The sequence below is a fragment of the Seriola lalandi genome, unplaced genomic scaffold (genome assembly GCF_002814215.2).
Source record: "Seriola lalandi dorsalis isolate HSWRI2012SDOR001 ecotype SW California unplaced genomic scaffold, Sedor1 jcf7180002054981, whole genome shotgun sequence".
Taxonomy (NCBI): Eukaryota; Metazoa; Chordata; class Actinopteri; order Carangiformes; family Carangidae; genus Seriola; species Seriola lalandi.
Genome location: NW_019525661.1, coordinates 219786 through 282027, shown reverse-complemented (window position 1 = coordinate 282027; position 62242 = coordinate 219786). Strand labels below are relative to the sequence as shown.

The 62242-nt window shown below is 42.3% G+C and overlaps 3 protein-coding genes across 3 annotated transcripts; 2 read left to right on the top strand and 1 right to left on the bottom strand.

The window, feature by feature from the left end:
• The first annotated feature begins 1573 nt into the window (after positions 1–1573).
• On the top strand, positions 1574–8643 carry ccr12a (chemokine (C-C motif) receptor 12a). The gene is made up of 2 exons (XM_087171807.1): positions 1574–1640; positions 5459–8643. The coding sequence occupies exon 2, from the start codon at positions 5473–5475 to the stop codon at positions 6565–6567; it is 1095 nt and encodes a 364-aa protein (XP_087027933.1). The 5' UTR covers positions 1574–1640; positions 5459–5472; the 3' UTR covers positions 6568–8643.
• Positions 8644–11669: 3026 nt separating this feature from the next.
• cntnap2b (contactin associated protein 2b) lies at positions 11670–46345 on the top strand. Its single transcript, XM_023398198.2, has 25 exons — positions 11670–12072; positions 21365–21475; positions 23005–23198; positions 24763–24910; positions 27618–27821; positions 27981–28165; positions 29947–30090; positions 31395–31656; positions 31811–31960; positions 33030–33192; positions 33311–33417; positions 33508–33627; positions 34019–34134; positions 34265–34349; positions 34502–34658; positions 35583–35710; positions 35834–36004; positions 36523–36741; positions 38270–38506; positions 38656–38889; positions 39001–39134; positions 39511–39604; positions 41347–41577; positions 41687–41761; positions 43235–46345. The coding sequence occupies exons 1-25, from the start codon at positions 11991–11993 to the stop codon at positions 43432–43434; spliced, it is 3951 nt and encodes a 1316-aa protein (XP_023253966.1). The 5' UTR covers positions 11670–11990; the 3' UTR covers positions 43435–46345.
• Positions 46346–48461: 2116 nt separating this feature from the next.
• tgs1 (trimethylguanosine synthase 1) lies at positions 48462–61652 on the bottom strand. The gene is made up of 15 exons (XM_087171804.1): positions 61424–61652; positions 61245–61312; positions 60375–60496; positions 60169–60265; positions 59837–59914; positions 57886–58386; positions 55955–56087; positions 54543–54629; positions 54122–54269; positions 53015–53348; positions 52731–52895; positions 50934–51080; positions 49941–50157; positions 49587–49665; positions 48462–48895 (listed from the first exon to the last, which is right to left on the bottom strand). The coding sequence occupies exons 1-15, from the start codon at positions 61552–61554 to the stop codon at positions 48782–48784; spliced, it is 2421 nt and encodes an 806-aa protein (XP_087027930.1). The 5' UTR covers positions 61555–61652; the 3' UTR covers positions 48462–48781.
• Between the last annotated feature and the right edge of the window lie 590 nt (positions 61653–62242).

The following is a 62242-nucleotide window of genomic DNA, read 5'->3' as shown; positions in this document are numbered from 1 at the left end:
CCCCCAGCCCTCCATTTTGCTACCAAGGCCACTACCCAGGCCTCCAATCATGTTCACCCCAGGACTCTTCCCTCCTTCCATTGGAGGCCATGTGGGGGCGACTGCAGCTTCCACCACCTGTTAACCATGGGCTGCTTTTCCCTGTAAACGTACCCATACTGGAGGCAGGGGCAGACTGCAGACTTTAACCAAATATGCCCTCTCTCTCTTTCTGGTTTCAGAAGAGCAGGAAGGAGAACTGAAATACCAAGAGGTAGTAAAGAGGAAGAGTAAAGGAAACTGTATCAGATAAGATCTCTTTCATTTTTAGCGAGAAGTTGAGCACTTTTCCTCACAATAAGCCCTTATTGCTAAACTGTCAAACTATTTGGTGATTCTTATCTTATAATGCTCTTAAATTTCCTCTCTCTGAAGAAAATATATAATTGCCTGGAGTTGGTGTGGAATATGACAAATAAAACAGGTAGCTCCTACGTGGAGAAATATTATAGCAGTATAGTCAACGTTATTACACAGAAGACAACACTTATTTTAAGTAGTAAAGAAACAAATTAAATCTTATTTTTCAGATTGTACCACATGATGAAAGGCCTGTTTGCTGTGTAACAGCTTATAGCATATAGTGTAATGGTAGATGTCAATGTGTTCTTTAATTATAAAGCAGATCTAGGTTCTATATTAATACAGTCTAGGAGATATGTTGGGTTTTATACCCCAAGCAAACACAATTGTTATAGAAGTGGGGGGTTTTTTTGTATTGGAATATTTTGACACAAATACATGAACCATTTTTATCACATTTACACACCCTGTAAGAGGAAGAGACAAAGAAATCCAGAGATCAATATTTTTCCTCAGCTTGTCTGACTGAACACAAAAGTTGTTTTTAAATTAGAGTTCGGCATTTACAGGAGGACACCAGCCCAGATAAGTAAATTGTCTTTAACTGTTTCAAAGGGAAAAGATTCAAGAAAAAGAGGATCCAGATCCAGAAATGCATGTTTCCTTCAATTAACCGAGGCTCTCAAAACAACTGATTGAAGGTCCCATAGAGTCTAAAGGTAGATGTCCATGTGTTGTTTGATTATAGATCAGGTCTAGCTTCTATATTAATACTGTGAAAGTATCAAAGCCTCAGTCCACAGAGAAATGCACACAGCCTGTATTCAGAAACTGAGCCTTAAAACCAGCCGTCAGGACTTCTGCAACTTTGTGATGTCACAACAAAACAGTCACTGCCCTCAGCCATGCCCCAGGCCCCGCCCACCCGGACCCACCATCCAACCTTGCAGGATTTAGTTTCTCTGAGTGTAATCTTTACTGTAGTTTTATTGGGTCACTTTTCGTTCTTAAAACCACAAATATATCTTCTCATGAATCAACACTTCAAATAGCGTCAAATATGAACTTTTACATCAACAGTGGTTGTAGCCAACAGACAGCTGATGTCTATGTGGTTGCTGACTGTCACTGATATCATTTAACTACCACAGGAACCATGTACTTGTGTATACACTCGTCTGGTTTAGGACAGCCCCTTCACCAACTTAATCAGCTGCAGTGAACAGCCCAAGTCACTTGTTGTACTGCTGCTGCTGCTGCTGCTGCTGCTGCTGCTGCACACCCACTAAGATCCACTGGTGAGTTCATTTATCCTTAATGACAGTGACTTTAAAAGTAATGGGAATTTGTTTGTTTGTTTTACATTCATCTGTATTATGAGATGTACATGTGTATAATTTAGTTAGTGCTTGTCTGATACTGTGGCATTTTAATCTCTGAAATTCGTGGTGAAGTTGATTTGTCCCTTTAAAATGCATGTTTTTATGAGATAAGATAAAGGAGTTGTGGTGAGATGAACTTTCATTGAAAATACTGCGATGACTCAAGCATGTCTCACAAGTGTTTTGTATTGTTTTTGATCACCTGGAAATGACTCCATCAGTTTGTAAAGTAAAGTCATGGTTTAGCAGCTAATGTCAAACTGCAGAACTGTGAAGAGTAACAGGAACCGTGAAAACTACACATCTGTAGTTCATTATAAATCACTATAAAGCACTGATTAATCTAATTATTACAACTTAAGGCAAACACCAACACAGCACTTAACATGAGTGAATAGTGTCAAGTTTTCAGGAGTCTTATTTACAATCTGAAGATTTCTTCTAGTCTTCATAAATTGCAGTAGCAATGTGTAAATGAAGGAAAATCTGATTTTAAATACTGATTAAACTCCATTGATCTGTTAGAATTTAGGACAAAAATCATTAACTAACTCCACCTTTTAATAAAATCAAAAAATGCACTTTAGGTCAAAAATATACTATTCACTGTGGTTTGACTGAAAAGAAGGAATCCTGATAGGTAACAAGTTTTATAAGGTACATAAATATTAATATAAATAATAAAAACAGATTTGATTGCTCATCACAAAGGGAAAACATGTATATTTATTATTTATTATCAAAATTTACATCTGCATTAATACTATATAGAAACACAAAGCAAAAAAAAAGAAAAAAAGAAAAATACTGAAGATGATGATGCAACAAGTCAGGGACAGGAAATGAGCGTCTGTGCTCCTTCACATTAACTCACAGCGCAGATAGATTAGACTGAATCTGTGGAAGAACCCATGAAATGTGAATAAATCTAATTATTGCATCTACTTAGCAACTTATCATAAATCCTCAAATTGGTTCACTGAGTGCTGTCATGAAAAAAAAAAATTCAACTACAAAAACAGCACAACCTCATCATGTGCCAGAATAATTATCTCTATGATAAAAACCATAAATGAATATACAATGTCAAACAGTTGTAGAAGAAAATAAACTCACAGCTTTCTGAGGGCTACAACAGAAGTGCTGCTTCCATCAGACAAACTGCACAGAGGAGAGTGAAGAACTACTTCCTGTCTCCTATTACGACCTCGTACAGACTTTAAAGTGACACACCACGCTGCCTCACACCAGGATTTAAAACTGTGAAATATCACAGTGAAATGAATGAATTCAACTGGCATCACAGTGATTCACACAAATGATCCATGCAGAATTCAACTTTGATGAACTTTGACATTAGAGCTGTTGACCAATAGCGTGGCAAGCTGACAGAGAGCTGGAGAGTCCAAAATACAGGAGGCTATCTTTACTAGCTGTGTTGCACCATTCACTTTTTAGTCTTTTAAATGAACTTAATCAACTTTATTGTCCCATTAGTAGCAAAGCTAGGCTAACGAGCTCTGAGAGATTTATTTCCATATTCAATTACTTTTTAATGGAAGAATTCTGCACAAGGGTGAAAAAAATGCCAGGAGGTAAGCAGAATATAAGCAGAAACAGAAGTAAGCAGAAAATTAGACAGGAAATAAATATGACCTGAAGGCTGACTAGTGAATTAACGGTTAGCATGCAAGCTAGGGCAGCTTCACCATTAGCCTGTAGGGTCGCGGTCGCTATGTACCAGGATTCCAGCCCTGCATATGTCACTGTGCTGTGTGACCCCATTAAACAGTAAAGACCCACTGACGGTGGCCCCGTTGGAAAAATGGTCTAAAATCTTCAACTTTATGCAAATGAGTGCAAAATTCACAGCTATGCACCGTTTTGCCAAAAAACTGACAACAAAACAGCAAAAAAGCAGCAGTGGTCATATTATTTTTTCAGCCCTGGTTACATGTGGTAACCATCAGATAGTCACTGAAAATACTGAAAAAATTAATTTGGAGCTTATTATTTCACACCTGCTGCACAGCAACAAAGGTGGACACCACTGATCAAGATTACAACATGGTAGCCCTCTGCTGTCATTACTGTGGCTTATCTTTGACCTCAGCACTCTGGGTCAGATTTACTGCAGCTTTTGTGACAGTTTTTCAGATGTGATGCAGTCTGCTGCAGCAGGCTGGAGTGTTTGCAGGGTGCCTCTCCTCACTGCAGCAGCTTCAAAGTGCCCTCAGAGGTATTCTCCATGATGTCTGTCTGCCTGCAGTGATAGAATATTTGCCCGGGGACAAACCAATGGTGAAATTGAATATTTCCAAAAACTGTACCAACTATAAAAGCTGAGAGCGATAGGGCAGGAGTTTTAATGAGGCAAACGTGATGTGCATCTTGCAAGGAAGAAGAGCGGAGTGGAGTGCACAGTTTGGGAAATATTGGGTATAAACACTGGGCACAAATCTGACCATCAACCTACAGCAATATTGATGGGCTAGCATGTTGTAGAGGTGACCCATGTTTTGTTTTTCCCATTTCATTGACACTTTGGATGTAGCGATGGTGTTAACAGAGTAGGAAAGACATTAATCTCAGGGTTGGTGATCTGATACTCCTCAGAGAGTCTAGCCTACTCTTTAAGTTCAGAGGTAAAGAATATAAGACTCACCCCTGTTAAGATGAAACTGAGTCATTTCTGGGAACAAGTATTGCACACCAGTTGAGAGAGTTAGGAGTTTTTTTTTGCTGCTGAACTAAGCAGTTTCTCTTCTCTGTTTTGAGGACCTAACAAGAAAAAAATCAACATAAGATGATGGAACAGACATGAATCATTAAGTTATTTCATAAGAAGACTCTAAGTGTTCATCATGTAACAGCTGCTCCTCTTAATTTCTACGGGTAAAACACAGCACGGTCACAAATCCAGCTCATCAATACGAGATAGAAAACCTTCCGGCTTATTCCAATCCTGAGTATCTGAAAGGGAACAGACTGAAGCTGTGTCCCAATTCAGGAGCCACCTCCATCAGAGGCTGCGTTTGACCGGGGACATTTCCAGTTCAGCACTCAATACATCATTAAAATATCTAATAAATATAAAATAAAAAGGGGAATATTCCCAACAGACAGTAACTGTTACACTGTAATAAATTATGGTGAAGGATGACTGATAAAACATCGAAAACCTACCTTTGAGGCAGTTGTGAAGTCTGATTGTCTATGTATTCCTCATTATTTATATTTAGTACGTAAGGGTCCGCAGATCAAAATAGTTAAAGTGTTGTGCATAAAAGTATTCCAGGTTCTGAATATTGTAGACAGTCTGGCAACTTCTAACATAAAAAGTTTTTCAAGTTCAGGTTGGGGGGCTTTGGGTATGTTTTTGTTATTTCACTGATGAACGCCTAACCAATGGGTGAGCCAGCTAACCTTTTCTCTGCCTAGAGACGACAAAAATTGGATGAATCTATTTTGATGGTTTTACCTTCACTTCTGAAGCTGCTATAGCTAGCATTCAGCCCACCTTGTTAGTAAGTTAAGAGTAAGTAAGTAAGTAAGTTAGGGGTCAGTTCCCGTTTTTGGCCGGCCCCGGAAAATGTGGACAACTGGTCACCCTACCTTAGAGGCTACTCTAGATCAAAGTGTGTTTCTCAAAGTGTGGGTGCAAATAGTGACGGGTGTTATTATTATTAGCAGCAAATAGACTGACCTAGGCCTTTCACATCTCTGTGCCACAGGTAAAACTGCAACCATGAGTATCAGCTATGACCAAGACGATTACAAGGCTTTCTTTGATCTCTTCGGTACCAACGATACCGACACGACTGACCCGAACTACGTGGTCGGCAAGACTGTCAAGCTCTGCTCAAAGATGGATGTCAACAAGTTTGGTGCGAGATTCATCCCAATTTTCTACTATGTCAACTTCCTCCTGAGTTACCTTGGCAATGGACTTGTCCTCTTCATCATCTGCAAGTATGAGAAGCTCCACACGGTGACAAACATTTTCCTCCTGAATTTGGTCCTCTCCAACTTCCTCTTCGCCATCAGCCTTCCCTTCTGGGCGACGTACCATCTGTCTGAGTGGATTTTTGGCATGGCTCTGTGCAAGATGGTCAGCAGCGCCTACTTCATCGGCTTCTACAGCTCCATCCTCTTCCTCACGCTAATGACATTTGATAGATACCTTGCAGTGGTGCATGCAGTGGCAGCTGCCAAGAACAGGAAGAAGGCGTACGCCATCATTGCGTCTTTGATAGTTTGGGGCATCAGTATTGTAGCGAGTGTGAAAGAGCTGGTTCTCAGAAATGTGTGGAAGGATCAGTTCAATGGGCTGCTGTGCGAGGAGTCCGGATACTCCGCCAGCACCATGGACCGCTGGGAACTAGTCACTTATTACCAACAATTCCTGCTCTTCTTCCTCCTCCCTCTCTTCATGGTGATGTACTGCTACATCAGCATCACTGTCCGCATCATGTCCACCCGCATGAAGGAGAAGTGCCGCGCCATCAAGCTTATATTTGTCATCATCTTCACCTTCTTCGCCTGCTGGACACCCTACAACATCGTCATCCTCCTTAAAGCCTTACAGATCTCCAGCACCAGTAACGACGACTACACATGTTCAGACACGGAGCGCTTGGACTACGCCCTGTATGTGACCCGGAACATAGCCTATCTGTACTGCTGCATCAGTCCTGTGTTTTATACATTTGTGGGGAAGAAGTTCCAGAGCCACTTCAGACGGCTGGTAGCCAAGAACATCCCCTGTCTGAAGAGACACATCAGCCTGAGCAGCCAGAGCACCAGGAGCACATCACAGAGGACACCATACTCTGACTACTAGACACACACACACACACACACACACACACACACACACACACACACACACACACTATACAATCACATGCAATGTAAAAACTTACCAAATCACAGAGGGCTATTACCACTATTAGTACTAGAAGGAGACACACACATTCTTGTACTTCAATCTTTGTGAGCACACTCATTGACATAATGCATTCCCTGGTGCCCACATAAACCTAATTCTAACCCTAAAACAAAAATGTCCTCAATATTTAGGTAAATGCTTTGTTGGTCCTCACTATGTAGCATTTAAGCATTTACAAGTCCACAACTAACACACACACACACACACACGCACTGTACAATTATATGTACACCACAACAATGTAAAAACTTACCACATCACAGAGGATACCACACTGAGTACTAGAGAGAGATTCACACACATTCTTGTACTATCTGTCTTTGTGAGGACACAAAAATGTTTTTGTATGTCCTCACTTTGTAGTATTCAGACACACACACACACACACACACACACACACACACACACACACACACACACACACACACACACGCACACACACACACAGCCCAGATAGCAAAATGAAACTTCTGGTCCAAAATACTGTACAATCACATGCACACCACAACACAGCAATGTCAAAACTCACCACATCACAGAGGACACCACACTCTGAATACTAGACAGACAGACACACACACACACACACACACACACACACACACACACACGCATATATACACACACACACACCCCAGATAGCAAAATGAAACTTCTGGTCCAACATATACCTGGGTGCTCGGCCCAAGTCTGGCCCATACACTTCCACATCTGGGCAGAGTCTTTCTTTGTGCGCAACAGAATTGATCCAGATGTGGAAGTAGCATCTTACAGCCATGCTGTATATGGGCCAGATTCGGGCCGGTGAATTGGGTGTATATTGGGCCAAAATGAAACAAGCATGTGGCCCAAGTATGGGCTTGATTTAGTTTGCTATATGGTACACACACACACACACACACACACTGGACAATCACATGCAATTTAAATTCATATTCTCTGGCATAAGTGTGGATTACAGTTTGTTAGGATTTATAAATACATGCATTAACAGCTTTTCAAGGAAAAACTGAAGCTGTGACAACAAACTGTTATTTTCTGATTAAGCTCTTTTCTAAATAAGAAAGTTCAGTTTATTTGTGATCTTCGGCTGGGGATCAGAACTTTACTTCCTGTCAGATAATCAGTTGTAAACAATCAATTCTTCTTTAATCATTAACTTCATTAGATATAGGAAGTGTATCAGTATGAAGACTGCGTCACTTAAATCTTCTATTTCTCAGATTGAACTTTTATCAGCTTTTATCATGCTGTGTTTTTAGTATTCATAAGAAACCCTTATTTGAAAAGGTTACATGCTTAGGCTTGTGTGTGTTTTTATACATGTTTTTATTTTATTTTATACATACATACATCATCAGCTCTGTAAGCTACTGTACACAGCTACAGAGTGATTCTGCTGTTGTTCATATGTGGATATAGTGTGAGTCTGGTCATTCCCTGAAAACTGGTCATCCATTGAAAATTGAAAATTTTACCAATATGGAAATTTTTGCCGTCAATCAAAACAATACCACAAGATGGAGTTTGGTGATATTGTGGGATCATGGGAGTTGTTGTCTTCACCGCCATTGCAGTCAGCTATTCAGTCATTCAGGAGGTTTTTACCTGGAACTCGTGTCCTCCTCTCCATAACAAACACATGGTCCCATTAGTTCCTACTGAAGACATAAGTCTTTCAAATCATCCCACAAAGTTTTCACTGAGCATTATTTAACCCCCCCACTCCCCAGCAGGAACTTTTACTGATACGAGAGTGGAGGCGGAAGGACACAGACATTAATCTGTCACTGTTAAAGGCCATTTTTTCATGAGGAGCTTTAGTCCATATTCCTGTGTGCATTTCTTCTTCAGACCTGCTCCTGGTCCCATCTTGTTGATTCTGTGTACATGTTTGCAGAGATATATTTGTCCAAGTGCTTTAAAATGAAATGTATCATATCCTTTCAATAAACATGACAAACCGTTCCCCTGTGACATCTGTCCTTTTATGGGATCTATCCGTCCCTCTGCTGTCGTGGTTTATGGGCTTGGACGAACGATATGAGCGTTTCCCTTTTCTGACAGAACATCTGGAGCAGCTTCCTGTCAGCCAAGCACATTTTTCTGGTGAATCATAGTGGTCAGGTCCGGAGAAACAACATGAAATAATGATATACAGTGTGAGTCAAATAAACAGGCTCTTTTAAACAGCATAGCAACAGCATTGAAAGTGCAGTGATAACTTATTGGTGATTTTGGTTACACCAAAAACGTATTAGAAATGTATATCTTTTTAAATGATCGTGTCATATTCATATGTAGTGTTGTACTTCTATCAGAAAAGAGTCAAAGTCAGTCAAAGAGTCAGTGGCAGATATATTTTGCCTTTTAAGCTCCAAAACCCCTGCGTCCTACATGTCCCATGATGCAGCTGGGTAGTGTTTCTAGTTTAGCCCCATCCTGACTGATAAACGCCTTTCAGTCTTTCATCTGTCCAGTTTATGATGCAGGTTTTTTCTTGTATTTATAAAGTTACCCAAGCTGAGATAACCCTGTTCACATCATCATGACATCATCAGGGTTATTTTTTTTTGGTTTGTCAAAGCTCCTCCACAGACACAGAAGGTCACTACACAGCTGTTTTTACAGGCCCTTGTTCACATGTTTCCATGGTATTCACTGTTTGTTCTCTTTTTCTTTATATTTTTAGACATAGTGAGTATTTATAGTAATTCGTAAAGTATTTTCATTCCAACTGTCACATGTCACTTCCTGTCTCATTACATTTCCTCCTTCTACAATGACAATCAATATATCAACAAAGTGAGCGCAGATATGATATTGTTGATAACAAAAATACTGGATTATGGAGAATAATACAAAGAGGAGGGACAACAGGAATTGACAGTGGGGACCACAGAAGACGAAAGGCAGGGCGGTGAACTTACATGGTGTAGGCAGACAGGGCCTTTCTAATGTTGTAAATGTTGTGTAAATATATAAACAGGAAGTTACTGTACATAAGCCAAGACACAAATGTGCAGAATGAACAATAAGCAGATCTGCACCAACCAGTTCATTCCTCCATACAGTTCACGGCCCTGGGTTCCACAAGAGCCAGCTCATTCTCCGGCTTCTCGTTCTCTTCAGTTCACACTCTCAGCCCCCCCGAGTCAGACGCTCGTACATCACCAGTCACACAGTTCCCTCCACAGCTGGAAAACCAGACAACAGCTGGAAAGGACAGCTGTCCTTTACCTCTGTAGACAGCGTCACAGAAAAACATCTGGCCCCCTCACCTCTGACCTACTCAGCCTCTGCATCCATCCTCTATGTTTAGGCTGTGCTGCCCCCATGGCCGACTTAAAGTGACAATCTGAAGATGTTCATCAGTGTCTTTTAATGACCTACTGATTAAATGATATACGAGTCCTTTACAGTTGTATGAGCTGGGTGTCTGCCATGACAAAGACAAAATCCCATGGAACTCAAGCGTGGTTCACAAATCCTGTGTCAGCCCCTACCAGCCACTGACCGAACACATCAGCTGAACCTCTGGTACGTATGGATTGAGGAATGGAGGCCACAGCTGACGCCGGCGCAGAGGCGGAAATATGTACGGTATGAATTCATGCAGCTATGATATGTAAGTAATAGAACAATAATATGTACAGTGTGGACAGAACCAGTGTCCTTATGTAACATACAGTACAGAGAGGAGTCAGGTTTGTACAGTGTTATCACAGTGTGATGGATCACGGGAAGTGAAAATAAAGACGGCAGCATCAACTAAACAGTATGAGGTTCACAGTTCAGAGGAGAGAGAGAGAGAGAGAGAGAGAGTGTGTGTGTGTGTGTGTGTGTGTGTGTGTGTGAAATGAAGACTAAAGCTAGATAGTTGTTTGTGGATGTGTGCCTTTGTGTCTTTAGGGATGTGGATGGTGTATGTGGAGCGGGGGCTGATGGGAGGATTCACCATGGTGACAGCTGCAGGGAAGAAGCTGCTCCTGAGGATGCTGGGAGCTGGTAGCACCTCCTTCAGGTTGGGAGGGGAAAAAAACAGTCCATGTCTTGGGTTCGTGAAGAGAGTCATGATGGAAATGATGGTAGTGGTGTTAAAACAAGTGTTTTAATGTTTCATAGATACCCTGCTCCAGTGTTAGCTACAGTCCTCAAACTGGGCCCAGTGGAGACCTGAGATCTTAGTGGATTTGATCTGCTTCCTTGAGGTGCTGCTGTAGGGCCGGACGACTACCAATAACCTGCATCAAAGGTCCAGGATAGATTTTTCATATTGATTCTTATTTCATGCCTGCTGATGTTTTTTTAATGTGTGGTATCTTTATACTGAGATTTAGATGTAAAGCCCCTGTGGGTAAGACATCCTGTTCTGTCCTGTTCTATTCTGTTCTGTTCTATTCTGTTCTATTCTGTTCTATTCTGTTGTGTTCTATTCTGTCCTGTTCTGCTCTATTCTGTTCTGTTCTATTCTTTTCTGTTCTATTCTATTCTGTTCTGTTCTATTCTGTTGTGTTCTATTCTGTTTTATTCTGTCCTGTTCTATTCTATTCTGTTCTATTCTATTCTACTCTTTTCTGTCCAGATCTATTCTATTCTGCCCTGTTCTATTCTTTTCTGTTCTATTCTGTTGTGTTTTACCTGTTTTATTCTGTTCAGTTCTATTCTGTCCTGTTCTGCTCTATTCTGTTCTGTTCTGTTCTATTCTATTTTATTCTATTCCATTCCATTCCATTCCATTCTGTTCTGTTCTGTTCTGTTCTGTTCTCTGTAAGAACATAGAATACCAATGATATTTTCCCGGACTTCCATATCTCATAAATGACACAGACTGAGCTTTGTGATCTCTGGTGCGGACCCTTCAGGCCGTTCTGCCCCCCCCACCCCCTCGTCTCAAGGAGCCCTGCATTGTTAGGGATACATACAGGACCGTACCAAGTGCGGCAGAGACCGGGGGTGTATTGATTAGTCCGGCAGTTCTGTGGTTAGACAGCCCCTGTCTGTCTGTCTGACCATGCACCTGGAGCCCGAGGCCCGGCCCGCAGCACAACCGCGTTCCGTTCACAGGCTGGTCCCGGAGGTTGCTGGTGAAACCCCGCTGGAGTGCCGCTGGGCAGGCTGATAGGAGAGGGAGAGGAGGGGAGACAATACGCGCAGGGCTCAGCGGGCGGACAGCCATTGCTTTTTGCTCTCGCTGCTAATAAAGAAGAAGCAGCGTCTCGGCTGTGTATCACCGGAACAACAGACAGCAGCCCTGCACCGAGACCCGCCTGGACCCGCTCTATTGTCTTCGATCGTGTGGATTTTCTGGGAAGATGTCTTATGTGACTGCGCTGTTGTTGCTGCCAGTCCTGTGTGGCAGCATCAGCACCTCCAGCGCTGCAGCCTCAGCATCCCGTAAGTAGGCTAATAAACACACACGAGCGCGCGCGCGCGCGCACACACACACACACACACACTTATGCACAAACACACGTGCACACACGCACATACTAGCAACCATGGCTAATTTGGTGGCTTGCTCTCTGTGCAGTCAGGGATGTGGACTACAGTCAGGACTCATGGGGCCAGAGTACCAGCATATAAACAGCAGGGCTACAGTGCTGTAGTGATAACACACACACACACACACACACTGTCATCATCAGGACTTCTGAGGAGGAACACATGAACTCTGTGTGTTTATGAGTCCACAACAGTTCAGTCAGTGTCTCAGTAACATATGAAATCTGTGCAGAACCCCATAATGACCATTTCCTTCATCCGTGTTCCACAAATACAAGGAGCCTCTCACACAATATTTTCCATTTTCTTTATCTAGCAGCTCTAATACATGGTCTATAACACTGTAGTTCAGGTGTAAGCATGTTTATTAATGTACTTGTTGGCCTTGATAACGCAGTTGACCTGGTAACCCCTGACACCACACATGTGAAATTCCCACTAAATAAACCTTGAGGTGAAGCTGTTTTCTAAACAGAATAAATCAGTTATAATAACATATAATAACATATAATGATATGCTATTCCACGGGACTAGTGTGCTATAAAGTGTGCGGTTCGTTCACAGGCACTTTAAAGTTGTTAAAACTAACACCTAACACTGTGTTATCAACATTCATTAACTGTTTATTCACCAGTTATTCATGTTTCATGGGTTCAGTCATAGTTGTTGAAATACACATAAAAACACCTGAAAATGTGTTTATGTCTGCATACAACCAGCCTGTGTTATAATGTGTTGTGATCCATTACATAGGCTACTGCTGAGAAGTGATGACCCTGATGATGTCATCAGGGTTATTCTGGGTTATTTTGGCTTGAGAAACTTTTAAAAGAGAGCATGCTGTGTCTTTAAAATAAACTAAGATAAGAAATTCAATTAATTGAAAGGGCATGGATGGTCTAATGAAAGATACTGTTGAGATGCATTATGGATATTGAAGGATCTAAGCTACAGTTAGGAGCTGTTAATTAGCTTTCAATTTGAATATTATGGAGCCTTTTCTCTCCTGCTCACTGTTCCACCAGCTGCCGTATGCACTCGAATACTAGTGGCCGATTGTGCTGTGCACAAAAGACGCAGTCCCTCTAACTTTTTAGATATCAGAGTCTTGACAGTCAAATAACTCACTGTTGGCTGAAAATAAGAAAAACACGGTCCCACCTCAGAGTCAGATAACAACGTTGACATCAATTTAATCTGTGTGTGTCCAGAGTTTGTCTGTGGTTGTTCTTAGTGTAGCATAGCACAAAGCACACAGAGTTCACAGTTGTCTTATTTACACCTCTGTATCTGACACATGTAGAAATAAAAACACAACTGTATGATTTAATGCGACCCCTGGTTTAGGTGCAGTTAGCAACTATAGACTGTATATAAAGATGGGTGTAGCCTCAGTGACCTCAACCATAGGCTCTTGAAGAGTGAGCTGCTCCACCGTTGCCATCTTGGCAGTCTCTGACTCCACCTAACTCCCACCTAATCCAAAAATGGGCAAAGAGGAGTGGCGTGTGTGGAGCTAAAACTTCGGTGCATGGTGGTTTAATAAGTCTGGCAAGCAAACACTCCAGTTAGCATCATTAGCACAGCTGGCTGTCTTGCTCAAAGGCTAACCCAAGGCTAACTCATTTGCTGGCTAATTAGCTAGTTAACAAGCTAAGCTAACAAGTTAGGTAAGGTGAGCACAGACACCAATACCTGCTAATTAGTGCTAACATATAAATAAAATAATAGTAGAACTTCACAAAAACAGGAGCACAGACTTCCTCATGTACTGTTGGTCAATTAACCAACAAGTCAAATTATCTGTCCGATATTTACATGAAGAATCATCCAGAAGAACCAGCACCACAAACACAGAGAGCTCAGGTTCAGCGACTCCAATTAGCTGAGGTGACACCGAGCAGACAGCTAGCAACTAGCTAACTGTGAGGCAACCTCCTGTTCAAGAGGCCACGCCCTCAGTTCTCCATAACTTTAAGCCTTAATAAAATGTAAACAGGTGAGTTATATAAACAGGTGTCATGAAGGAGGAAATTAGCTCTAGAGACTAAAACAGTTTTTGTAAACATGTTTATTTCTGCTGTAAAGTTGGACATTTTAACATGGGAGTCTATGGGGATTGACTCACTGTTGGAGCCAGACTTTAGTGGTCATTAGTGGAACTGCAGCTTTTGGTTTCTTCAGTGTTGGCTTCACTTTTCAGCCTCGGACTTTGATGCTTGTTTACAACGTGCAGCATCTCACAAGTCGTTCCTCACAGAGAGGATTCACTGACTGTTTTAAAGGCACTTGGTGGCTTGGTATCTTTCTATCCATCTGTTTCGAAATTTAAACCGAAAAAGTCAAAATATTGCTAAAAAGGTTTTACATATGAGCTGGTGGAAAAGTTGTCATGTTTTTGTTTTGGATAAGCACTAATTAAATGATTTATCAGAGCTGCTGGTGTTTGAATCTTCTCTCATGAAGGTAAATCATGGGAGCATTCACTCACTTGTCAGTTAGTTTGCTAAGACTGCTGAATATTACTTAAAATTGTCCTGAAAATGATCAGTGTTGACGGAGGGAGGACAGCTACAGTTGGATTATTATATTGACAGTTGCTGCCCAGTTGTCCCAGGTTGGAGGGCTCGCAGCCATTTTTACACGATGGCTTTCTTGTTTGCCGCCAAAACTAAAAAGGATTCATCCTGTGCCATCAGTTTTTCTGGGATTTCTCCCAAGTATAATGACAAAGGAGCAGTCAGTGTCTGTTCCAAATATTTAATGACCTCTGTAGCTCTCTCTTGACTATAGGACATATTTGATGGACAAAATAAATTCTAATAACCTGCCATTTTTTAAACTTATTTTGTTTTGTTTGTAAGAGCACTGGTGTATAAATTTTAACTTAAGGTTCACAAGGTTTTAGATTATGTTCTTCCAACAGTTGCTCTATCTAATGTTGTGTGTCTCTGTCTTTGTTTTTTCTATCACCTTTGCAGGTCTCAGTTATAGTCAGAGATCTTTAAGCTGACCCTGTGCCTCTCAAAGGGATATTAACAGACTCTCCCTTTGCTGTCAGAACCTCACATCCCTCTTTTCTCCTCCCCTCTCCTCGTATCCATGTGTCCTGGACAGAGCGCAGTTTGTTTTTGAGTTTTTGTAGAGTTCATTGTCCTCAGTAGCCTCCTACAAATGTAATTAGACGTGTGCTCAAAATTTTATTTACCAATTTAAAGTCATTAGAACTGGGTCCAGGGCTGTTTTCCATCCCAGACCTTATTGAATTGTTGTTTGTCTTTATCAGTTTTGTGAACAGCAGATGGCTTTTGTTTTAAGAAACTCAGCACTTCTCTGCTTCTCTCACTGGGCGTCTTGACAGACCAGCTGGTCAGTGCTTTATATACAGTAGGTGTGGTGATGCTGGAGTGCACTGTAACAACGCTTTGCCACCTTTTCTTTTATCCAAGTGAGGAAACAGAATATTCTCAGTTCACACAATCCAGTTGAAACTCGTTGCTTCCTTGCTGCTGGAAAATAAAAGGTAGCTTAACTACATTTTCATAGGCAAGCCTATTAAATGAATTTCATCTCTGCCTGCACTGCAACCAGGGCTGTCTGTAACTTTTTTGGGGCCCTATGCAAACTCTTGTTTGAGTACGCACCAAATCTGCATCATATTCCTCATACATACAAATATGACCAAATGCTACTTTTTACACATAAAATTTGATGAAAACAACGTGTCCTAAATGTCGGTTTTGAAGAGATATTTACAAAGCATTTTCTTCAAACTTGAATAAAAACATTACAACATCGGTTATTACCATAAACACACATACGCATATCAACCTCCTTAAGAACTGATTGCAGCTATTGAGGTTATGCTTTTCTCTCCATCCTTACCAATAAGGCCTTGGTCGTTATGGTTACGGAGGATAGAAGTGGCTCCATCTGGACACTATCAGTCTAATAGAACTGAAGCTTGCCAGCGAAGAAGTGCTTACATAACCTTTCAAACAAGCCACAACTATTTGTAAATTTTAATATTGCTAAATAGCTGACCTTAGCATTAACGCACAGGTTACGTCAGACTTGTTAATGGACAGTTAAGATGTCACTCACTCACTCGCTCTCAAGCCACTCGGACATGTCCATTGACAAGAGGTCAACACCCTTTACTCCCTGCACAGAACTTGTTGTCTAAAGGAGCTTTATGTAAATTTTGTTATTGCTACATAGCTTACGTCAGCATTAACAGCTGTTTACTTTAAAGCCTTGTCAAGAGCTTCAGCCATCATTGTGTTTATAAGACCAGATTTCATAATACGTCCTCTGAGTAGCTGATTCTTTAGGACAGACTGGAAGCTACAGTGACTTGGTATCAGAAAGTGACAAGACAGAAGCTAGCTGGTTAGCATGCTAACTTCAGTAGAAGAGAGAAATGATAGAGACAAGAGTTAGCATTGGTATTTGTTTCCACCTCTGGAGACAGCTGTTAGTTTGTAAAGGAACGAAGTTTGATGCTGAAAACATTTCTTCTAGACTGGTAAGTAAAAGCTGCTAATGCTAACGTTGGCTATGTAGCAACAGCAAGAACTTACAACTAGCTTAAACAAATAGCACTACATGTCTGGTTCTTTAGGGGCTGAGCAACACACACAGTACAGACATGTCATTCTACTTACTGTTTTGATTCAACAAACAACCATTTTAAAAATGTACAATGTTTCCCCTAAACTTTTAAAACTTTTCCTCAGAGGTACCGCCATAACAAAAATAGACTAAAGACTGCGTTGTTGCCAGGTTTGCTTGAAGAAGTTTCTCACATTCAGACTGCAATTGGTCTTAACACAGTGTAAAAATGAAAGTCTAAAGAAAGACAGAGAAGGGCATCAGAGGGGCATCAGAGGGGCATCTGTAGACCAGGGAGGTCGTTGCGGTAGGAAATGTTAGGGAACACTGTAAGAAACTGAAAACCCTGACTTGGTACTAAATCCTCTTTTATACAGGATCCAGGTGACACATCCTCAGGCCTTATCAGGACAGTGAGCAGCGGCATCTGCACTCAAACAGACGGTGTAGCATAAAATGTTGCTCAGAATCCAAACTGGATAACTGGAGTGCTGACACTCTCTGTATACACTCCAACTGATGCTGCCTGTGTTAGGGCTCCCATTTCCTGTTTGCGTACTACAGTGAAACGGGATCATGTTGAACAGTTGTTGAAGTTTGTGAATTCATTTGAATGCGTCACCGTTTGGCACAGTTACTGGCAGTGGTGGAATATTGACATGACTGCTGACTTTCAGTTGTTACAGACCAAGTGAAACAATGTTACCGGAAAATAAGAGTAGAACTCAAAGTGTACCATTACAAGCAGCACAATAGGAAAAAATTGACTGACAAATGAGCCTCACTGGGTAAAAGCTGGCTGCTTCTTCCTCTCACTTCCTGCTGGAAACTTTCTGTCTTGACTGCAGCTTTCTGTCACTTCCTGCTGCAGTTTCCTGATCTCATAATCTCATCTGTCCAGACTCTGGTGTGCTTCATGAAGTGTAGTATCCACCGTCAGCTGTTGGGCTCCCTTGTTCCCTCCTCTGGACCAGGCACCCCCTCCAGCTGTCATTATCCATCCGCCCACCAGATGTCCCCAAACTTTTTTCCTGTCTCCACATCCACCTGCTTACCTGTTTTCCATGTTCTCCATCACCTGAGCGTCCCTGCCCACACACACACACACACACACACACACACACACACACACACACACACACACACAAAACTGTTCCCCGTTTTCTCATGATCCCAGCAAGGACTCAGGCCAGTCCTCTGTCCCTGAGTCAGAGTCACGCCGTCTGGTTCTGGTCTTGGTTCTGGTCTTGGTTCTGGTCTTGGTTCTGGTCTTGGTTCTGGTCTTGGTTCTGGTCTTGGTTCTGTTCCCTTGTGTTCCTCCTTGTCTGTTCCTGCTTGTCTGCCTTCCAGCAATACCAGCAGCTGAGACAAATTCTCCAGCTTTTTATATGTTGTGAACTTCACAGTTTCCTATTATTGCCACAGCTATCTATGGCAACAGGATAAAAACCCTGACAAAAAAATACACCTATATATATATATATATATATATATATATATATATATACAATAACAAGGATAAAAACAGGATAAAAACCCTGGAAAAAAAAAAGCTACAGACAAGCGGGAAAAATAATTTGGAGGGGGGGCTCAGTTTTCTAATTTTATTTTCTTTCTTCCCAGAAAAAACTAAATTTCAATTTTCCACTACAGGCTGACTTCCCCCCTCCCTGCTCTGATTTAGAAATCAATAAATAACAACAAAGCTGGTTTCAGTCTGTGTCCTCCTGGACCCTGACTCAGAGACAGTTCCTGCTCAGTAGATTTCTGATTCTAGTGCGTCTGGCGCAGACAGTTCGGCTGGCAGCTGTTCTCTCAGCTCGTCGGGAGCTGCTGCTGACAGGACATCTGCTTCTGAGGAGGGATATGTCTGAGCAGAGGTCGGGGCGGTTTGAACAGATGGATGCTTTGGTAGCGCAGCAGACATCTTGCTTTTCATATGGATTCACAGTAACAGTTATTTCTGTAAGTCGACATTCTTACAACAATCCGTACCAACCGTACATTTTGAACAGTTTTGTGGTACTTTCCCTTTTGTTTCTGGCTCTGACACGTAAACGTGACATCATCTTAATCCCGTTTACAAAGCTTGGTCTTCCAGCCAATGAGAAAACAGCAGACCTGTTTGAATCTGAAGGTGTTGGTGATGTGGTGAATCAGCTGACTGCAGTGAAGCACATCATTTTCATACATGTGCCATATGGCATTAATCTGCCTCACTGCACGAGTGTAAATTTACAATATTAGTAAATAAAAGATAATAATAATAATAATAATAATAATAACACAAACTACTAGAACCTGTTCCCTCCTCTTGATGTGATTTGCATTTTTATAATTTGAGGAAATGATTTTTAAAAAAAACACATTGTCAGTGGTTGTTCAGAAACATCAACATGAAATGTTACCTGGGCTTTTGCAGAATCGACCAGTGCTGACAGCAGGGGGCACAGGGAGGACAATATTGTTCCAATGATCAAATATCTCTTTAATGAAGAACCAGTGTTCTGTGTTCACTGTAGACATGGGGACATGTGGAGACGAGCTGTTGTTGGGGGTGGAGGTCGCGCTCAGGTTCTGTTGAGCAGATCATCTTTTCTTGTTCCTTGAAACGGCTCAGTCCACGCTGCGCTCGTTGTTTTGTGATGCATATGAGGAAGCTCATTACCATACCCTGCACCTGTCTCACACACACACACACACACACACACACACACACACACACACACACACACACACACATCCTTGTTTTACTATACTCATGAGGACTGTCATTGATATAAGCCCCTCACCCTAACCTAAACCTGTCTAGCCTGTGTGTTGTCTTTGGGCAAGATGCTGAACCCCAAATTGCCCCTGTTGTGTCAGCGGTGTGTGAATGTGTGGGAATTGTAGAGTATGGTGTTTGTGTGAATAGGGGAATGTGGCTTCCATTGTGAAGCACTCTGAGTGGTCGTTAAGACTAGAAAAGAGCTGTATAACCTTCACAAACAGAGAGCGTGACAATCAGCCAAAATGTCCTCACAATGGTCTCAAACCAAAAACACACACACACACGGACCACCTGCACATGCACACTGATCAGCTGTGATCGAAACCATCATCTGTGTTTTCTAATCTAGTTGTTATTGAAGGTTGTTCAGGTGATTTTAAAGTTTCCTTTTTATGGTATTTCTCTTTGTCGTCATGTGACAGTTTGTGATCTATGTCACTGATCAGCAGCAGTGACCAACATAGGTTCACAGTCTTAATCCTCAAGGTAAAAGAGCAGCTGTTGAGCACAGCAGGAACTCTGTTGTACTCATCTGTAGAAACAAGCCTCTGAGAAGTGACAACAGACTGTGTAGATCTCCTGCCATCCACCCCAGCCTCCAGTCACTGCCACTTCTCAAACTAATGGATCACTGTTTACTGCAATAGAGTCACAGACAGAATTTACTTTTAAAAGCCAAGAAAAAACAATGTGAGTTTGTGTTTTAAGTGTCTCTGCTGTGAGCTCATGGTCTAACCCTCTCCTAAGGATTTCTTGTTATCCTCATTCACTCTGCTCGGACACTTAAGTCTTTGCTGATGTAGCTGACGTTCAGCCTGGTTTAATTAGAGATGCCGATCGCGTTTTTTTTTTTTTTTTAATGTATGATACTGATACTGTTCATCTATGAGTGAGATTGGTAAAAGCTGGCTGCTTCTTCCTCTCACTTCCTGCTGGAAACTTTCTGTCTTGACTGCAGCTTTCTGTCATTTCCTGCTGCAGTTTCCTGATCTCATAATATCATCAGTCCAGACTCTGGTGTGCTTCATGAAGTGTAGTATCCACCGACAGCTGTTGGGCTCCCTTGTTCCCTCCTCTGGACCAGGCACCCCCTCCAGCTGTCATTATCCATCCGCCCACCAGATGTCCCCAAACTTTTTTCCTGTCTCCACATCCACCTGCTTACCTGTTTTCCATGTTCTCAGGACAGCCTTCTGTCCCTGAGTCCCTGATATCACGTTTTTTTTTAATGTATGATATTGATACCGTTCATCTATGAGTGAGATCGGCCGATCCACCACTGATACCGATCATTTTTGGCAGACATTGCAGATGGATTACGTTATATCAGCCAACATGTTCATTAGATGCAAACAGAAATGATCAGGTCACCGTTCACCAAAAACAGAGCTTGTTCACGGACAAACAACAACCAGTTCTCCAAGCTGAACACAGGTCGTTTTTTCTTCAACCCTCTGATTGGACCCCTAGCAGCGTCTCCTGAAAATAGCGGCCCCATGGCGACAGACTACAGGACCTTGGTTGTCATGGTTTCTATAAAAACTGTCATGGCTTGGTTAGGCGTAGGAAAAGATAGTGATCTGGGTTTAAAAAAAGCACGTCCTCAACATTAGACAACCTTTGTTGCCATAGTTACAACAATAACAACATGGTTAATTTTGTCGAACGGAAGAAGAGTACAGAATTCGATTCTATCTCTGGTGGTAGCAATCCTGCAGCCTGACTTCATTGTTTACAATAAGCCCTGTGTGTGTGTGTGTGTGTGTGTGTGTGTGTGTTTTGCCTCTGTCGTTCAGGGAAGTGTGAGGACAGTCTGGCCACTCCTCTTCCCTTCAGCTCCTTCACCAGCTCATCAGTGTTCACCAGAGGACATGGAGCCGGTTACGCCAAACTCAACCGAAAACAAGGTAGGTCCCTACAACGAGAGGACCTGTGTGGTTCCTGCTGTTGTGAATGGATGTTCTGGTGACACATTTATCATCATCATCATCATCATCACCTTTTTTTTTATTTTCTCTGAAATACATGAAGGGGCAACCCTCATTTTCAATGACGCTGAGATTACAAAAGCATGAAAGAAAACAAAGCAAACTACCAGAATACACAAATCAGTTCTGAATACAAACAATGACATTCAGAAATATTCTGATTCAAAATCTTTAATAGCATATTTTGAAACACAACATCTAAAGGCAGTCTTATCAAGTTCTGAGTTGATCTGAGGAACAAGCAGTGATCCAGTCCTGAGAGCGGGTTTGATCAGAACCTATATTGAGATCTATAAGTGGTAATTTGGTAATTCATTTAAGAGTGCTTTATGAATGAATACTTACCAGTGATGATCTGGTCTCACAGAGAGAGAGAGGACCGGCCGACCCACCATACAGAGATGGTCTAAGGTCTTATGGGTGGTGACAGCGGCATGTCTATATATGGCATCACCACAGTCCAGAGGAAAGAAAGAAATAAAATTCTTCTGCTGCTGCTGCTGTACACGAGGAAGATGAAAAAAAGATTGTTAACGTGAACTTTAAAATTAAATTTATCATCTATCCGTATTTTAAATGTTGCTGCAGCAAGGAATTGTGGGACGGCATTAAGGAAAGGAGAAAATGCCGTCCCTCAATTCCTTGCTGCAGCAACATTTAGAGTGACACACCATTGTAGTTTCACCTCAGCAGACCCACGTAAATGTAGAAACATCAGAGCAGCTGTTTTATGTTTGTGACTCGATCCAGAACTGATGGAAATCCTTGTCTGATCCACTGAAGCCCAGATACATAAATATAGATTTATTCTCTTTAAGTCCAATCAGGAGTCATGAAGAACAAACAGTTTGAATCTATAGTGAACAATATCATCATCATAACAAAATACTATAGTCTATACATAAATGTTGTTTCACTAAATCTCATTGTGTAAAGCACTAAAAATATATTTTTTTAATTTAACAATTGTATAGAAATGTCAAAAGCTCCGATGCCAGGAAACTAAACTCTCTATAAATGTCAGAATAGAAGTTATTCTGATCTCTTGCTCAGTTCCTTATTTTTATGGAATTATTATTTGATTGAGTCAATTTTCTCTTTCTCTTCTGTATTTTTCTTTCATGTTATCTCATGTCAGCATTTCAGTCCTGTTGGTTTTGTTTCTGTGGTTATTCTGTGGTTAGGAAAGGAGGATTTATTCTCCATTAGTTATAAAGTGAAAAAGAAATCCTAGTGTCAGTGCAGTCAGATAGTTTTCCTAAGTCCTGATGAATTCTCCTTCAAATCTTTTCTTGACCTCATGATGTTTTCCATCGAGGTCGAGGAGACTGACTGATATATTCTTGACTTCCTGTGATGATATCACCGACAGAGCTCGGGTCTCTTAAAGAAACAGTACACACATCTCTGCTCTTCTTCCTTTTACCTTTCTCCCACCTTTCACCTAGGTGATGGAGGCTGGTCGCCCCTGGATACGGACCGTTACCAGTGGTTACAGATGGACCTGGGTTCTAGGAAGCAGGTGGTTGCCATAGCGACTCAGGGTCGCTACAGTAGCTCTGACTGGACCAGGAAGTATCGGCTGCTTTACAGTGACACGCCGAAAAACTGGAGGCCTTATCTACAGGACGGAAATATCTGGGTGAGGAAGAATCTCATGTTTTCATCAAATTTCTTGTGGCCTTTTAAAACCACATGCCACAACCACATGAGTGCAGCGTGGTCTTACAGTGACTGGCAGTTTCTCAGACCTCTGTTGTGGAAAGATGTCCATAAATAATTATGAAGTACTTCAGTTGTAACTTCAGATTTTGCGCAATTTCAATCAATTTAAACGTAGAAATTCTTTTTGTGATTGCTGTTACAGAGTTTAAAAAACATATAAACAAACTGTAGACTGAAAAGATAGGCTCAAGTAAAGTACAGAGCTAACAGAAACATCAACCTTCTAATTTGCATAAATAATGTTGTCAATTCAACATGGTTTAGAATATTAGGTTTACATTGAGGGAAAAAAAGAAATCTGAAATTTCAAGAATAAAGTCAGAATATTACAAGAATAAAGTAATAATTTTGAGAAAAAAATCATATTATTGTTGTATAAAAATATAATAGAAATATAAAGTTGTAATATTTCAAGAAAAAAGTCATAATATCATAAGAATGAAGTCGTATTATTACGAGAATTAAGAATGTACAATTTTGAGAGAGAAAAAAAAACATAATTTTTAGGAATATTACATCAACTACTCAAACAGGTGAAAGAGAGTGAGAGTGAAACCTCTGCTAAAGTAGAACTTCACATGATGCTCCACGTTCGTCATATTAAAGTTTCCCCTCTAAAACAAAACACACCTTAAAATTACTTTATTCTCACAATATTATGACTTTTTTCTTGAACTATTTGATTTTATTCTCTTTTTTTCTCAATGTAGCAAAATGTGACAGTATCAATATCAAAACCACACTGCATATCACATTACCAATAACAAGAAAAAAGAAGAAGAAAAACAGTATAAAAGCACAATTGTACAGCATTAGATCAGTTTATTATATATATTAGTGAGCTCCAACTGGAGATTTGAGTTCCTTCCATACGTTCAGCCAGTTATTTTTATTAGATAAAAAGAGATACGACCTCAGACAGTGAAGAGAGACAATGTGCAGTTTCAAGTTAAAATAAAATGTTGTTGAATGTGTGCTGTACCGCTGATACTGACTAAATGAAATAAGAAATGTGTGGCATTTAACTGTGCCGCAAGCCTGTAAATAAAGGGAGTGAGAACCCAGAGTGTTCTGTCTGTATTTCTATCTATAATTGATTTTTTAAATGAAATGTAATGTAGCACTTCCATTATTATTTTTATTCACCAGATACATGTATAATTAATGGTTTGGAATAGGGTTTTTTAAATTTAATCCGTGGAGTTTAAGGTAAAAGGTTGACAATTAGAAAACTTTTATTTCTATTCACGCCTTGTGTTGACTGAAAGGGCAGGATCTAAATGCCTCACTCAGCTTGCGTCTGATTGGCCAGAGGGCCCACACATCTCCTCCTATCAAATCTCATGAACAAAAAACATCATTTTAGAAAATAAATTAAATTGTTCAATTTTCTGTTATTGATATTTCTAGTTTTTGAGTGTTGAACTGATGAGCATCACATGGACCTGTCTGCCAGAAAACTGTTTGTTTTTGTGTCTCAGACGTTCGAGGGGAACGTGAACAGTGAGGGCGTGGTCCGCCACGAGCTGCAGCACGCCATCCTGGCTCGCTACATCCGCTTCGTCCCGCTGGACTGGAGCAGGGAGGGACGCATTGGAGTCCGTCTGGAGCTCTACGGCTGCTCGTACTGTGAGTAGAGAGGACAGCTGTTCTACAGCAGCACTCCACATTTACAGGCAACATGTTTCCTGCTATTAGAAGGACTGAACGGACAGGGAGGCGTTAATTAGTTTATTAAAACAATCTAATTACACATCTAACTGCTCCCAAAAAAGCTGATTAAAATCGTTAAATATGTTTTTTTAAAAGGAATAAAATACCGGTTTTCCTATAAACTGTGGCTCTGCAGGTAAGAGGCACCTTCACAGGAGGAGTGTGGGGAGAAGAGTCAGGTTACCACTTCACAATAGAACTAACGATATATAAATGGTTCATAATTAGTTTATTAATTCAGTTGTTCACGCTTTATAAATCATAAATAAACAATTATAAACATGTTATAACACAGTTTTCATACATTGATGCAGCTCACTATTTGGCAGGATCAAGTTAATGCTTTCTACTCATTAATCTTACTAATGACTTACTACCATTTATAACTAGTAAAAAAGACCCTTGTTTGTAGCGTGTAAAACACATCATCATTTATTAATGTGCTACCAGTTTAAATAGCAACTCATTGATAAATGATGATGTGTTTCAACCTTTTTACCAGTTATAAATGTTTGTAAGTGATAAATAAATGGTTGTAAAGATGAGATGAAGAAACATGAAGCTGATGGAGGGAGAATCACACAGATGTGAACAGTGAGACAAAGGATGGGTGGGCAGTTCACCAGGTAAAGGAAGGTTCCCACCTGTCTTCTACCTGGATGCTAAAGTCCTGAAGAAGAGACCAATCAGTGAGAAGCATCTGCATGTTGATCTCCACTGAGCAGAACAATCTGATCAACAGCTGTGATTAGAGCGAGGACGGCTGCTGAGAGCAGGTCGAGGTTACCAACACTGCCAAGACCTTAGAGGATGAATCTGCTCATGTGATGTGATCATGTGATCTGCCAGATGAAAGCGTTTGACCATTAAGATGCTGACGGTGCTTCATTGCTAGTAACTGAACAAACTTGATGAAGCAGCAGCTACAAATGCTGATGATGGAGAAAACAAAGAGAGCTCAGTAATTGATGAGACATGAGGCTGAACCGTACAGGTGTTATGAAGTTTGATCTGTGAAAACCTCAGATCATGAAACCAGGAGAATGTGGGCGTAAGAGGAATCTGTGGTGAACCAGCTGTTGTAACTTGGTCTTTCACCTTCTGAGGCGATCTGCGGTGAAAGTGTATGAACTTCAGTACAGGACCGAGGAGAGGCAGAGGACACTGTCACAGGAAAGAGTCATGTCTCCGGGGTCTCACAGTAGAGTCGCTCTGTCGTCCATTTCTATCTGTACAGATCGAATGAGATCTAAAGAGGCCAGAACTCCAGCAACACTTGGAGTAAACAGAAGAACTGCATTAGAATGACATGTTTAGATGAAGTTGTACCAGAAACCTCCACTTTGCTTCTGATCAGATGAGACCAAATGTACGTCATGTGTTTGATGTGAACATTAACCGAAACTCCTCATGCTGCTACACGATTGGCTGATTGGATACTTACAAGAATAAGGAGGTGCAGGTGTACAGGTGTTCCTCATACAGTGCTCGTTAGGTGAAGCTAGCGGTGAGCGGAGCAGCGTGAGCCTGTGAGGCTGAGCTCAGGGCAAAGAGAAACTTTGGCTACGCCGGAAGTGGAAATGATGAATTGATGATGAAGCTGAATGATCTTTTCACTCATTAATAATGGACTGAAGACAGTATTGATTAACACGTGTGTTCTCATGTGTGCTCATTTTGTTTACATGTTGCCAATGTAATGCGTTCCACAGACCAAACAAACAGTAAAACAAAATGTAATTATTCAGATCTCCTGACATGGCACCGGGATTTCATGGTTGCTGTACTTGTGTACGAAACAAATCTAGGACACTGATCCTGGTGCAGCAGCAGGCACAGCCACCGCATGTGACAGGTCTGGATCACAGGGCCAGTATTCACAAAGCGTTTTATCTTATCACTAGTACTCCTTAGTCAGGCTGAAAGTTTCTAACTAAAAGTTTTCTTCACAAAGCTGCTGAGACCAACTTTTAGTAAGGAGAAGGAAAAACTCCTTAGTTAAGAGTGCGACTCCGTTGCTATGGCTGACGTCAATTTTCCCTCGCAGGAACCACAGCGTCCACTGAGAAATAAATGAATACAAATGAAATAATAACAGATCAGGTGCTGTTTACTAAAGTACTGCATTCTCCAAAATACATCTGTATGATCAGGTTTGTGTCGACCCGGGAGAATTTAATTTTACTACAAAAACTTACATTCAATTCACTCAATGGAAATTGAAAAAACGAACCTGTCCTAGACGACCTGACTAAAGCTAACTGGCAGCCTATTAGCCACAGTCTGTTGCAGCTGTACCTGTTGTAATGCAGCTGTGGTCCCAGCTGTGGGTTGAGGTGTGAGAACATTTCCCCTGTCCCACCAGGTGACATCCAGCTGGAATATGATCCTTTCAAACAGCTGATCAGGTCACTCTCCACTCAGATCCATGACTCGTGTGAAGATCCTGGACGCTGAACAACAATCTTTACAACTGTACAGGCACCATCAACACAACCTGTGTGTTGATGGTGTGATTTTGGAATGACAGCAGCTCTTTAAGACTCTTTGTGATTTGGTCTCTCTACCTTCTCCCAGACTTAGGAGATACTTAGAATTTCTTTTTTTCTCCTCCATCTTCCAGGGGCAGACGTGATCAGCTTTGACGGCCAAGGCATCATCTCCTACCGCTTCCGGAGTAAGAAGATGAAGATTGTGAAGGACATCATCTCTCTGAAGTTTAGGACCACAGCCAGAGACGGGGTCCTGCTCCATGGAGAGGGACAACAGGGGGACTACATTTCCCTGGAGCTCCGCAGGGCGAGACTGCAGCTCAGCATCAACTTAGGTATCCTCCTGTAAAGTCTGTGTGGTGTCAAGGACAGCAGAGACGGTGTACTCAGCTGTAATGAAACTCTCAGGACTGTGTTGTCTCATGTTGTCAGAGGAGACATGATAAACCTTTACAGCCTGTTCCTGTCTGTGTGATTCACTCGCTTCTCTCCAGGCAGTAACCAGTACGGCTCCATCCAGGGTCACACCTCTGTGACCAGTGGGAGCTTACTGGACGACGACCACTGGCACTCGGTCGTCATAGAGCGTTACCGCAGGAACGTCAACTTCACCCTGGACCACCACACTCAGCAGTTCAGGACCAATGGAGAGTTTGACCACCTGGACCTGGACTATGAGGTAAAGACTCTGTCAGGCCCTTTCACCATCTCAAGTAACAGTGGTACAAACACTAGTGGTGTGAACTGACTGATGAGGTCTGTTGGGCTGAGCAGTAACAAACCAATGTCCACCATGTCATGCAGTACCTGCACCTGGAGGCCTAGGAGTTAAAGCTCCATAGAGTCTAAAGGCAGATGACCATGTGTAGTTTGATTATAAAACAGGTCTAGGTTCTATATTAATACTGTGAAATTATCAAAGCCTCAGTCCACAGAGAAATGCACACAGCCTGTATTCAGAAACTGAGCCTTAAAACCAGCCGTCAGGACTTCAGGAACTTTGTGATGTCACAACAAAGCAGTCACCACAGCGTCATGATTGCTCATCATTTCACTCTGACTTCTTCCACACTATGCTGGCTAACTTTCAGGATGCCGCTTGCATGTGAGAACTGTGTACATCCAGTCTAGTGTGTCCTGTTTGTCTTTGTAAAGATCTGAAACACCTGAAAATGTCTTTTCTTTGTCACCTGGTTCAAATCAGTAATTTACTTATGCTCTTTTTTTCCTGTACACACTAAAATCATCTCAGTGTGGGCAGTGTCACAAACAGAGAGACACAAATGGGTTTCAAATGTATCCATTTTTGTATGGATGGACTCAAACTGTCAGGCCCTGATTTGCGATATAAGAGTTAGGTTCAGTTGTAGTGAAATCTGATAATAGCCAATCAATACTGCTGACTTGACAACTAGTGCTGCTGCTGCTTCAGTATGTGTGAGAAGGAGGATGGAGACAGTCTGTCTGTGTGTTCTCCGTACCTCACTACTGCTTTGTCCTTGATGAATAGATAGATAGATAGATAGATAGATAGATAGATAGATAGATAGATAGATAGATAGATAGATAGATAGATAGATAGATAGATAGATAGATAGATAGGATAGGAAATTAAAATGTCATAGCAGCTGAGTTAAAAGACAATTAACTAAAGTAAAATACAAAGACAACAATACACAGGATTTAAGTATACCATAAAAATGAGAGGTAGATAAATAAATAAAATAAATATGGTGGTATGGACCAAAGTACAGGGGTGAGAGTGCAATAGTGTTTTGGATGATTCACAGAGATGCATTATATAGTCTGATTGCAGGAAAGACTTCCCTAACCTAAGACAGGCAGATCTCATGATTTAATCAATATATAAAATAAAAAAATAAATATTAAAGCCGGAAGCTTTAATTAAAGGTTGTGGTTGTGGTAAGTGTTGGCTTCATTTTTCAGGCTTGGAGGTTGATGCTTAGTTTACACATGAAAACTCTCAGTAACACCAGTCTGACCAGCTCTGAAAGAGCCTCTGCTGCACCTGCCAGTACAGTATAATATCAGTTTAATTTTTCATTCAGTATTTTAATTGGGTGTAATGCTGCATTTCCTGTTTGGCTGGATAATGTAATTTGGATGTAGGATTAAGTTTGCGGGTGATTCAGTTGTCCTTTTCCCAAGACGTGGCCAAAAGGTTTTTGTACAGATAAAACCAAAAACAAACCTCAAAATTTAGATGAAGTAATTTGCATAAAATTCTAACCTGTAAAAATCAAGATGGCTGACAGGGAAGATCCCCGGGGATGTCTGTTCATTTAAGCATCAGTTGGCCTAGTATGTGACTTATGATGTAAAGTACATAGGAAATGAGTATTACCACTACTATCAGCACAAAAGAAAGGAAGAATTCCTGACAGGAAGTGTTTGTGTTTTGCCCTTCGGTCCATGTTGTCCACTCTGCTGTGCCCTCAGATCAGTTTCGGAGGTGTGGCCGTGTCAGCGAAGCCGAGCTCAGGAGGCAGAGAGAACTTTGTGGGCTGCATGGAGGGAATCACCTACAACGGAGACAACATCACTAACCTGGTCCGCAGGAAGAAGGTGGACACGTCCAGCTTCGTAAGAAAGCTCCCTGTGTGTCACTCTGACCTCTGTTAGAGACTGTTGTGTTATTTTGCTGCAGAGACTTCCAGAGTCAGGTGATGCCATATATGCCATGATAGAGAAGCTTTTTTTGACAAAGCTCTTCTCCCCCTGTCCTTCAGCTGTCCATCATGATCTATAATGGCTCAGACCTGCTCCTTAGCTTCTGCGGGTTTTGAAGTGGTTTAGTTATCTGGATGTTCAGCACTGACTCAGCACAAGCTGTAGTCATCCGTGAACACAGATGACAGACGGTGCAAAAGACCTTGTCGTAACATTTTCCTTCCCTGCTTTATCATTTCTTAATCTGTGCGGCGAGGTCAGTACATTTTTTCATAAGACTGAACAAGCCTGCTGTTCATAAATAAGGCTGGACCGAAACAGCGGGGCCAGCCCTATAATATTGAATGTGACTGACTGATTGACTTGCTAACTGACTGACTCACTGACTGACTGACTGACTGATGATATTTCCACCACTGGTCAGCAGCGTCTACCAAGCTGCTCTGGTTTACCGGCTGCTCTGGAACAGCAGGAGATGAGAAGCGCTTCCAATACACTGAGCCTCTCCTCCATTACAGCAAAGAAACTACATTCATTACATGTGTCATTATTACTAAAGGAGGCAGAGGAATAACTAAACATAAGACACACTGAGCAGAGAGAGCAGGGGAGAGAGAGAGAGAGAGAGAGAGAGAGAGAGAGAAGTCATCAGTAACGAGGCTTTATACTAACTGCTATGACCAACTCTACATATCAAACAGAGAGTCAGACATAAAGACCTGCCTCTAATAAAAGTCTGTGACGTTCTGGAGTTGAAGTAAATTAAGACTAAGCTATTGTGGATCCAGACGGAGGCTGTGCTCTGTGTGAGAGACTGAGTAACAAAGATAGTCTCGGGCCCCATGATTCACCTGGGGTTTAGTACTTGCTGTGGCGGCGCGGGTTCGAGTCTGGCCTGTGGCCCTTTGCTGTGTGTGTAATAACCTTAAAAAAAGAAAGATAGTCAGTGTCTTCTTACTTTCTCTGTGCGTGATCATGTTACAGTAAACCACAGCTCAGTCTATGTGTTTGGTGTTTGTCAGACGACGTCACAGTTATAAAGTCAGGATTTGACCACAGGTCCAGACATAGACTACGTCTAGACCTAGTCCTGCAATTAAAAGTTTCACTCTCAAAATGAAACCTGACTGAGGAGTAGTCCAGTGATAAATCACCTACAGTCCATGATTGAAATCTACCTCTATAATTCCATCACTCTTCTCTCTCTCCCTCTGTAGCGTAACCTGACATTCTCCTGCAGCGAGTCCAACTCCTTCCCCGTCTTCTTCAACTCCACGTCCTTCCTGCGGCTGCCGGGTCAGAGTGACAGCGACACTCTGTCAGTCAGCCTGTCTTTCAGGACATGGAACCCCAACGGGCTGCTGATGTTCACAGCGCTGGCCGACGGCTGGGTGGAGGTGGGACTGTTGGAGGGCAAGGTCAACATCTACGTGAATGTGACACAGCAGAAGAGCATACGTTACATTGATATCTCATCAGGTGAGCTCAGCTCATTGGTCGTCAGAATGGAAGTTCAGCAGCCTTCGATTAGTGTAATCAGTCATCACATTTAGCCCCTTTTTTTATCTTGCTGTCAGTTTTATCCTGTTCATAGTTCCATAGTTCATAGACTGAAATGCGTTTTTCCTCTCAGGCTCGGGTCTGAATGACGGCCAGTGGCACAGTGTCCATCTGAATGCACTGGAGTTCTATGCAATGCTGACAGTAGATGGAGATGAAGCATCTACAGTCAGAACAGTCATGCCCCTCCACATCCAGACTGGAGGAACCTACTACTTCGGAGGTGACTACTCAAAAAGATAACTAATCATCCAATGTTACTTTGTATTATTCAAGTTTTGGCAGTGCAGGGTATTTGTGTTTTCAGCTAGTGAGTCACATTAAACAATCACCTTAGTTTCTTTTAGTCAAGTCAAAGTTGTTTTAAGTGTTTCACACTCTTATGTCATACACATGTTGAGGTGTATTTTACAGTAAATTCCTGGCCTTGAAGGACATCCTCTCCCAGGTGGCTATGACGTCCACGGTTTCCCATACCCATCTTGCTTGGATGTGTGGCACATTGTTATTGTGATGTCATCTATGAACCCTCAGAGCGCAGGCTGGATGATACCTGACTCATACATAGGGCCTGAATCATTTCAGTCACTGATGCTGCCTTCAGAGAGACTTCTGGCTCTGCTCCATCCACTTGAACTCAGTCATTCAGCCTGATGCTCCTTCTCTGTGTTCCACCAATGAATGTGGTCTGTCATCACCATCCCTGCACAGAAGACAGTCTCAGTCCAGACTGTTCTGGTCTGTGGTTCCCTGATGGTGGAACAAGCTACTGAACACTATCAGAGCAGGAGCGTCTCTCTCTCTTCAAGAATCTGTTGAAGACTCCTCTCTTCAGAGAGACCTCCTCTCCTAACACCTCTAACAACGAGCTCTTATTGTAACTCTACCTGCACTTCTTCACCTGATCTCCTTCACTTACTAAATAGATGTAGTATTTACTACTTACACCAAGCTCTCCCACTGCACTGAAGCTTTAGTGATGTTGCTCACTGGTGAGTCACTTTGGATAAGAGAGTCTGACAGAAGAGTGTATGTTGTTTTATTCACCGCACACACTCCATAAAAACTCAGAAACGATACCGCCCTATTATAACATATAGAACATAGGTCTATATGTTTTTAGACATTTAATGTGGAAAAGTTACATCCTTTTTGTTGTGTTTGGTGTCTGGTGTCAACATTGTTCCTAGGGCAGCTGCTTGACCTCATGACCTCAGTATTACTAAACTCCTGACAAACTATTTCTCCAGTGGTTGTAATAATGACCTTTAACTTCCTCTGCTTGTCTCCAGGTTACTTCATGCACACTAACACCCGATCAGCTCAGCGCCCCTTCCAGGGCTGCATGCAGATGATCCACATAGACGACCATCTAGCTGACCTCAGGGCTGTAGAGCAGGGTCTCATTGGGACCTTTGAAAATGTCAGCCTGGACATGTGCGCCATCATAGACAGGTATATGACTCAGTCCAGATTATAAGAGTTCTAGTTCTGGGGGTTAGGAACTGGTCCCTGTTGTGTTCTCCCTGTGTATGCTGATGTTTCTGTCCACTGCTCATGTGTGTCTTCTCAGGTGTATTCCCAACCACTGTGAGCACGGCGGTCGCTGCTCTCAGACCTGGGACACATTCAGCTGCAACTGTAATGGCACTGGATACACCGGAGCTACCTGCCATACCTGTAAGTTTACACACACACACACACACACGCACACTTAAGTACACACACTGTTGTGCATCTACTGAGTTGTGCGTGGTGTGTCCTCTGCAGCAATGTACCAGCAGTCCTGTGAGGAGTATAAGCACCAGGGGAAGAGCTCTGGGAGCTACTGGATCGACCCAGACGGCAGTGGATCTATTGCCCCCTTCAGAGTCACCTGTGACATGACAGGTGAGGTGTCACTGTGAGAGGGCTGAAGGGCTCACCTCTTTAATTCTCTCACCTGTCCCTGGGTAAGACACTAACAAAGTCTGTTTCCCAGAAGAATGGGTGCTCGCTCCAGATTGTGGCACAAACATGAGCTCTACTGTCGACACTTATAGTGTACATACTCCACACACCACTGTAGAACAGAGTTGAATAGAACACATCGGATAGAATAGAATAGAATAGAATATATTGGATAGAATAGAATAGAATATATTGGATAGAATAGAATAGAATAGAACTTGCGGGTCTTTAAGGTCTTGCAGCACCTTGCAGATGACAGCAGAGAGAAGAGATGATGATGAGGATGAGTTGCTGAAGAAGCTGACTGATGGTTTGTTTTCTGGTGTTTTAGAAGAGAAGGTGTGGACCACACTGAAGAACAACCTGTCTCCTCAGACCTCAGTCACCAGAGCAGACCAGGAGGGGAAGGCGGCGCTGCAGATCACTTACAACGTGACCGATGAACAGGTACACAATGAGCGGCGCTCTCTGACCTGCTTCACCTGCTGCATATTTTGCATATTTGACATATTAACACAAACGTCGAAAATAGACATTTTGGGCTAATCCGAGCTCTGTGTCTCATCCATGTGTCCAGGTGCTGTCCGTCACTGGCAACGCAGAGTACTGTGAACAGTACGTAGCCTACGCCTGCCGCATGTCTCGTCTGCTCAACACTCCAGGTAACGTGAACTGTCTCAGTTTCCTCTGCAGTCACTAACAAACCCACATTTGGCTCCGGTGTGATACAGCTGTGCTGGGTTCAGAGTCAGTGAGCAGGATAGGACTCATTCTGATGAAGGAAACTGACTCCAGGTCTTTGGTTTGATCCCAGATGGCGTCCCGTTCACCTGGTGGGTAGGACGAGCCAATGAGAGGCATTCCTACTGGGGGGGTTCAGGACCGGGGATACAGAAGTGTTCCTGTGGCATCGAACACAACTGCACTGACCCCAAATACTACTGCAACTGCGACGCTGACCAGAGGACCTGGTGAGTGGACGCAGCAGCTCAGCTGGTTAATGTGGCAGAGTTTATATGTTCATACTCAACTGCTGAACCTGACTTCACTGCAGCAGCGATGAGCTCTTTAGCACTGTTACTGCATGAGGAGTAATATTGACTACACGACATGAAAAGCAGGATTCTGTTTTATTCCTTACTACTGTGTGTTGCTTGTTTCCACTGTATATGTATAAGTCTATATGTTTTCCTATTTAATGCTATGGCAGCACAAAATCCAGTCCAGAGGTTAGACACAACTCTGTGTAGATTCATGACTAAATCTATGTGAACGAACAAAACCAGAAATACACGTGCACATTCTTTTCATCAGAATTATAAAGCTGTGTGTTCCCATTGTTCCACTTCAGCCGCATGTGCACAAGCCTCACTTCACTATCAAAATTAGCCATGATTGGATGAAGACACTCCCTTCATCAATCAGTTTGTAAAAAAAAAAAATACTGTCTGTGTCACAAGAGAAAAACACCTTAACATCTTATTATTATTTTTTATTATTTCAACTCATGAAAAATGGGACGTTTTTACTCTAGAGTTTTGTCAGGGAAGTAAAATAGTTATAAAGGAGAATATTATAGAATATTAGCAACAGGTCAAATGTTTTAATTAATTTGTTCAATGAAGAAAAACAATTAGCGCTCTCTGCAAGATATGAAATGATCATATAATCAAGAAATGATTGTGTTGTAGATTTATTTACTCACAACTGTTGTTTATGTGCAGACTTTAATAATGCAATAGACAATTTAACAGACAGGTTAGCTGTGTTTACTTCCAATGAGTGGTTATAATTATGAATAGAGTTTATTTGGACATACTGTGTACTGTATAAGAAAACAAAAGAGTGTGTGCGTGTGTGTGTGTGTGTGTGTGTGTGTGTGTGTGTCTGTGCAGGAGGGAAGATGCAGGCCTGTTGGTGTATAAAGACCATTTGCCAGTCAGTCAGGTGGTGGTTGGTGATACAGGCAGAGCTGGATCTGAGGCCAAGCTGACCGTAGGACCACTCAAATGCCAGGGGGACCGTGAGTGTCAACCACACACAAACACACACACACACACACACACACACAATAATCTTTCCAGAGACTATGAGATGAGATATTTCATCATCATGAGTATGTATGTTCTGCTGCTGTTGTCTGAAGGGAACTACTGGAACGCAGCCTCCTTCTCCAGCCCCGCCTCCTCCCTCCACTTCCCCTCCTTCAGAGGTGAAACCAGCACCGACATCTCCTTCTACTTTAAGACCTCCTCCACTCATGGAGTGTTTCTGGAGAACCTGGGAACCACTGACTTCCTCCGCATTGAACTCAGAGGTGTGTCTGTGTGTGTTCACTGTACATAACTCATTAATTTAAACCTCTTGTTCTAGTCAAACAGGAGCATATTTTTATTTAACCAGGTTAACTGCGTTAATTGACTAGATATATAACCAGGTTAGTTCACTTAAAATAAGGCTTTATTTGGCCAGGTTCTTAAAAAGATTAGTTCTTACCAAACATCCAGGGATGAAAAATGAAGGGTAACATCACTACTCGGCTCCACACAAGTGGAGTCAGGTGTTGCCAAGACGACGATGGTGGAGCAGCTCACTCTGAGCTTCAAAACCGCTCTTCAGAAACCTGTGTGTGACATCACATTCTACGGTTCTTACTGATGAAAGGGGAGTTATGAGGAAATGTAAGAAATGTGTTACTGAGATGTCCAGGCAGAAGTTTTAAATGCCTTGAGCCCTGAACTGAAAAAGCCACGTTGACTGAAAAAATTCAATTCAAAAGGAGAAATCATTGCGAGATCTTAAAATGTTTCTGATGTGCAATTTTTTTTATCCCAGGAGGCTCGGTGGTCGTCTTCTCCTTTGACGTGGGCAGTGAGCGGATGGAGCTCAGCGTCCGCTCGCCGGCGCCTCTCAACGATGACCAGTGGCATCGCGTGGAGGCTGAGAAGAACATCAAGGAGGCGGTGCTACAGCTTAACGGACAGTACAGAGAGGTCAGACCCACCCCCCCACAGGGACACACAAAACTGGAGTTCTACAGTGAGCTATACATTGGTAAGACACACACACACACACACACACACACACATACACACACGAACACACACACACACACACACACACATTAGATGTACTGTACTGTGATGTCATACAGTACATGTCACTTTATCAATGACTGGTGACCATCTGAACATAAAGTAAAAAACTCATGGTCATCTGATACTTCCTGACTTTATGACCTGAGGAGGAGTTCCTGAACGCACCACACAGTGCACAGAAAGGTGGAGGTGAAATGATGGAGGAAAGCAAACATGGCCACTGAGAAACCGAAGGAACCACACAGACCCATCTGATCAGGATCAGAGGAGGCGGATGCCGGAGTACCTGGATCAGGAGGAGACTCTGGACAAGGCCCTGACAGGAAGACAGATGAACAAACTCAGACAGACAACTGTATTAGTGTCTGTGCCACTGTATACAGCACAAGCAACATTTGAATGTATACATATGGTCATAATGATGATATGTATACAGTGTGACATAATTCATCAGTGTAGCCCAGTTCCCCACTGCTGTGTTTCATGCAGTGATAGGACACAGCACTAACTCCATCATCATTCTGCTCAATATTCTATGAGCTCATATAGACATTTATTATTTACTAGCTATTAAAAGCACTGAAGTCTACGAAGCCCCTGTAGCTGACATTGTATTTAATGTACAGCTGAACCGTATGTAAGTCCATGATGACGACGTCCACAGAGTTAAATTTGATTCAGATTCCACAGTCTCATTCATCCCATTCATCTGTGGTTATATACAGTCATATGGCAGCAGAAAGCAAAAAGCATGTGTTTTTATAAACCGGCTGACAGCCCAGTGCGACTGCTACTGCAGTTACCAGGTGTGTTACTCCTGAGACACGTATTTCAAAGAACTGAGCATTTATAACAAATGGTTTTAGAGTCAATAACATCAAATATCACACATTTTTAATATTAACATTAATATTCTTTATAATATTAAAAAATCACTGCTCTGCTTACTGTACATTATAATTTGGCATTTGACACATAAACCTTTGAACTGCTGTTTAGTGGCATACAATACAGTATTATCACTATCGTATATTGTTACTGTATCGATATATTAAGTTTTGGATATCGCCCAAACCTGGTCTAGAAGAAATGTTGTGCGTACAGCATTAAACTTCATTCACGTCTTTTCTTCTATTGAAGTTAGCATGCTAACCAGCTACCTCCTGTCTGGTCACTTTCTGATACCGAGTCAATTTAGTCTCCCGTCGGTACTGAAGACGTAGCTGCTCAGAGGACGTATTACAACCAATTGTATTGTAAACACAAAGATGGCTGAAGCTTTTGGAAAGACTGGTAAGTAAACAGCTGCTAATGTTAGCGTTAGCTATGTAGCGGGAGCAACAACTCCTTTATGCGCTAAAATCGTCCAGATGAGAAAGAGGCGGTGTCAGAAGGCTGACAGCAGAGGTAGAAGAATATGACTGAAACACCTGTTGATGAATATATTCTGGACTTCACCGTAATGCTATGCTTCAATTTCCCAGGTGCCTCGAGTGGTCAGAGGGGTTTCCTGGGCTGCATGCGGGCTCTGATGATAAATGGTGTGACCTTTGACCTGGAGGAGAGGGCAAGGGTGACTCCAGGCGTGAGTCCGGGTTGCCAGGGCCACTGCAGCAGCTACGGGATGCACTGCAGGAACGGAGGGAAGTGTGTGGAGCAGTACAACGGATACTCCTGCGACTGCTCCCTCACCGCGTACGACGGAGCCTTCTGCACCGATGGTACGACCTCAGCGCTGAACGAGATCTGATTAGATCGCAGCAGGTTAATTAGATGATGTCATCGTTCGTTAGGTTAGATGCAGCAAAGAGTGATCAACACCTTTCTTCTTCTGCTGCTGTTTCTGTGTGTGTGTGTGTGTGTGTGTTAGATGTTGGCGGCTACTTTGAGACAGGAACCTTGGTGCGTTACGACTTCCCGTTCGAGGTGGGGCCTTTCGTGTTGCGGGAAGTGAAGAGCCTATCAGGTGTCAGTGTTCCTAGTGAGGCCAACCTGACTCAGGAGGAGCTGGTGTTCAGCTTCAGCACCTCCAGCACCCCCAGCATCCTGGTCTACGTCAGTTCCAGGACTCAGGATTACCTCGCTGTGGTGCTCAGGCATAACGGTGGGCTCACCAACATCCTATCTAATTTATTTCTTAATCATTTATATAATTGATATATTTTATGAACTTCTGTTGCATTGTTATCCTGTGTCTGTCCGTGTGTGTTTCCAGGCACCCTCCAGATCCGTTACAGTCTCGGGGGGCTGACAGAACCTTACACCATAGACGTCGACCACCGTAACTTAGCCAACGGACAGCCGCATTCTGTCAACATAACAAGGAACTTAAGAGAGATACGACTACAGGTTAGTACTTCCCGCCACTGCTGCAGTATCCGGCCATGTTACACCAAACACTGTCACTGCAGATATGTAGGAAACTGGGTGTGGTTAGCTTAGCTTAGCATAAAGACTGGAAGAAGGGTGAAACAGATAGCCTGGCTCTGTCCAAAGTTCAACAATACTCCAACAACACGTCTAATTCTCACTGATAAACATCATGTATCTCGTTAGCTGATGGACTGAAGATATAGTCCCAGTGAAAACTGTCCAGTGTAGCTCACCTGTTTGAATGTAGTCAGTTCAAAACCTGGACAAGTAAAACCATTGAGATTCTAGGTGTTAATGACAGATTCAAGTTATCAGCTGAACTTGTCACTCTTCCTCTATCCATGTTCTCCAGCTCGACCACTACCCGGTCTCCACGTACACCCTGCCTGAGGCCTCCGACACCCAGTTCAACTTGATCAAAAGCATCTTTCTCGGAAAGGTCTTTGGTAAGTGTGTAGACAAGTGTGTGTGTGTGTGTTGTGTGTGTGTGTGTGTGTGTGTGTGTGTGTGTATGTGTGAGTTTATTTTACTACTCTTGTGGGATCCAGACAGCTCTGTGGGGACCAGAATGTTGAACCTCACAAGTGGAAATGGCTGTTTGAGGGTTAAGACCAGGTTTTAGGGTTCAGGTTGTGTGCGTGTGTGTGCATGTGTGTGTGTGTGTGTGTGTGTGTGTGGTGATTTTAATCCTGTCAGAGAGTGTATGTGTTTGAATGTTCTGCTAACACCTCTAACACTCTAACATGTCTTACTACCACGTACACTGTACTTCTTTAACTGATCTTCTTCACTTATTAAATAGATGCACTACTTACTCCAAGGTCTCCTTCTGCACTGAAACTTGTGTGATGTTGCTGACTTGGATAAAAGCTTCTGCCACATGAGTAAATGTAAATGTAAATGTAGTGAGTATTATCCATGTTATCGATCTGTCCATCCCTGGAATCCACATTAAATATGCAGGAGGTAGAAGGGTTCTGTATTAATACTGTGAAAGTATCAAAGCCTCAGTCCACAGAGAAATGCACACAGCCTGTATTCAGACACTGAGCCTTAAAACCAGCCGTCAGGACTTCTGGAACTTTGTGATGTCACAACAAAGCAGTCACTGCTCACAGCCATGTCCCAAGCCCCGCCCACCTGGACCCACCATCCACCCTTGCAGGATTTGGGTTCCCTGAGTGTTTTACCTGAAATCTGCTGTATTTTTATTGGATCACTCAGAAAACAGAGAGGAGGCTCTGAGCCACTCTTCTGATTGGCTCACTGACCTGTTGTTGCTGGAGCTCCACAGAGAAGCCTGAGAGAGGAGATGTAAAACTACATTGAGATTGTTTTTGGTTCTTAAAACCACAAATATACCTTCTTAGGGATCAACACTTCACATAAAAAACAGGAGAAGAGAAAATATGAAGCTTTAAATTAAATGTTTGACAAACACACTTGTGTCATACAGAGTTGTGTACAACTCATTATCCCCTGAATTTGACCATATAAAGTCTGACAGATGATACACTTGTCCATCTCTCCATGGTACATCAGGACAGTATGAGGTCTGACCCAGACAGATAAATATGAATCTGAATTAATCTCATGTGAACCACAGTTTGCAATTGGTGTGGGTTGGACGTCCTCTGCTGGCTGAGAGATGAACCTCTTCCATCTTTTACAGTAGCTTTGCTACACTTTAAATTATTTTACATACAATAAAATAATTTTTTCTAATAATGTAAAGTATCATTTGAAGATATTGATTTATTTTTATTCATCAGCACCGGCGACAGTCGGAGCCAGAAGCATACTGTTTTCAGGTTGTCCATCTGGCCCATTCTCGTGGACACGATATCTTAGTAACGCCTTCACGGAACTTCTTCAAATTTGGCACAAACGTGCACTTGGATTCAAGGAAGAACTGATTAGATTTTAGTGGTCAAAGGTCAAAGGTCGGTGTGACCTCACAAAACAGTTCTTAGCCATTACTCCAGACTCAAGACAGCAATTATGACAAAATTTCACACAGATGGTTCATATTTTAATGACTCTGGATAAACAGGATGTAACCTGAAACTAGTCTGAGTGGAGGAGGCAGACAACCACCAGGAGGTGATTCTAGTTTGTTTTATAAATTATGATATAAACAGATGTGTTGAGAACACTCACTCACTGTGTGATCTGCTCTGTCCTGTAGAGACCGGACAGATCGACCCCATCCTGATCGAGCGCTACAACACTCCGGGCTTTGTGGGCTGTCTGTCAAGAGTTCAGTTTAACAGCGTATCTCCACTGAAAGCTGCATTGCGCTCGGGTCTGGCAGCGCCCGTCACCACCCACGGCATTCTAGTCCCGTCCAACTGTGGAGCCTCACCCCTGACCATCTCCCCCATGGCCTCAGCCAGTGACCCCTGGCACATGGAGTTTGGTAAAGACACAGTTTCAAGGAACATGAGGACATGTCAAATCAGAATCTAACAGAATGCAGAGTTTATATCAGAATTCAAACACATAACAGATGTTTACTTTGTCCACAGCTGGAGCTGTTTTCCCCTTCAATGAGGACAAAGCCAGTGGTGATGGAGTGGATCGCAACTCTGCTATAATTGGAGGTAAAACTTGTTTAACTTCCAGCTACCAGACACCCCACACAGAATACTGTTTCCATCAGCAGAGGCAGATCTTTCAGTCTGACAGTCAGAGAGGAGCAGACACAGAGGTAACCTTGAAAGAGAACTGAACATCCATCAAAAAGCTAACAGCATACAGCTGGACAAAGAAACAAAGGAAAATGCTTAATTGCAGACAACTTTAAAGTCTGAAGCTACAGGAGAGAGAGATTCATCAGAACAAGGTCAAATTGTTGTTCTGTGTGGAGAGGCGGGATGCTGAGTCAGCACTGCTGCGGAGTGCACTCTGCTGTGCTGCTTTCAGAGTTCAGTCAGTTTCTTTTTATGCCAGAGCAGGAGGCATATTGTTTTCAGGTTGTCCACGTCTGTCCGTTCTTCAACTTTGGCACAAATGTTTACTTGGACTCAAGGATGAACTGATTAGACTAGATAGATGGTGGTTATAGATCAAAGGTCAAGGTCAGTGGGACCTCACAAAACACTTTTTAGCCATTACTCACAGCAATTATAACAAAATTTCACACAAATGGTTCATATTTTCTCTGACTCTGGATAAACAGAGATGTAAACCTGAAACTAGTCTGAGTGGAGGAGGGATACAACCACGAGGAGTTGATTCTAGTTTTCTAAAGTTTTTTTTTTAATTTTGGCTGAGGACTTAATGTCATTTGTTAATTCACCTAGGTTTTCTATGATTTGAGTTCTTTTTGCGGACGGACCAAGTACAATGACCTCAAGTTTTCTGACATCCAGTTTTTTATTCCGGTATGACAGTCGTGGAGGATTGTTATGTTGAACCTAGTCACCAGGTCTGATTGATAAATAAAGTTGTGTGTCATCGGCATAGCAGTGAAACTGGACATTATATTTACGGATGATGTCGCCAAGAGGGAGCATATAAATGGAAAATAAAATGGGACCCAAGATTGAACCTTGGGGGACACCATAGAGTGAGTTCCTGCTCACTTGTCCAGTCTGTCAAGGAGTATGTTATGATCTCTTTGTCTCTCTCTCTCTCACTATGACTGTAATAAAGGCAAAAGCCTGAAAAAACAACTCTAAGCAAAGAAAGATATTGTGCCTGTTCTAACTTTCTCTCTGAGTGATCATGTTACAGTAAAACACAGCTCAGTCTTTCATTTATGTCTTTGGTGATTTTGTCAGACAATGTCACAGTTATAAAATCAGGATTTGACCACAGGTCAAGACATACATTACGTTTAGACCTAGTCTTGCGGGGAACAGATCCAGAGGGCAAGATGAAGACTTGTTGTTCAACCATCTCAATGAGTGTGAACAGAGAAACTGGTGTAAATGAGCTGAGGGAGGAAACAGGAAGTGCTCCGTGAGTTATGGAATGTGACCTACAGTCTCTTAGGGACTAACAGTCAGGACAAGTCGCCTCTGCTGCGTCAGTACTGACCACTCTTAACTGCTCACCTGTTGTGTTTCCAGGCATCATCTCCATGGTGATCTTCACTGTCCTCTGCATCATGGTGTTCGTGATCCGCCACATGTTCCGTCATAAAGGCTCCTACCACACTAACGAGGCCAAGGGGGCGGAGTCAGCAGACTGCGCCGACGCCGCGATCATCGTCAACGACCCCGCCTTCACCGAGACCATCGACGAGAGCAAGAAGGAGTGGTTCATCTGAGGCCGCCGCTGCGACACGGACAGCTGACGTTAGGATGTATGTTAGTTTTCTCAGCATAGGGCGTATTAGTGAGGTGACACCCCCCCCCTCTCCCCCCTCTCCCCTGGGGGAATCTGGAGAATGTGCCGAGCGGTTTATTTAAAAACTTTATGGACAGCGGACACCATGGCATCGCAGCGTGGGTTTTAAAGCACAGGGCGCAGCACTGCCTGGCAGAGCCCACGTGGAGGTGTGGAGCGGTTTGTTTTAACTTTATTTACAACGGACAGGGTGACAGGCTTCAGGTGGTGTAGAGGACAGTGCCATGATGAGTGAGTGTGTTCATCAGGTTTTACTTTTTTTTTTTTTACCATACATATGTATACATTTTTTATCTGAGTTCAGTTTAATTTGTGCAATTTATTCATTTATTTATATTTATTATTTAAGTCATATATTTTTTTAAAGGTTTTTACATTATTTATTTATTTCTATAAGTTCATAACTTTATGCCTCTGTATGACATGCTGGTATTTCAGATTAGACAATGATGCATTAATGGTAATAATTATTAATCCATGAATCCCAATAATTTTCCACCTCTGTAGCAACGCTCAATAACTCCAGCTTTTTTATATTAAATCTCATGTTTAATCATTTGCTTTATTTTCTATTCATGTCAGTAAAGTTTAATTTCAGCCTGAAGACGTGTGCGTGTGTGTGTGTGTGTGTGTGTGTGTGTGTGTGTGTGTGTGTGTGTGTGTGTACTGGCCTGCCTGTAAAGGAGATGTAGCCATGACGTTGTCTGCATCATTTGGACTAAGAACCAGGGAGAAAATGAAATGTCACACTTGTATTTATTTTTGCATCTACATATCTGACAGTGTCTTAATGACTCAATCTTTTGTTTTAACTGTTTTTGCTGCCAAATGACTTCAGGCTGAGTTCAACTGTTGCAGAATGAACCGAGTCCCGTCAGTCCACTAGAGCTCCACTCGCTGGTTTGTCTTCATCAGATTTCTGAGGCAGAGGTTGTCTTTTGTTAGAAATGTCAGTGTTTACAATAATGCAAAAACATCTACAAGTGATTCCACACACCTCAAGGTTTCAACATATTGCAAAATCTTGAAATTCTTCTGCTGTCTGACCCAGAGTTCGACAAGATGAAGTTTAACTTGGTGCGTCCGCTGCAGGGACAGATGGGGAATGAGTTTAGCCTAGCATAGCACTAAGACTGAAAGCAGGGGGGAAACTGTTAGCCTAGCTACATCTCAAGTGAACCAATGCAGCTTCCAACAACTCCACAGCTGTCTGAGTTACTCTTTGTCTGTTAGTGAGGAGGCTCCATCTAAGAGAGAAGAGATGAGACAGGGCTCAAACCTGAAACCACAGTGAGGACAGGACGTTCACACTAATGGCACTTACAACCATGATGTCTTTTTTTCTACACAACATAATGTATGAAAAACAGCTTGGAGTTGTTGGAAACAGGCCTGTAATCTGAGATGAGTCCACATCCAAGCAGCTCTGAGATCAATTCAAGACCAAATCCAAAAGGGACACAGCTGTTCTTGTTGTTTTAGTGAGAGTCTGTGACAGAAACAGGAAACAACTTTGCAACAAAATAAATTACATAATTTCAGTATATTTCAAACAAAGTATGTTTGCACAGTTTTAGGAGATGAGTATAAAAACATGTTAACTTGGTTGTTCTGCAGTGAAGACACGCTGTGGAAAATAATTAGTACCTGCAATCAGAACAGTGTATGTGATAGAACTGTGTGTCTCTGTGGGGAGATGGTGATAATAATAATAATAATAATAATTGTAAAGATAAACATTATTTAAAGAGCATTTTTCATACAAGAGATATAGCTCAAAGTGTTGTTTAATTAGACAGAAAGACAGTTGATGATAAATTATGTAAATAAAAAAAACAAAAACCAGTAAGAATAGTAAAATATGAGAGAATTAATTAAAAGCCAAGACCCCACAGCTCTTATAGTTCACTGGTCTTATAGTCACTGGTCTCAGGTGAGACCAAAGACTTGCTGAGATCTATACAGGTCTAAATCTAAGTCCGAGTTAACAGGGTTAACAGAGAAACACATCTCAAGGTAACTTGAGCCCTGCTGCTATTATTTCTTAACTTGTGAGGGAGCTAGGCTAGCAGCTTCCCCCTGCTTCCAGTCTCTGTGCTATGCTAGGCTAAATATCCTGGGCGTATTTATGTATTTGATGACGGATGATGAAATTCAGAGAGATAATACACTGATCATCGTGTCTAATTCTGTACAAGACGGCAACAAGCAAAACAAGAAACTTCCCAAAATGCACAAAGTAATCACAGAATAACCAGCCTCTGTTGGCAGGAAGGTAGGAAATAAAACTTCCCGGCTACAGAGAGTCTCTCCATTTCCAGCTAACAGAGACGCTCACCAGTGTTTGATAGGTTTGTCATAGGTTTTCTTTACTGAGGACTGAGATCAGCTTCCTCCAACACAAAATCCTGTCAAACTCTTAAGGTGGACTGACAGGACTCTGAGTTCAGGATCCTTCTCATATCTGTCTTTTAAGAACCTGAGCTTACATATTTGATTTTTATGATGATGATGTTTCTGGAAGAGAATGTTTGTTACCCACATATAAAACTACAGCGTACATCCTGACATTTGATTGTATTGCATTTGTATTCTTTTGACTGCACTGCAGAGTAATGGCATGCTGTTTGACACTGAATGACACACACACTTCTGTTTGATAAGCCACTGTAGCATCACGTTGTTTTTTCTTCATGTTATATGTATAAAACTTTGCCAAACTGTTCTTGTTTTTATAGCTGATTTCTCATTCTTTGTGCTTTTCTCATTGTCTTGAAAAAAAAATGATGCTTCCTCTTGGAAAGAACAGTAAAATATGAGTTTAAATCTTACACTGGCTATTGTTAGATTTTTGACCACACATGACTGTGGTTGTTTATGATGTTCACCTGGAGCTGATGTTTAACTTTCTCTGTATCTATCAGAAACGTATTTAATATTTTTTCTCCTCTACTTCTATGTTAAGCAGAAGTCTTACACTGCTTCTTCTATGTTCTCTTCTTCTCTACTTCACCTCATGTCCAGCTTCTTCATGTTTCTTTTCATTCACTTCTTGTGTCAGAGTCGCGCTATTGAGTCCTCATCCTGTGGTTTCAGTGCATGACAAGGTGTTGGGTGATTTGAGCCATGTGAGCTTGAGAAAAGAGCTACTTATTTACAAGAATGAGATTTTCTGAGATCATCTTGGTCCCACTGCGTCGATCCCCATCAGCTCCTGCTCTGCCTCCATGTTTAATTACTGGACATGAGATGAGGAACCTCCTGTGCAGCTAATGTTGATTACAGCTCAGTGTTTTTAACCATTCAGGTTTGCATGATGAACTTTTCTGACTGGGAGTCCATATGCTCAGGTGTCAGTGGATCTCAGACTTACTGCAGGGGAGGGAGCAGGTGGTCAGAGGTTATTATCACTGGTGCCCCACAGTGATGTGGCCTGTATGTCCCACTGTTAGTCTGTTCAACTGTTTCATTCTCCTGCTGATGACATTAGTAGAATGAATCTCTAACAATAAACTATGAATGGCTCTCCGTAAAGCGTATCCCTCCACCACGGCCAAACAATCCGTCCCGTCTGTCAGATCCGCATTATTATCTGGCTCCAGATCTGCACCAAATTGTAAAAACTCAAAGACCGTTAATTTGTCAGATTTTTGAACTTTATTTCCTGAGAAACTGATGAAAGTGTGAAAAATGTTTTATCTCTCAATGTTTAAATTCTGGATCTGCACCAAAATGTAATGGGTTGTTCCCTGGACCATGATCCATCCCTCCACCAGGTTTAGTACAAATCAGTCCAGTATTGTTTGTGTAATCCTGCTGACAAACCGAAGGACAGACGTGAAAACATAACCTCCTTGGTGGAAGTAATGACACAGCTAAAAGAAACAAGGTTTCATCCCTTGTGGAGCAGCCAAAAAAAGAAAAAGTGGATTTCCATTAGACACAGCAGCTATTGACCTTTCTGCATACATTATCAGGAAGCTCAACAGGTGGAGAACTCCTCTTCTTTAAAGTGGGAAGTCAACACTACAAAGAATTTTCTTTTTAAGACAGCTGAAAAATCTTTCCATATCATGGGAAGGTGTGATGGTGCTGGACATCCTCACTTGTGTGGTGTGGAAAACACCTCAGCACTAGACAGGAAACACACTGAATCAAAAATCACAGGCCTGGAGCGAGTGTCTCACCCTGCTAACCATTTCTTTAACTTCCTCTTTTCTTTTTCCCTCCTTTCTGAAAAGTACTAGAACCAGGATCCTGCAGCAGCACCCAGACACCAGTTGTACCCTTAATTCCTAAATCAATGTGCTGTTTTGAATTCCTGTCCATAAGTCACTGTCATGTGTACGACGGTACAACAGAGATGGGCCATGGTGCTGACTGCATCACAATGGGAATTATTTAATTGTTTTGTTTTTTTAACAAATGAAATCACTTGCTTTATGTCCCAAAGTTATTACTGTGTAAGATGTTACCTTTGAAAATCAAAGTTTTATCAAATATTCTGCTGTATGTAACTGCATTTGACCCATTCAGTTCATTTAATCTCATCGCAATCCAGACTGACATGCGGACTACAATGCTACAATTTACAGATGTCCCTTGAACGACTCACGTGCAGGCCATGGGTACACTCTAGCTACAGCTCACATCATCAGGGGCTCCATTTAGAGGGGTGTCATTGCAAAATGTGCCAATATGAGGGGCCATCAGGGGCCCTTTTTCCCTTGGGGGCCCAAAGCATATGCCTGGTTTGCCTCTCCTGACTGTGCCTCCGAGTATAACTGCAACATGAAGCCATATAGTATTTTTAAGGGTGTCTTCTCATCATGTAATTCAATGCTTCTGTTGTTGTTCAGGTTAACCGGATAAACCTAATCCTGATCCTGAAAATTGAAAATGAAACCAGACATGTTTTCTTATAACAATGAAGATGAGCACAAACACTTTTTGAAAAAAACATTTATTGGTTCTAATGTACAATAAAAAAGGATAAAATATGAATTGTTGTAAAACACAAGTGTTCATTTAATCTGAGGGATTCATAAACTGCACGAACTCAGACATGGAGGCTGCTCAGACACTGTAACCTCTGATCATCTGATTCAGTCTGACGTTATTTAAATTACAAAAAGAAAGTCAAGCTGCTTCTTAGTGCTTGAATGGATCCCTGGAGTGAATAAAAGATGACGGGTCTGAGTAGAAAGAGAGTAATAGATTCGATTTAGTTCCATGATCTGTTTGGTGGTCCACACCTCTCAGGGTCATTAGCTGTCTGAATTGATCAAGCTGCCAAAGTAAGCTGTGACTGTCTTCAGCTTGTTGTTGAGGAGGTTCTGCTCTACCTCCACCTTCCCTCCTGGACCAGCCAGAGAGGCCACCTGTGGAGAGACAGGGAGGGAATCAGTCACAGGTGGTGGTCAATAATGTTAACGCTCCATATTTTCTCCTGTGTTTTATTATTTACAAGTATTAAGAACCAAAACCCGTCTCAATTCAGTTTTACATCTCCTCTCTCAGGCTTCTCTCTGGAGCTCTAGTAACAACAGGTCAGTGAGCCAATCAGAAGAGAGGCTCAGAGCCTCCTCTCTTCTGATTGGTGACTGCTTTGTTTTTGACATCACAAAGTTCCAGAAGAAAACCTCTGTAAAGTTTCTGTAAAAAAAAGTTACATGGATCAAACAACAGGAGTGGTGCTTTTCGACGCAGCGGTAAATCCTCCGTAGACCAGACCATCTCATTTCAGTTCGGGCTTCACGATCTACGTCGGCTAAGCGGCGCCACACCTTTGTAGACCACATCCTCTGAAGGATTGGGGCCTCTGAACTGGGACACATCGTTCACACATTCTCAGTGTGCTCCAGATTCACTGCAAACCTGTCAGCTGGTGCTGCTCTAGCAGTTTCTGTTAGCAGCTAATGAATGTGGTAAATCCTCCAGTACGTCAGCAGTTTGTACCTGTATAGTGTGTTAGCTTCAGATTCATCAAACCAAACCACAACACCACTGATGTCATGTCCACCACTCACACACCAACACACACACACGCTCACACACAGTGAACATACAGACCTGATCCATGTCAGCATTGCGAGGCAGGAAGTACACGATGTTGTCTGATATCAGTTTGGCCAGACGGAAAATCTCAAATGTGGAAACTGTTAAGGATGAAAACCAAAGTTTTATAATAACAGTCTAATTTACAAAAACAAGCAGAGAGTAGACACTCTTATGTTCTATTCGGCTTTGATGACACTACAGATACAGACACTACTACAGATAGATAGCCCTGTCACACCAGGGTTATGTTAATGTTCGAATAAACTAAATATCATGTATTGATTAGTGATCTTTAGAAATGATTTCGAGTCACAGAGCACACACTGTGACTGTACCCCTAACCCCTGCTCCCACATCAAAGGATATCCATCAGGCTCCATCATGGTCCTGATGTCAAACACCTCAGCGGTCAGGTAGTCCGGTCCTCCCCATGGCGGTGACAGGAAGACCACGTCGCCACGCAGACGGGACGCCAGCTGCAGGAAGTCTCCCTGCAGGAATTCAATCTGATCGGCCACGCCGTAAACCGCGGCGTTGTGCCGCGCCAAGTCCAGCCGCACCGGGTCGATGTCGACGGCCAGAACTGAGGGTTCGACAGACAACGAGAGAAACGCCGAGCTGTGATACCTGCACAGGCACTGGGACACGGCCAGAATCCTGTCAGGACTCGCTGGACAGTCAGGGTGGAAACCTGGGGCAGTTTAGAGGCCTGAATGTTTTTTCTTAGTCTGAGCTATTGTGACATTAATTATGGATTTCCTCAAGGGAGCATTCTGGGCCCTGCTCCCTTTCCTTTAAACATGCTCCTGTTTGGTCACATCATGTCTACATTAATGTCAAATACCTCAGTTATATGTATCTTCTCGTCTTTTTTGTCATTTTAGGAACATTTGAAAACATTTTTTCTGATTACTTAAGAGGAAAATAAGAAAATTACAGTTAATTCTGAATGAGGACTGTTTCCCTACCTGTGACACAGCACTGACCACCTGTATCTGTCAGTCCTCATTTGTAAAGCATAAGATGTAGCCTCTGTGACGTCACCCACAGGTTTCTGAAGAGCGGTTTTAAAGTTCAGAGTGAGCTGCTCTACCATCGCCATCTTGGCAGTGTCTGACTCCGCCCCTAACTCTCAGCTAATCCAAAAATTGATTGAAAAATCTGATCTATCTGGTTCACCATTCAGTAAAGGTAGTCCTGAACTCAAACCCTAAGTCCAGTTCTTACTACATTATAAAAATAACTCTATATCAGCACCAGACAAACTGACACTGGTGAAACAATGGTTTTATTAATGATATTCACACACACTCACACACTCGCACGCACGCACCCACGCACACACGCACACACGCTTACCTCTCTTCCCAGTGAGGGCGAACTGGATGGCGTTTCCTCCCACCCCACAGAAGGCGTCTATGACCAGCTGACAGCCACAGAAGCTGTGCTCCACCCTGAGGGCGATGTGCTCAGCGATCCTCTCCGGAGTCACAGAGAACCAGCCCTCTACACACACACACACACACACACACACACAATACAACGTCAGTGATGAAGTGTGAATAAATGTTTGGTTCATTATGAAACTGTGAATAAATGTAGTCCAGGTGATGAATGGGAAACCTGGAGGATTTACCAGGTGGTGAGAAAGAAAAACTGAAAAAATATACTGTGCGCCACAGAATGCTCACTCTCTGCTTGTGTGTAACAGGCGGAGTGTACACGTGTTGTGCACCCACCTAGAGCATACTCTCTTGATCATAGATCCTTAAAATAACAGTGAAATACTGTGACACTGACTACAGATCTGGGGCCAGTTGCACAAAACACCTCAAGGTAAGATTTTCCTTAAAGTTTGCGTTAAGATTTCCTTAAAACAATAACACCCTTAAAGACCCCTCTGATGAAAATCAATGTATGTCCATATGATGTTTTTATATAACACAAGACACAACACATGAGTGAAATAATCATCAACAGCATGACTGAGTGTTTCCGCCTTGAACTGCAGTGAACCAATGACAGTCTCATAAATACAGATTCAGACAGCCAGGGTTTCATACATCACAAACCTAAGGAACCAATCCTGTCAGCTTGTGGGAATGGGGGGCGGGGCTAAATAAACCTGAAACCTTGTCAGTACACAGAGGGAGTTAGCATTAGCACAACCGCTAACACTGTGTCAGCCACTGCCAGTTAAAAACTAGCAAACAACACAAACAAATACAAGATGCTAACTTCGCTAACGGTTCTGATGCGTCTGCTAGTCTCTGGTTCTGGTCTCAGACTCCTCATCTGAGTCTGGGTCTGACTGAGGCTCAAACATGTGGCTGAGTCTCTCTGATGTTTCCTCCTCTAACCACCTTTATGCTCTCTGCTCTTTCACCTGTCCACCTGGAGCCAGCAGGTGGTGGGCGGGGTTTCCTTAAAAATGTTCACTTAAGTATTTAAGGTTTTCTCTTTATCTTGGTCTTATACTTAAGGAATCACTTAAAGTCAGTTAAAGTGTTGCACAAAAGACCTTAGCGACCAAACTAAGGATAAAAAACTAAAAGTGTTTCTGACTGTGTCTTAACTGCAACATGACTGAGTTTATGGTGATAAATGAGGAAAACCAGAAAAAAAACAAAACAGCAGGAGGATGAGATAACAGCACACTTCCCAAAAGTGATAACAGGTATCAATAACGGCAAACAAACGGTCTCCATGGAAACAGTAGAATTTTAATGCTGTAAAATGTCTTTTACTGCCGTAAATTACTTCACTTTTTTCCTTAACTAAGGAAACCTTTTAAGAGATTCTGTGCATCACAAGTAACTCCCTCAGCTAAGGAGAAATTACACCTTAAGTGTAAGGTGTTTTGTGCAACCAGCCCCAGGTTTTTATTGGTCAATCACTTTCTGCAGCCTCATGATGTCAAAGCACCGCAATGCTCATGACCACACCTCACTTTAAGACCAACACACCATGGGTGCCCACGTGGACACAAGTGTATCTGCTATTTAAACAACGTGGGCGCTGAGCGGGAAAATCATGTTGGTTTGAAACTAGTAAAGACTTGTGTTAACTTCATTAACTCAGCAGCCTCCACAGTCCAAAACAGTGACGCAGTGACTGGCTTTAAACAGAGATGTGTTTGATGTGCTGCTGACTGACCTCGGTCCAGCCGGATCCCCTCATCGAAGCGAGAGAAGAGTCTGTAGCGCTGAGCCCAGTATTTAGCCAGCTCCGGTTCAGCTGCCATCTCCTCTGGGACCTGCTGCTTCCTCCCTCGCTTTCTCTTCTTCTTCTTCGACTTCTTTCCATCTTTCACACCCAGCTCTGCACACACACACACACACACACACACACACATCATTAGACTACACCAGTTGTCCCAGGATTGTCTTATGTGTCTAAAAACACATATGATCTGATCATCTGATAAATCCTGTGCTCACCACTGTTGTGTTCAGGTGCATCACACACCAGGAAGTCGGGGATTTCTATACACGGTAACTGTCTACCAGGCTGCTCCTCCTCCTCCTCCTCCTCCTGCTCCTCCTCCTCCCTCTCGGTGTTGGGCTGAGGGTCCTTCCTCCTGTCTGCATCTGAACTACACAGAGAATTAGACATCTCTTCTTCCTCAGCACTCTTCATCTCCTTCTTCCTCCTCCCCTCCTCTTCTCTCGTCTCTTTTCCCAGGTCCTCAGGTTCCTGCGTACTTCCTCCTCCCATCTGGTTACACTGACTCATCTGTGTCTCTATCTGGTTCTTCTTCAGGAAGCTCTGGACCTGTGAAGTAAACGTAGTCTTAGTTTAATTAGTCTTCTATGCAAATTCATTACAATAAATCTATAGTCCGCCCTACTACTTTCATTCTCTGTCGCAGATCTGATCAACCATGAGGGAGGTTTCATCTCTGCCCAGCTGCCACACTTCTCATCTACATGTCAGGACAACTGGGATCCTCCTGAACCTGGTCTGATATCAAAATAGTACAACGCCATTCAAATGTCAAATGTCCTGGCCTGGCCCGACGCTGGCTCCATTCTGGGCCGCTATTTTTGAGACCTTTTCATGGGTGTGTCAGAAAGAAGTACAGCCAGATCCAGCAATTGCAATGTTTGGGGGTAGCACCTACAGGAAGCTTCACTGTCACATGCTCAGGTTGATGCATTTACCTTTCCCTCACTAATGGCAGGGAGGCCAATATTTTCACAGTGGAAATCTGACAAACCTCCAGCACATTCCCAACGGGTAGAGAGTGTTATGGCACATCTGAAGCTAGAAAAACTGAAATATGCTACAAGAGGCTCAATGAAGAAGTACTCAAAAGTCTAGCAGCCATTTCTCATTTACTTCCAACACCAATTTGTATCCAAGAAGCAAAAGTAGGTCTCTCAGATTTAATGTTGTTTGGTGTGTGTAAACATAAAAAACATAAAGAACATCAAGAATGTACAGAACATCTCAATAAAAAGATTGAGTAATACGTGTCGACATGTCCGTCCTCTATCCTCAGTCCCTACAGACATAGTAAACTTTTCATCAGTTACGGGTGGTACCTTGTGGAGGGAGGAGCTGATCTGTGGCTGCGTGATGTCACTTCCTGTCCCGGAGAACCTGGTGTGTTTGCCGACTGCCCTCTTAGTCCACCACTGCCTCTGACGCTTCTGACCAGCGCCGCCCTTAAAGCTCACCACGCTGCTGAACCTGAGACACAGACACAAAGCTCATCCAGAGACACACACACACACACACACACACACTCACAATGTGCTCATATGAAAATAATGCCCCTTCATGTTTTTGAGCAAACATCTACATTTACTCAACAGTTTAATCAAGTTTTGTGGAGAGAGGCAGACACGTGTCAGCTGTAATAAATCCATCCTTCATGGTTCTAAAGGCCTGCTTCACCTGGAGGATGCGGGTGGGGGGTTGTGCGATGCTGAGAGCTGTGTGTGATGATCGTCTCAGACTCACCGGGGGTCTGGGTTGTGTTTGAGTCCCAGTTTAGTCCAGGCCTCCTCAGGTGTCAGCTGCGGGCTCTCCTCCGCATCCAGCTCATGACTGCAGGACGAACACAAAGATTGAAATACGATCCGCATCTCCTCTACATCTCCCCGACATTTTCTTACAGATGTTTATTTTCCTGTTTGCTGCGAGACTCACTCACTGAAGGAACTCTCATCAGGACCACTGAGACAAGATCATTTTAAAGCTCACAGAATTTCTTTTTTTTTTGTTTCTCCAGAGACATGTTTGCTACGTAATTTCAAGTATAATCTGGTAACTATGGAAACATCTGAAAAATTCAAGCCGCCTCATTTCTACACAGTGTCAGATAAGAGTTAGACAGATACGGCTTCTTTCAGGGTGGATACTGACACAGATTATTGGTATCGGTATCGGAACAGCGCTACTGATAACTGATATGTGTAACGTGTCTCTAGCATGTTGCATTAAAAACATAATGTGAGCTTTAGATTGTTACTATATCCAATAGCAGAATCTTATAATACAGAATTATATTTTGTCGGTAATTTTTATTTTTATTTGTTCGTTTTAAAGCGTACATGATGTGTCATCTTTATATTTGGTGCTAGGTTACCAAGGTAACGATACAACTATATAAAGTCCATTCCCCAGGGAACGAGTCAGACTGGGCTTGAATCCTCCAGGTGAGTGTGTGACTGTAAATGAAGATCTGTAAATATTAATTAACGTAAATCCTATCAGAGAGAAAGAAATCATACTGACTTACAGAGTGATTATCTATGTGTATTAATAGATTTTTGATCCTGATTAGAGTCAGACTGTTGGCCATATGGTTCATATATTTACAGTTCACTCATGAGTGTTTAAGTTTCCTTTGATTCTGGTTTTCCTTCACATTGAATAGTTTTATTGAGACTTTTTTTTATCCCTCAGATCCTCGAGAAAAACAAAGAAGTCTGTGTCTCTTTGTCGGGAGTCAAGCAGTCAGCTGTTACTGCAACATGATCTTCTACACAACGCAGAGACAGACTGTTATGTTGAAAAAGAGATCGAACAGGGTTTTGTAAAACCGCAGACTCGGGCGCAGACCGAACCCTGTCACATATACCGACACAAAACCACCTGCTGCATTAAGTCTATGGACACCCGCTGCTTGTTCGCTCCATTCATGTCACTGAACGAAGGATGTTTAACTAAAAACAGCTCTCTGTGTGAGGTGATGCAGCTCAACAGCTCCACACAAAACATTTCTGCGTCACGCTTTTATTTTTCCCTCGACATCTTTTCATTTCCACACGGTGTACGATGAGCAGCGACGACGGACAGACGTACAAGCAACAGCACGCTGAGTGTTTTTACACGCCTCCTCCTCCTGACGTCATGTAGCAGAAACTCACCTGCGCTTGATTTTAGCTCGTCGTCCTCCTGGAGGTTTGTCATCATCATCATCATCATCCTCGTCACCTCTATTTGACATGTTATTTGTTGAGGCGCACTGTCGGTTAGAGCCGTCAGGAGCATGCTGGGAATCTGAGTGAAAACACAACACGCAAAGACACATTAAATTAATCTGCATGATTCTAACACGGTTACTACAACCATGATATGTGACGTTAAGTCTGAAATACATTTACTACATTAATGGCTCAACACAGATGTGATTCTGCCTGTGAATACAGGGTTCCTGCACCATTTTAAAAAACAGACCTTTTAAAGACCTCAATGAATGAAAATTAAGATCCGAACAATGTCAAAATGATTTCTTTTACTCAGACTTTTGTTTTTATTCCGTAATCAATGTTTTAAAATAGAGTGGAGAGTTCAGCGCATGCTCGTCATGGAAGTTCAACAGCACATACTCGACAAAAATACAAACTCAACAATAAAAGATGTAAAACATTTTCATCCCACTACAGAATTTCATATTCATTTTTAGACAGTCAGAGGGAAAACAAAATGTTTTTAGTGTTTAGTAGTACAGACTTTTTAAAATCTCACTAAAAATGATCCAATCATCTGCCTGTGGACGTGTAGACTGTGGTTTTATGCCAAACTATCAGGTCAGTGTCCCGTAGTGTGTCGGAATGACCGTGTCTTAAAAACAAATTTGTGTCCGTTAACAAATCGACAACAGCATAATTATGTATTTTTATTTTTCATTATTGGCTTTGTTTTTTCTACCAGTCTTAAACACACTATCTGCAAATGTTATACCTACAACACATTTGTGGTGAATATAAGACATTATTTTAATTTCAACCTGGACTATTAGAACCGTTTCAGCCTGACAGTCAGAGGCCACTACGACTCAGTGCTCACACACACACACACACACACACACACACACACACACACACACACACACACACACACACACACACAGCTGTTTGGACATGTATCTACAGGTTGATCAGTTTCTATTTCTGAGGATGCGAACTTAGCAACCACCATTAAATATATACTTTTAATGTGTGTATTTCTAAAGTTTCCTGACTTACTGTATTTCAACTGTTTTTCTATTATCTGTCTCATGTAGATATAGTTGAAGATTATATTAAAACATGGGTCAAACCTGACACATTTTACATTTAGATAGAAACCAGTGACTCTTCTCTCTTTTCATTGGCAGATCTCAATTTCATTTAGGTTCCTTTTATGGATGTTTCAGTTAGTGTTAATATATGTCATTCTTTTTTCAGTTTAGCATGAACAGTTTTGGCAAAGTTCTGGCACAACATGAAGTCTTACTGGCAGGTGTGTTGGATGAAAAGTCCAGGATCACACTGTTATATGTAAGTATTGGGCTCCAGCTCCAGTTCAACAGCTGTACGGTACAGCTGTTCAAACTGAGGGCCTTAAAACCTCAGGTTGCGCGTTGTCAAGGTTGCTAGGCGACACGAGCCGTATTTTGCGGGCACAGCTGGCGACAACTGAAATAGGACGGTCTAGTCTACGGGGGAATTTTTCTCCGTAGACTAGACCGTCCTATTTCAGTTCAGCCGTCACTGTCGGCGACGGCTACGAAGGGCCACGCCCTCGTGCCCTGAACTGGGACACAGCCAGCACGTGAGAAAATCTGCTTCCTTCATAATCAAGAATCTAATTCTGAACTAAAGTTTCCCTTATAAGGTAATAATCAAACGGTTTGAGCTCTTACTTTTTCCATTTATCATATCGGAGATTTTCAGAAAATGTTGTTTTAAAACATAAGAGATAAAGCAGTGTGATAATACAGCAGAGTGGATGTACAATGACACACACACACACACACACACACACACACACACACACACACACACACACACACACACACACACACAGTTATTACCTGTATGAGTGGCTGTGTCCTGCTGTGAGGAGGCAGCAGGTCTCTTGCGGTCGTCTCCACCATCAGAGGGATCATCACAGAGCTCCGCCTCCACCCGCTCTCTGTGAGTCTCTGAGTCCGTCACACACACGCCTCCTGACTCCAACGTGCACTTCCGTCCAAACAGATCAGGAAGAACCTTCACCTCCTCTTCTCCAGTCCGTCCATCTTTCCATCCGTCCGAGTGCGTCCCTGCGCCTCTGTCCATCGCCTCTGCCGCTGCTGCTCCACCTGTGTTCCCAGTACACTCAGACTGGTCAGTGGTCCAGCCCTGCGCTGCCCAGTATGAATACTGCTCCCAGTAGTAGTAGTAGGTGTCTGCAGCATGTTGGTCCCACAGAGCCTTGGTTTCCGAGTTGTCCCAGGGAGCGCTCACCGCTCCCGGATCTCCTGCAGACGGCGGCTCCGTCTCTGGATGTTTCTCCAGCCAGCTGCTCCACAGCAGAGCTTCACCCTGCTGAGCTTCAGGTGGAGGAAGATGGAGAGGCAATATTCAATATTTGAGGTACAACCACCTGGTGTCATGTTCCATACATATAGTGCACAACACAACCGAGAGCACCTTGTGACCAGCTGGGTTCGATTCACAATTCATGGGTCATTACTGAATCCTCTGATTAGGACGGAAGCCTGTGACGGTGTCTTCCAACCCAGTGCAGACGAGTGGGCGTGGTCACGATTGTTTGTTCATGTCAGAATATAACAACAATACAACACTAGATACAGTTTGAATTTACGCCTGATGTTGCTGCTTGTTTTTATCTGCTACTTTATATCTGATCAACCTGGAGTAAGATCATATCAGTCTGCTACTCTCTGTTTTCCCTCCAAAAACACTTCAGTAACAATAACAGTAATAGTATTATTACACATAAAAACTACAAGTTTTATTTCTGTTATGTTTAATTCATGCTTGTACGTTTAGGTCCCTCGACACTTCTGCAGCAGTGAGACCAGAGATCTGTGCTGCTGAGACCGAGACAGGTCTCTAATAAAGTTCATGTCCTCCTGATCCGTCTGAACAACCACTTTTTAATGTCAGAATGTTCTGAAGATCTGCGGCCTGTGAAAAACTGATCCAACATTTATTCTGGTGACTGTGGGGTGAAAGAATGATAATGTGTGATCAGGTGGGAGCCGGAGAAACCATGTGACACAGTTACAGGAAATGATTGAAAGAGAGCGTCTCCTTGCTAACTGACTCTGCTTGATCCCTCACCAGTATGGAAGTGGGCGTGGTTACATCTAAACTGGGTTGGAAAAAAAATACAAATGTATCAAAGTGAGTGATGGATGAAAGGAGGATTTCTGCCTCCTCATCTTTACTAGTTGATGATAATTAGGTAGAAAAAAAAGCATTTAATTCACTGTGCTGCTCAGGGGCTACCGAGAACTTTTAAGGTGGAATGTTTTGTTACTCAATGCATGAGTTGACGTTGTCAATCAGTCAATACACCTTAAATCCCAGTGAACACTCTCCATTCGTTTTTATTGGCACCTGCACAAACATATGCTTTAGTGATGTCAAGCCAAGTATCTTTGTTGTCATTGTTAAAAACGAGACAGTGATGCATCTCCCTGAGCAACGACAGCAAGAAAAACAAAAATAGCGCTAATAATAAAAAGCTAAAAAGCTCTGTTTCCTCACTTGGAGAAAAAAAAGCGTCAGTGTTGTCCCAGTACACTGAGGCAGAACTGGGAAAGTGGTGTTAATGCATGCATGCATTACTCTGCTCTCCATATGAGGGTGCAGGGTCATTTCCATTGGGTGTTAAATTAGCTTCAGATTTATATTATTACCTCTAAGAAACAATGTCAGAAACATGAGGGAAAAGTATAAATGTCATTGTGTTGAGTGCACAGTTATACACTGTACAGGTGTTTTCACTTCATTGTTATTATCATGTCTTACCCCAGTAGTTTTCCCAGCCGGCATCCTGGATCCCTGCTGCTCCTTCCTCCAGTGGATCACTCACTTCCTTCTCATCAGCTGGGTTCAAAAAGGACAGGGCGGTGTCAAATGACATCGCAAATAATAATAGAATTAAAATCACTGGGTGAGTTTCAGGTGAGTTTTAAGCAGTGGTTTCACTGATGCTCCTGATTGGTGGAGCTCGGACCGGTGCTGAGCCGGACTTGTTTAGACCGCAGATGGATGAATGGGAACACGATCACTGCACAGGTTAATAACTACCTTTACTCACTCAGTAACCTGTTCTGTGCGTATCTACAAATAATGATTACCTTCAATGTCAACCTCTTCTTCTTCTTCTCCTTCCTCCTCCTCCTCTTCGGCGGATTCTGCAGAGTACGTGTCAGGCTTCCTGTTCGACCTCCTCCGCTGTCACATGACCAAAAACAGGCTCATTCAGCAGCAGAATATTTCACTTCGATGAATCATTTATAAGGGAAATATCATCACACCACAGAGACGCTGTGCTCAGACTTACTGCTCTCCTCCGGGCAGAGGAGCTGATGAAGGCCAGAGGCAGACCCATGCTGGCCATCAGCTGAGCCTCTTCATCCAACCCCTCCTCAGCCTCCTCTTCCTCCTCCTCTTCATCATCCGATTCTGTGAATTAAGGGGAAAACATATTTCAAATAGAATAATCTTCCTTTTATTTGTATATTTATTGTCTTTTTGTTCCAGTATAGCAGCATCTTACAACATGCAGCACACACGAACCCCTGTCCACACACACGCCCAAACGTGCATGAAGGAATCAGCTAGTGATGCAGGTGAAAGCCCACAATGTTCAAAGATCTTACTGTGTGTGGAAAGATCTTACTTAGCTTTTGCTTTGACCAATGGAAACAATGTATTATCTTAAATTGAAAGGTGGCCAACAGTGAAAAAATAAATGAGTTTGAGCGACGGCTGTCTGCCACTGCTCCTCCGCAACCTCCCCACCCACATCATCCTGCCAGGCTGATTTCAACAGGTCCATAGTCGCTGTACTGGTCCACTGAGACAGTTTCTGGTATATATTTGATATATCTCTTTTCTTCTGAGGATCTCGTATCAGTGTAAGCATCAATTCCATCGGAGATTGGTTTGAGGAATTGGAATATAACAGGTTATTTTGCTTCACAAAATCCCATACCTGTAGACATTTAACATAGTGCAATCTAAGTATGTTGTATTTCCTTTGCATCTGCTCAAATGATGGAAACACATTGTCAATAAATATATCAATAAAGCTATGAATTCTTTTTCCAGACCGATCGATCAATGTATTATTCAAAATAAAATCATCTTTCAACTTTGTTTGATTTCACCCTCCCTTTAATGTTAATCATGATGAGATGCTGTAACATACCTTGGACTGCGGTGTCTGTCAGGTCAAAGGTCAGCAATCTGTTATCAGAGCGATACAGCTCTCGATCCCTGGACAGAGGAAGACAACACAGACAGATGATGAAGACTAACAACTCCACAGCTTCACACAGCCCGTGTCAGAGAGTGATGGTGGACATAAGAGAGATGAGAGAGGCTCACTGTACGAAGGCTCTGGAGCAGAGGCAGTGAATCCTCTCCTCTTCCTCCTCCTCATCCTCAGTGTGTTTCCTGGTGAAGAACAGATCCGCCACCACTGTCACCCTGCTCCTCTCCAGCATCATCTTCACCATCAGCTGCACACAGCGACACCAGCACCTTCACACACCGGCTGACCCCGTCTGTGTCCGGACCAGCATGGACGCGCTCAAACACACTCACGTCTGTATGCTAGTACAGCACGACACTTCCGGCCATATCTTTTCAGAATAAAAGCGTTGTCCAAATAAATACAATGTGTTTTCTGTCGCTAATTTTGCTAAAGAGTAAATATCACGGGAATTAAACTCAAATGCAGTCATACTGTTTTTGAGAATGAAAGAGGAGGTACAGCACACACTCTACAGTCCTTTGTACAATGCTGCTCCACAAATGCTGATGATATAATACAGCCCTTTAATCATACCTATCAATTGGAAACTTATGTTTTTAATTCTTATAAAAATATCTTGTATTGTGCTTTTATTTATACCGCTCTTCTCTTTTTACTTGCTCTTATTCATTTTATTGTCATCACTTCTACTACGCCTTCTCTTTTATCTAGTTTCATTTTTCTGTGAAGCACTTTGTTTGAAAAATGCTATATAAATAAAGTTATAATACTAATAATAACAACAACGACAATAATGATAATGGTAATAATAATCATCATCATCATAGTTATTGATATCTTTATTATTATTATTATTATTATTGGGCTGACTATTCGACTATTATTCGACTTACATTGGATATCCTATATTGCAGTTACTAAATGAGTAT

Bases quoted from the DNA above. Each gene is read 5' to 3' on its own strand.
- ccr12a (XM_087171807.1), top strand. From the start codon at position 5,473: ATGAGTATCAGCTATGACCAAGACGATTACAAGGCTTTCTTTGATCTC.
- cntnap2b (XM_023398198.2), top strand. From the start codon at position 11,991: ATGTCTTATGTGACTGCGCTGTTGTTGCTGCCAGTCCTGTGTGGCAGC. The intron at 28,166-29,946 runs GTAAAGACTCTG...CTGTGCCCTCAG, and splicing joins ACCTGGACCTGGACTATGAG to ATCAGTTTCGGAGGTGTGGC. The intron at 38,507-38,655 runs GTACGACCTCAG...TGTGTGTGTTAG, and splicing joins CGGAGCCTTCTGCACCGATG to ATGTTGGCGGCTACTTTGAG.
- tgs1 (XM_087171804.1), bottom strand. From the start codon at position 61,554: ATGGTGAAGATGATGCTGGAGAGGAGCAGGGTGACAGTGGTGGCGGAT. The intron at 53,349-54,121 runs GTACCACCCGTA...TTTACTTCACAG, and splicing joins TCAGCTCCTCCCTCCACAAG to GTCCAGAGCTTCCTGAAGAA. The intron at 51,081-52,730 runs GTCAGTCAGCAG...GTGTGTGTGTAG, and splicing joins GGGGATCCGGCTGGACCGAG to AGGGCTGGTTCTCTGTGACT.